This window comes from Carcharodon carcharias, chromosome 29 (genome assembly GCF_017639515.1).
Source record: "Carcharodon carcharias isolate sCarCar2 chromosome 29, sCarCar2.pri, whole genome shotgun sequence".
Classification (NCBI taxonomy): domain Eukaryota; kingdom Metazoa; phylum Chordata; class Chondrichthyes; order Lamniformes; family Lamnidae; genus Carcharodon; species Carcharodon carcharias.
The window spans coordinates 3,994,015-4,065,089 of record NC_054495.1 but is presented as its reverse complement, the minus strand read 5'-3'; the positions used below and the strand labels follow the sequence as shown (position 1 = coordinate 4,065,089).

The following is a 71,075-nucleotide window of genomic DNA, read 5'->3' as shown; positions in this document are numbered from 1 at the left end:
TGGAAGTGGTGCATGATTCTGGTTACATCATCAGGAACAGAAGGCTGTTGACAGAATTACCAACCTAACCCCTCCCAACCCCTCTATTTCTCTGCACAGATGCTGCCAGACCTGCTGTGTATTTCTTGCACTTTGTCTTTATTTCACATTTCCAACAGTCACAGTTTCTTGTTTTTTAGTACAATGATGATCCCATGTTTAAAATCCAGCACCCCCGTGACTGAGACCAGACTGAATTTTGGATTACCACCAGTGGAACAGGCAGCTTGAGTGTATGATTGATTCCCCTCTCCCAACTCACTGTAGCATTGTTAGCACAGAAGTCACTATTAAACATGAAAAGAATGTAACCATCATTCTATTCACTAAAATCTCAAACATGACAATCTAAGGCTGGAGATTTGGAGAAATGTGCTGATGCAATGTCAGGTAGTACATTGGACAGACTCTGATATAGAAGTAAACGTGCATTTACATTTGTTTTGTGAAAGGCTATTGGTGCTGGCTTTTTGTTTCCTCATGACGTGAAAATGACACAATCAGATATTTGCTTCTCACCACAGAAATGTTCAGTTCATCCCTCAACAGAATCTCCCTGGAAAAGCAGATGTATGTATATGAGGGTACAGATACCAAGAGAGAGAATGCTGGCTGAATTTATATTCAACAGCCAAGATCCCTGAAGCCAATTTTTCATCATTCCGACAGCAACGCTTTCCGAGATCAGCTGATTTAACACACACTGGGAATTGAACCGAGGCTTACTTATTGATTGCCTTTAGAAACTGAAGTATTAAGATCCTGTGCACAACTCTCACTGCTTCCACCCTCTGAGATTAGCCCGAGAATGGTCTCTTCATTCACACGTTTACTCTGTTCTGGGAATGTCTCTCAAGAGAAAAATGGCCGGTTTTCTGATATTTCTGGTTTTCGGCGAGTAAATTTTGGATAATGTATTTAGCTGTCTTAATTTGAACATATTCAGAACAATATTCCCCCCAAACAGAGCTGCTTATGCAGTGTCTTAATCACCTCTCACCCCATCTAATCCTTTACATGTTATACCATCCAACTTGTGACCTTGTACGTTAGGTAGGTGGGTCTCCTAGCAGCTAGTCCCTTATCTTGGTATGAACCATCTCTTGAGCTGGATGTTAATCCTCACTCTTTTCAAGTTTCCAAACTGTTTTTTGTTCACACGCACACACAAAAATCATTCCCACTCTCACCCTTTCTCCATGCTCACTCTCTGGCTAAAGCACTGGAGCAAGGGAAATTTGGATATCCAAACTGTTTGAGCCACTTTAAAATATTCTAATAGTAAGACGCGGGAACAGAGTAACACACGGGAAGAGTAACCAGGAGTAAAGTCCCAGAGTAACACACCGAGACAGTAAAACATAAAGAGAAGTTCAAAAGGAATACACAGGAATGGAGTATTCGAGAAATATTGCACAAAGTCCAAGGATTACACACAGGGACAGAGTAACCAAAAGATAAATGGACATAGGAAGGAAATGAAATGGCGCAAAGTACAGAGCAGGAGAGGAAGAGACAATGTTAGAGTTTGATGGAGGAAGAGAGAGAAACCCTGACTTATATCTAAAGTTGTTGCTGAGATAGGAGCAATGTGGATCTCAGTAGCACTGGTGAATGAGGTGAATGGGCTGTGTCTGATAGACCTGGGAATCCTGCCAATAAACATTTGCCTTAGTGTTCAGCCTTGGTAAACCTCTGTGCCATTGGTGGCTATTAGTATAACTATTTCATTTTGCTCTTTTTTATAGTTGCACGATTTCAATCCTGATTTGGATGATAGCAAGTATCAAGTCATTCCAGAAAATGTAATTCATGGAGTCGCATTCATTGTTGACCTGAGCACGATAGACAACATCAGTGGGGATATGAAGACACAGTTTAAGGACATGCAAACCATTGTGGCACAAAAATGTAAGTCTCTGTTTTAATTTCTTCCGATATAACCTTTGTTATTATTCAGGTTCATGTTTAACGTTCATATTTTCAAATCTCTTTTCAGATATTTACAGGACTGTGATTGGGACCAAATTTGACCAATTAGGGATACCAGAGAAAGACAATAGTTACATTTATCAATACAAGCCACTACAGGAGAAGGTAACTGGATTAGAGTTACTGAAATGCATTCAGTACAGGAGGCAGGATTTAGTTTGAGACCTCTCACTCTGAACGAATGCAGGCAGCCAGTCGAACATTCATGACCTTCTCGAGGGTGGCTCAGTGGGTTGCACTCTCACCTGAGTCAAAGGGTGTGGGTACACATCCCACTTCAGAAACGTGAACTTAAATTCTAGATTGGCACTCCATGCAGTACTGAGGGAATGCTGCATTTTGGAAGTGCCATCACTTGAGTAAGAAGCTTAATTGAGGCTCTATCTGTCTCTCAGGTGGACATAGAAGATCTCATGCTACTATTCTCTCCTGTGTCCTTGCCAATATTTATCTCTCATTGTACACCGAAAAGTCCGGATTATGAAATGAATTACTTTATTCGCTGTTTATGCAGAAATTGGCTGTCACCTATTTGTATAGACTGGTCTGTATGTAGCACTTTTCACAACTCAGGGTGTCCCAAAGCTCTTGTACAGCCACTGTTATAATATGGAAAACACAAGAGACAATTTGTGTGCAGCAGCTCCCACAGATGGAAATTAGATAAATGACCAGATAGCCTGTTTTTCAGTTGAGTATGAGTTGAGATTTGTGATCCAGAAATATGATAGGCATGACTAGTTTATCGTTTTTATAACCTGCCTCTTTCTCACTCTCTCTCCTTTTTCTCTTAGTTTGCAAAGTTGTCAGAAGATACTGGGATGGAGAAGCGCAGCATGTTTGCCATTTCGAATAAATGGAAAGGCGATACGATAGATCAGACCAGATGTGTGCTCATTTTGCACGCATTGGAAAATATGGTCAGAAACATAAATGAATACTTCAGAACAGCAGAATAATGAATACACCTAATCTTACATAGAACTGTGTAACAAATCCTGTTTCTCTATCATAGTGACCGACTTAGTTCACTTTAAATGACACAACATGAAAATCCATTATCTTCTGAATTGTTTTGTAGAAGTAGAATGTTAGGTTAAGCGTGGTTGAAATGTGAGGATCAGTTGTATTTACTCTCTATGTATGTTTCCAGCAGATGTAGTCATTGAGCCAATCAGTACGAAGGAGGCTATTCAGTGTATTGTGCCTGTGCTAGCTCTTTGAAAGAAATATCCAATTAGTTCCATTACCACTTGCACCTGCAACTTTCTCCTTTTCAAGTACTTATTCAATTCCCTTTTGAAAGTTACTCCTGAATCTGCTTCCAACACCCTTACAGGCAGCACACTCTAGATCACAATAACTCGGTGTTAAAAAAAAATTCTCCTCATCTTTCCCACTGAGCTTTGAGTAATTATCCCAAGACTGAGCATCTCTCTGGTTACCAACACTCTTGCCATTGAAAATATTTTCTCCCTATTTACTCTATCGAAAGCCCTCATGATTTTGAATGCTAGTATTAAATCTCTCCTTATGCTTCTCTGCTCTAAGGAGAATCACTGCAGCTTCTCCAGTCTCTCCAAACTAACTGAAGTCACTCTTATCTAGCCAGTGTTCTTTTGAAAATTTAGTTGCTGTGCGGTTCACTAACCTGTTGCTTTTGATTAGGTTTGTTTTGTCTACTGCCCCCTATTAGAACAAAGTGGTTTGGCAGTGGGTTCTGGGTGGATAGTTCTCGGACATTGAGCTTTCTGCAGCTTTAAAATCACCTCAATGATCCTCCTCATTTTGGGTGAATGCATCCCCACTTATTGTCTCCCACCTTGGTTGTTCCACCAATACTGTCCCATCTTCACTCCCACGAGCACAAGGGACACAGGCTTCAATGTATCTGGTATACAAATGGTTTTGCCATGTTTGTTCAAACAACAAATACTAATGGGCCTTTGCTGTCTCTACCAAAACACCCACTAGTTATTCTTTAACTTTCTTTTCTTCAGTACCAACTGTCTCCAGTTATTTTCTCTTTAATCACCATCAGAACAATATCAACTCGCATTGATGTAGCATTTTTATCATTACAAAATGCCCCTAGGCATTTCACAAGAGTCAGAACCACATAAGGAGATATCCAAAAGCTTAATCAAGGAAGTGGATTTTATGGAATGTCTTAAAGAAGAATAGAAAGGTAGATGGGTAGAGAAATTTAGGGAGGAAATGCCAGAGGTTAGGGCTAGGGAACTGAAGGCACAACCATTAATGGTGAGGCAATTAAAATCAGCAATGCTCAAGAGGATAGAATTAGAGGCGTGCAGAACCTCGGAGGGCTGTGAGGTTGGAAAAGGTTAGGAAGTGGAAAACCCATGGTGGGATTTGAAAACAAAGACCAAGATTTTAAAATCAAAGTGTTGCTTAACCAGGAGCTGGTGTTGGTCAGCAAACAATAGGGAGATTGGGTGAACAGGACTTGGTGTGAAACAAAAACAGAAATGCTGGAAAAACTCAGCAAGTCTGACAGCATTTGTGGAGAGAGGAACAGATTTGACCTTTGGAGTCCGTATAACCCTTCTTCAGAGCTACAAAGAAGTAGAAATGTGATTAAATCTATACTGTTTAAGGGGAGGGGCTGAAGCTGGACAGAGGGCCAGCGATAGGTGGGGGCAAAGGAGAGTTTGACAAAGGTGTCATGAACAAAGGGACAAAGGGTGTGTTAATGGTAGTGCTAAGGGCTAAAAAAGGTGCTGATAGTGGCAAAGGTAAGAAAGCAGAATGTGATCTTTTAATTGAGAACTGTCGGCGTGACATTGGCCGTCTCAAAATCTCTGCTCCTCTCACCCACCCTAACCTGTCTCCTTCTGAACTTACTGCACTGCGTTCCCTCAGGTCGAACCCTGACTTTATTATCAAACCAGCCGACAAGGGTGGTGCTGTTCTTGTCTGGTGCACTGACCTCTACATTGCAGAAGCTGAGCACCAACTCGCAGATACTTCCTCCTACCTCCCCCTGGACCATGACCCCACCACTGAACATCAAGCCATTGTTTCCAGGACTGTCACTGACCTCATCTCCTCTGGAGATCTTCCCTTCACATCTTCCAACTTCAGCCTCCCAACTCCGGAAAGCCCGCTTCTACCTCCTTCCCAAAATCCACAAGCAGGACTGTCCCAGGAGACCAGTCACGTCAGCCTGTTTCTGCCCCACGGAACTCATTTCTTCCTATCTTGAGTCCGTTCTCTCTCCCCTGCCCAGTCTCTTCCTACCTACATCTGTGATTGCTCTGATGTCCTACGTCATATCAACAATTTCCAGTTTCCTGGTCCTAACTGCCTCCTCTTCACCATGGATGTCCAATCCCTCTTCACCTCCATCCCCCAGCAGGATGATCTGAGGGCTCTCGGCTTCTTCCTTGAATAGAGGCCAGAACGATCCCCATCCACTACCACTCTCCTCCGCCTGGCTGAACTTGTTCTCTCACTGAACAATTTCTCCTTAAATTTGTCTCAGTTCCTCCAAATAAAAGTGTGGCTATGGCACCCGCATGGGCCCCAGTTATGCCTGTCTCTTTATGGGGTATGTGGAACATTCTTTGTTCCAGTCCTACTCAGGCCCCCTCTGACAACTCTTTGTTCGTTAAGGCGACGGTTGTTTCAGTGCCATTTCATGCTCTCGTCTGGACCTGGAAAAATTGACCAATTTTGCTTCAATTTCCACTGCTCTATGACCTTCGCATGGTCCATCTCCAACACTTCCCTCCCTTTCCTTGACCTCTCTCCATTTCTGGTGGTAAACTGTCCACCAATATTCATTACAAGCCCACTGGCTGCCACAGCTACCTCGACTACAGCTCCTCACACCCCGCTTCCTGTAAGGACACCATCCCATTCTCTCAGTTCCTTCACCTCCATCGCATCTGTTCCAATGATGCCACTTTCCAAAACAACGCTTCTGACATGTCTTCCTTGTCGCTTAACCGAGATTTTCCATCCACGATGGTTGACAGGGCCCTTAACCGTGTCCGACCCATTTCCTGCGCCTCGGCCCTCACACCTTCCTCTCCCTCCCAGAACCATGATAGGGTCCCCCTTGTCCTCACTTTTCACCCCACCAGCCTCCGTATTCAAAGGATCATCCTCTGCCATTTCTGCCAACTCCAGCATGATGCCACCACCAAACACATCTTCCCATCACACCTCCCTCCCCCCCCCCCACCCCCCGCCAGCATTCTATAGGGATCGTTCCCTCCGTGATACACTGGTTCACTCCTTCATCACCCCCAAAACCTCATTCCCTTCCCACAGCACCTTCCCATGCAACCACAGAAGGTGCAACACCTGCCCTATTACCCCCTGCCTCCTCACCATCCAAGGACCCAAACACTCCTTTCAGGTGAAACAATGCTTCACTTGCACCTCCTTCAATTTAGTCTACTGCATTCGCTGCTCCCAATGCGGTTTCCTCTACATTGGAGAGACCAAACGCAGACTAGGTGACCGCTTTGAGGAACACAATCGGTCTGTCTGCAAGCATGACCCAGACTTTCCTGTAGCTTGTGATTTTAACACACCATCCTGCTCTCACGCCCACATGTCCGTCCTTGGCCTGCTGCAATGTTCCAGTGAAGCCCAATGCAAGCTGGAGGAACAGCACCTCATCTTCCAACTAGGCACTTTACAGCCTTCTGGACTTAACACTGAGTTCAATAGCTTCAGACCATGAACCCTCTCCTCTATCTTTGCCCCTTTTTAATCTCCATTTTTCAAAATTCATTTTTATTTTTTATCCACTTATTTTTATTCATTGGTTTATCCCGTTTTGTTATCCCCCCTTTTTATAACATTTTCAATGTTTTTTCCCCATCACCATCCCCACCCCCACAAGGGCCATCTGTTACTTGTTCATGTCGTTCTATCACAGAGTGTTTGCTCTTGTCTTACTATCACATTCTGCTTTCTTACCTTTCTGACACTATCAGCACCCTTTTTTAGCCATTACCACTATCATGAACAAAAGGACAAAGGGAGTGTTAATGACATCTTTGGCAAACTTTCCTTCGCCCACACCTGTCACTGGTCTTCTATCCAGCTTCACCTGCTCCACCCCCTTACACAGTATAAATTTCATCATATTTCTACTCTGTAGCTCTGAAGAAGGGTCGTACATTAATTCTTTTCCTCTCCACAGATGCTGTCAGACCTTCTGAGTTTTTCCAGCATTTTGTTTTTGTTTCAGATTTTCAGAATCCACAGTCTTCTGCTTTTAGGATTTGGTGTGAGTTAGGACATGGACAGCAGTGTTTTGAATTACCTCAAATTTGTGGAGGGTAGAAGCTGGGGAGAAGGCTTGGAGTTAGTTAAAATAATGTTCTAAAAAACAAAAGAGGATTTCAGCAGAAGGTAAGCTCAGGCAAGGGCAGATTTGGGTTATGTTATAGAACGTAAATTGGTGGTCTTAGTGATGGTGGGGTTATTTAATAAGGAGCTCATCTCGGGGTCAGGTCTAACACCAAGGTGCTTAACAATCTGGTTCAGTCTCAGACAGTTACCAGGAAGAGGGACGGGATTACTGATAAGGGAATGGAGTTTGTGTTGAGAACTGAAGACAATAACTTTATCAATGATGTGATTCCGACATTTACATTAAAACCAATGCAGGCTGTAATTTCAAACCAGCCTGAGGTTCTCTTTGGGACTGTGAGAAACCAGGAAGTCAAGCTATTGGCTGGGTGTTATAGGAATGAACAATGTGTGGCTCAGTGATGAGCCTGGCCATCTGGTATAGTAACTGAGGAATGACTTCAACCATTTACCATCTCCAGAAATGATTGCACAACCTAATTAAACCTGCAAATGTGTTTCTCTCTCTGCGAGGTCTGGGTTATGCCTTCAGTGACTCCTCCATGAATCTTTTATTCCTGATTCAGCAGGGGTATTCTTTGTCCTTTAGCTTATTCCTTTATTTATGTCTTATTAAAATCCATACATCTGTGTGCATGAGGTCATGATATATTAACTTTTCATCTTAAAGTGCATTATGAATATTTATAAAATGGCATTTCTTTCACAGTAACTGGTAAAGCCCTAAAAAAGAATTTAAACAAACCAAAAAAAAATCCGCATGTATTCACAATAAAATGATGAAATACATCCATTAGATGGTCTTTCCTGTCATTTACTGCTTTCATTGAACTTTTAGGTAAAGCTTGCAGATACTCTGAAAAGTATGTGCTGTACCAAGATATTCCCAAGGGTGTGTTATTCAGTCAGCACAGGATAAATTTCAAAGACTTTATTCAAATGAAGCTTATATGAAATGTTTTTAAAATACAGAAAGGCTGCATATTTATATCTGCATATGAGTGAGAAAGATATGGAATACATTGATCACACAGCTGCAGTTGTTTTGTGCTCCAAAACTTTAGAGAGTGCATTAAGCTGAGAGAGAGGGACAGTATGCACCTGGAGTTTCCTCCGAATTACCATCTGTTTGGGAGCAGACTTAATGGCTCTGTCACTGATGTTGGAACAAAGGGGGATGATGCACAAATGACTTGGATGGGAGGGGGAAGGAAAAGCTGAAAGAGGTTTCCAAAGTAGATTGGGGTAAGTTCTAAATGTGGTGAATTGACGATTAGGGAAATGGTGCCGGCCAATGATGCTGGGAATAACCAGCAAGTGAATGAGAATGAAGGTGGAGGGTTTTGGACAAGTCAGAGTTGATGGAAGCAGCAAGGATCAAGGTGAATCTAGGGGGTTGGGTTAAGGATTGCATGAACAGCACTAGATGTATCTGTACCAGATGGACTGTAGCTGTTCAAGAAGGCAGCTCACTACCTCCAGGGTCAATGAGGAATGAGTAATAAATGCTGGCCTTGCCAACTACACCTACATCCCATGAAAGAATAAGAAAAAATGTTTTGTAAGTCGGAATGATATAGGCATCATGACAAGTGGAAGTAAACAATCTTTGTAATGGAATTTAATAAAAAGTTTGAATCCCATTTCTGGATCGAATACTTTGAATCGAGGATCAGTGTTTCCTCAATGTAATGGACTGAAGGTTCTAAAGAGTAAACACACCAGCTGGGTCTCAGAGCAGGATTCTCATCCCAGTCAGAAACAGGAGAATCTGCTGAGCTCTGCGAAATTAGTTGAGGACATTCTGCATGCAGCAGGATGTCACTGACTGTTCATAATCTCTTAGCACAGAAAGCAGTGAGCCCAGACACCCTGATCACAGCATGACCCTTCACTCACTGAACCCCCTCACTCCCTGACACCTCACTCAATGAACCCTCTCAACTCCCTGACAACTCACCCACGGAACCCCCTCACTCACTGAACCCCCTCACTCACTGACACCTCACTCACTCCAACACCTCACTCACTGAACCCCCTCACTGACACCACCTCACTCCCTGACCCTTCACTCACTGAACCCACTCACTCCCTAACCCCTCACTCACTGAACCCCGTCACTCCCTGAACCCCCTCACTCACTGACTGCTCACTAACTAACCCTCACTGATGGACCCCTCAGTGACTGACTCCCTCAGTGACTAACCCATTCAAACACTGACCCCTCAAACATGGACCTCCTCAATGGCATAAAAGCAGAAAATGTTGGAAGTACACAGCACGTCTGGCAGCACCTGTACTGGGTGACAAAGAGTTAGCCAACCTAATCCCAAATCTTCGTCCGTAACCTGAAGGTTTCGGCATCTCAAGTGCAGGTCCAAGTGTTTTTTAAATGTGATGAGGATTTCTGCCTCAACCGCCCTGTCAGGCAGCACATTCCAGACCCCACCACGCTCTGGATGAAAGAATTTCTCATCAACTCCCCTTTAATCCTTCCACCAATTACTTGAAATCTCTGCCTCAGGTTATTTTTTTTCATTCATTTATGGGATGTGGGCATCACTGGCTAGGCCAGCATTTATTGCCAATCCCTAATTGCCCTTGAGAAGGTGGTGATGAGCTGCCTTGAACCGCTGTAGTCCATATAATGTAGGTACACCCACAGTCCTGTTAGGGAGTTCCAGGATTTTAACACAGCGACAGTGAAGAAGCGGCCGATATATTTCCAAGTCAGGATGATGAGTGGCTTGGAGAGGAACTTGCAAGAGATGGTGTTCCCATGTATCTATTGCCCTTGTCCTTCTAGATGGTAGCGGTCGTGGGTTTGGTAGGTGTTGTCTGAGGAAGCTTGATGAGTTTCTGCAGTGCATCTTGTAGATGGTACATGCTGCTGCAGCTATGCATCGGTGGTTGAGTGAGTGAAGATTTGCATATGGGGTGTCAATCAAGTGGGGCTGCTTTGTCCTGGATGGTGTCAAGCTTCTTGAGTGTTGTTGGAGCTGCATTCATCCAGGCAAGTGGAGAGTAGTCCATCACACTCCTGACTGGTGCCTCTAGATGGTGGACTGGCTTTGTGGAGTCAGCTGGTGAGTTATTTGCTCCAGGATTCCTAGCCTCTGACCTGCTCCTGCAGCCACAGTATTTATATAGCTAGTCCAGTTCACTTTCTGGTTAATGGCAATCCATAGGATGTTGATAGTGGGGGAATTCAGTGATGCTAATGCCACTGAATGTCAAGGGTTGATGGTTAGGTTCTCTCCTGTTGGGGATGGTCATTGCTTGGCACTTGTGTGGCGCAAATGTTACTTGCCACTTGTCAGCCCAAGCCTGGATATTGTCCAGGTCTTGCTGCATTTGGACACGGGCTGCTTCCGTATCTGAGGAGTTACGAATGGTACTGAATATTGTGCAGTCATCAGCGAACATCCCCACTTCTGACCTTAATATGGAGGGAAGGTCATTGATCAAGCAGATGAAGATGGTTGGGCCTAGGACACTACCCAGAGGAACTCCCTGCAACCCCTCCAGTGCAATCACATCCTTCCTATAATGTGGAGACCAGAACTGCACACACTATTCCAGCTGTGGCCTCACCAGGTTCTATACAACTCCAACATGACCTCCCTACTGTTGTAATCTATGCCTCGATTGATAAAGGCAAGTGTCCCATATGCCTTTTTCACCACCCCACTAACATGTCCCGCCACCTTCACAGATCTATGGACACACACCTCAAGGTCCCTTTGTTCCTCAGAGCTTCCTAGTGTCATCCCATTCATTGAATACTTCCTTGTCAAATTACTACTTCAACAAGGTGTCTCACCTTCACTTTTCAGGGTTAAATTCCATCTGCCACTTATCTGCCCATTTGACCATCCTGGCCATATCTTCCTATAGCGCAGGACACTCAAGCTCACTGTTAACCGCCCGGCCAATCTTTGTGTCATCCGCAAACTTACTAATCCTACCCTCCACATAGTCATCTGTGTCGTTTATATAAATGACAAATAATAGGGCTCCCAGCACAGATCCCTGTGGTACGCTACTGAACACTGGCTTCCAGTCACTAAAGCAGCCTTCTGTCATCACCCTCTGCCTCCTACAACTAAGTCAATTTTGAATTCACCTTATCAAATTACCCTGTATCCCATGTGCATTTGCCTTTTTTATAAGTCTCCCATGTGGTATCTTGTCAAAGGCTTTGCTGAAATCCATATAAACTACATCAACTGCACTACCCTCATCTACACACCTGGTCATACCTCAAAAAATTCAACCAAATTTGTTAGGCATGACTTCCCTCTGACAAAGCTATGCTGACTATCCCTGATCAAACCTTCCCTCTCCAAACGGATATAGATTCTCTCCTTCAGAATTTTCTCCAATAGTTTCCCGACCACTGACGTGAGATTCACTGGCCTTTAGTTCCCTGGCTTATCTCTACAACCCTTCTTAAATAGTGGAACCACATTAGCTGTTCCCCAGTCCTCTGGCACCTCCCCCGTGGCCAGAGAGGAATTAAAGATTTGGGTTAGATCCCGTGTGATCTCCACCCTTGCCTTCCTCAGCAGTCTGGGACACAAATCATCCAGAGCTGGAGATCTGTCCACTTTTAAGCCTGCCAACACCTCCAATACCTTGTCACTCCCTATATCAATTTGCTCAAGAACCTCGCAGTCTCTTTCCCAGAGTTCCATACCTTCATCCTCATTCTCTTGAGGTGAAGACGGGGGTGAAGTATTCATTCCATGCTCTACCAATGTCCTCTGGCTCCACCCATGAATTGCCCCCTTGGCCCCTTATGGGCCCTACTCTTTCCCTGGTTATCCTCTTCCCATTGATATACTTACAGAATATCTGGGATTTTCTCTACTTTTACCAGCCAGAGCTTTCTCATATCCCCTCTTTGCATTCCAAATTGCTTTCTTAAGCTCCACCCTGCACTTTCTGTACTCCACTAATGCCTCTGCTGATTTGCTCCACCTGTACCTGCTAAAAGACACTCTTCCTTCTCATCATATCCTGAATATCTCTAGCCCTCCATGGTTCCCTAGGCTTGTTACTCCTTCCTATCACCCCAGAGGGAACGTGTTGAGCCTGTACCCTCCCTATTTCCTTTTTGAATGCCCCCCCCACCCTCCCACTGCTCTTCTGCAGATTTCCCCACAAGTAACTGTTCCCAGTCTAGCTTGGCCAGATCCTGCCTTATTTTACTAAAATCCACTCCCCCCGAATCCAAAACTTTTTTTTGCAACTTGGTCTTCCTTTCTCCATAAGAAGCTTAACCTGTACCATGTTGTGGTCGCTATCACTAAAATGTTCACCACCACCTCAGCCACCTGTCCGGCTTCATTCCCCAGAATTAGGTCCAGCACTGCACTGTCCCTTATTGGACCCTCTACATATTGACCTAAAAAGTTCTCCTGTACACATTTCAAGAAATCCACTCATCCAAGCACTTAACACTATGTCCATCCCAATTAATGTTGGGTAAGTTGAATTCACCTAATATAATTAACCTATTGTTTTTACACACCTCCACAAATTGTGCACATATTTGCTCCTCAATTTCCCGCTGACTATCTGGGGGTCTATAATAAACACCTAACAAAGTAGCTGCCCCTTTTTTATTCCAAAGCTCTATCCACAAAGCTTCATTCGATACCCCTTCCAAGATATCATCGCTCCTTATTGCAGTAACTGACTCCTTAACTAATAATGCAATGCCTCCTCCTCTTTTACCCCCTCCCGTCTCACCTGAAGATTCTATAGCCCAGAATGTTGAGCTGCCAATCCCGCCCCTCCCTCAACCACGTCCCTGTGATGGCTACTATATAACAATTCCACATGTCAATCCTTCACTCATCCGTTTTACCTATAATACTCCTGGCATTAAAGTAGAGGCCATCCAGCCTTGCCTTACTCACTTGAAACTTAATGCAGCTGCACTCCCTCTGACTTGTTTTACTGTATTATGATGTGTCCCTATTCTGCTAACATTCCGTATCCCCTCCCCCTGCCGAATTAGGTTAAACTCCTCCCAACAGCCCTAACAAACCCACCCGCAAGGATGTTAGTCCTGCTCTAGTTCAGATGTAGACCGTCCCGCTTGTACAGGTCCCACCTTCCCCAGAAACGGTCCCAGTGATCCAAGCATCTAAAACCTTCCCTCCTGCACCAACTCTTAAGCCATGTATTCATCTGTGCTAGTCTCTTATTTCTGTAGGTTGAATATCGGAAGTCTTCAGAGGTACACAGCCTTTGTGTTTGGAAGTCCAGTCGCAGACCACCAAATCTTCTTTGCATTTCAATAGTTCAAACAAGGACTTGGATAGTTCTACAAATCTGTGAATAAACAAGTATTGATCCCATTCTAACCCCAAAAAAGGCCCTAAGTGCAATCAATGAACTTTATGATGCTAAGTGCTGAAAATGTCAATCTTGTGCAGTTCAGGACTGAGAAGCTTACATCCTACCATGTGACTCATAAGATGACTACTTCACGTTGTAAGAGTTGTGGCTTCTATGGATTAACATTTAAACCTGAGATCAAAAATCCAACAGCTCTCTCATATTAGCTCCATTAATTCCCTGAGTCTGCATCTCAGGTGTAGCAAGTAACTGCTCACTGGCAAGTAACAAATATTCAGGATTCAAGAAGGGTTTAAGCACTTGGGTCATTCATTTGTGAAGGATCGCTGGAGCATTGTGAAAGCCCTGAGGAAAACACGTTCACATGCAACTTTGATCTCCAAAGATAAAGACATGCGAGCATATAAAAAAGTAGGCCATTTGGCCACTTGAGTCTGCTCCACCATTCAATAAGATCATGGCTGATCTGTTTGTGTTTCAAATTCCACATTCCCAACTATCCCCAATAACCTTTGATTCCCTTGCCTAGCAAGAATCTTTCTACCTTCACCTTAAAAGTATTCAGTGACCATGCATACACGTAACAAACAATTTCACATTTGACCAAGGGCCCAAACACTCCTTTCAAGTGAAGCAGCACTTTACTTGCACTTCCCTCAATTTAGTCTACTGCATTCGCTTCTCCCAATGCAGTCTCTTCTACATTGGAGCCATCAAACGCAGACTGGGTGACTGCTCTGCGGAACACCTTTGGTCTGACTGCAAGTATGACCCAGTTCTTCCTGTCGCTTGCCAATTCAACACGCCACCCTGCTCTCATGCCCACATGTCCGTCCTTGGCTTGCTGCAATGTTCCAGTGAAGCTCAACGCAAACTGGAGGAACAGCACCTCATCTTCCGATTAGGCACTTTACAGCCTTCCGGACTTATTAACATTGAGTTCAACAACTTCAGATTATGAACTCTCTCCTTCATCCTCACCCCCTTTTTGATCCCCTTTTTTCTAATAATTATATATTTTTTTATAAATACATTTTTCTTTTCCCACCTATTTCTATTATTATTTTAAAAATTTGTTTCTATCCATTGTTTTATCTCCACCCTTTAGCCTATTTCAATCCCTTCCCCCACCCCACCCCGACTCGGGCCATCTGTCACTTGCTCATCCTGCTTTCTACCTTAATGTCACCATTAGCACATCTTTCAACTAATACCACCACTGTCAACACCCCTTTGACCATTTGTCTATGACATCTTTGGCAATCTCTCCTTTGCCTCCACCTATCACTGGCCCTCTATCCAGCTCTACCTGTCCCATCCCCCATAAACAGCTTATATTTCACCACATTTCTATTTCTCAAGTTCTGATGAAGAGTCAATCGGACTCAAAACGTTAACTCCATCTTCCTCTCCACAGATGCTGTCAGACCTGCTGAGCTTTTCCAGCAATTTTTGCTTTTGTTTCAGATTTCCAGCATCCGCAGTATTTTGCTTTTGTATTAAACAATTTCACATGTTGTGACTTTATAACTTTGTTAAGGAACTAACAATTGTACAATGCACTCTGTTGCCACAATTAAATATTGTGCTTCAGGAACTAATTGGATCTCAAACTTTTTTAAACCAAGATCAAAACCGTGAGGTTTGCCAATGCATCAGCCAGTCCACCAGCACCTGCTCCACTACAGCTTCCTTCTTTGCCTTCTTCCCCATCACTGCCCCAACCATCTCTCTTCCCTCATCTACAGTCTACTTCAACATCTTACCATCTCTACCCCAGCTGGCCATCCCCAATCACAAACCCAATGTGTTTGTGCCAGCTGAGAGAGAGCTATCCAATAAACCTCTCAGCCCATGCGCTTTTCCCACAGCTCTGCAATTTTTTTTTGTTCCCAGTATTTATCCATCCCCCTTTTGAAAGTTCCCATTGAATCTGCTTCCACCACCCTTTTAGGCAGCACGTTTCAGGTCACATCAAAAAAATTCTCACCTCCCCCTCTGGTCCTTTTACCGATTCTCTTCTATCTGTGCCCCTCTGGTTACTAACCCTCCTCCAACTGGAAACAGTTCCTCCTTATCCACTCTATCAAAAGCCCCTCAATTTTGACCCGCCTCATTTAAATCTCTGTTTTACCTTCTCTGCTCTAAGGAGAACAATTCTAGCTTCCCCAGTTATTCCACATAACTGAAGTCCCTCAACCCTGGAACCATTCTAGTAAATCTCTTCCGACCTCTCTCCAAATCCTTGATATACTTTGTAAAGTGCTAAGCCCAGAATTGGACACAATACTTCAGATGTCATTTAACCAGTGATTTAAAGGTTTAGCATATTTTCTTTGCTGTTGCACTCTGTACTTTTAAAGCCAAGGAGCCCATAAGCTTTTTAACAGCTATCAATAAGACAAATAGAATCCACGTGGATAGGGACAAAAGATAATGAAGAATTAATCACACTAAAAAGGGGCAGTTAACAGACCACCTAACAGAAGGGAAGCAGAGAAAGAAATATGCATTCAACTTAGAGAAGCAAGTAAAAAAGCACAGAATAATCATCTTTGGGGATTTTATTACTTCAGTATTAATTGGCCAGAAGAAATCGGTTGGAGTTTCTAATGTGTACAGGACCCCTTTCTAATGCAGTATGTAATGAAGTCCAACCAGGAAGGAACTACTACTGGGCCCAGTAACAGGAAAACAACCACATCAGATAAGTGAAACGTGAGGAACATCCAGGCAGCAGTGAACATAATTTATTATGCCTTATGATAATAATTGAAAAGGACATAAGCATGATAAAAATCAGGTTAAAAGATTGCTAAAACGATGATTTTGAGGGGTGGACAATAGAACTTGGGAAAATAAAATAGACACCAATATCGGCAATGATGTAGAACAGCAACGGTATTCAGAGTATTCAGGAAAATAATGTTCGTACAAAACAAGAACTTAACATTAAGATACTGTGGATGAACAAAGACAAGAAAAAACTGAGGGTAAGGAAAGAGGCATAAACTAAGCACTTGAACAGCAGGGAGAGCATGACAGAGGAGGGAGGTGTAAAACAATTAGGATAGCAAGTGAATCCCAGGAGCAATTTGAAGGGTAAGAATAATTGAAGGAGATATGGATAGAGCTATTTCAACAATCAAGGAGTCGCAGGGAATCAATTGAAGGTAGAAAGATGACGGTGAAGTTTGAGATCACCCATAAGATCCAGAAGCAGCAATGAAATGTCCTGCAGCCCGGGAGGGTGAATCTCTGGTCAGGAAGCAGGCTGAAGCTAATAAAAGAGCGGAACCAGGAAGTCAGGCACAAGCTCAGCAGGGGACAGCAGCTCTGGGGGAAGGGCTAAAAGCTTTACAATATAACCAAGAGATCAGATGAGGGATACAGCAGCTGACTGACCATGTGGACTCACAAGGCTCATTTCTATAGTTTGTGAGGCCAGCTTAGAGAATAGGGCATTGACCCCCTCCATTATGTACATGCACTTGCAACCCCTCAAGGGCTACTACTATTCTTTACAGTACAATTGTTTAAAGGTGGAAAACACCTGTAAAACTCACATCGAATTGTGCCCCTGATGTGGAGAAAATATCTTTGCCCCTCACATGCCCCCTTTCCAATCATTCTCTCTCCTCCTCAAAAAAATGCTTCATAGCCACATTAAATCAGAGCCACATAGCAAGTTTAGTATAGGCAAACAAAACTTGGGCAAAAGCAGCAAAATTTTTAAGGCAGAAAAGAGAAACGGTTGAGGGAGAAAATAATTGAGGCAGCTAAATCCAGGCATAACGTTAGGCAACAGGCCGGCAAATAAGCCTGGCCAAAAGCGCTAACATCCGGATCGACCCCAGGACCAGCCCAAGTCTCAAAACGTTGGGCCAGATATTGGCCCTTTGGCCAACGCCTTGACTTCTCATGTTGTTTTGACAGATTTTCTCAGTGACTGTTCGAATCGCTTCAGGGCAACTGAAACCAGGCCAAAAACCACTTGTGTCTTTCCAAAGAATGCGGAAAACTTTTGTATCTTCATGAAATAAATCCAGTCCTGTTATCTTCTCCTCTCCCACATCTTTGCAATTCTTTGAAATCTTGGTAAGCAGAAACACGACAAAAATGTCTTCCTTTTGTGTTGTCCCATTTTCTAAAGCGTGAATCAACAGAAGAATTTCAATGCTTTATCTGCAGTTTCTGGATATTTTTATCAGAAGATAGCAGATAGAGGCACATTAAGCTCACACACAGTATAGTAAAAATCATACAACCTTGCAAAAATATGTCACCTGTGTCCTGGGATATATAATGCAACTTAATTTTATAGGAAACAAAAAAGAAAAACCTGTTATCTTGTGCTCCCTACCACATCACTGGGAATGTAAAGATTTATTTACATTATGTTTAGTTTATTTTGTGATGATGTTATGTATCGGGGCTGAAAGTCTTGAGTTGGAAACACATCTGATATTTAAACGGGATTCAAGTAGTGGTTTCCAGGAACGTATCGACGACTTAAAATGGGCTATTTCTGCATTTTCATCACCAAATTACTCAATAGGTACTTACTCAGTGCCTTCCACCTCACTGGTGTTATGTCATTCATCACTCTCCTCCCTCCCGAGGGGCAGGGTGCAGCTCAGAGGTAATGATGGCTCTACATGTCTGGCCTCTTGTTCCACGCTAGTGGCCAGTGACATTCATCACTGTCAGCTAAGGCTCAGTGGCTGCACTCTCATCTGAGTCAGAGTTGTAGGTTCAAGGCCCAATCCGGAGACATGAACACATAATCTAGGGCAAAACTCCCAGTGCCAGTATACTGAGGGCATGCTGCATTGTCAGAAGAGTTGGATGAAACATTAAACTGAGGCTATGTTTGCCCCCTCAGGTAGACACAAAAGATCCACTTCTACTGCTGGAAGAGCAGGGGCATTCTCTGCAATGTCCTGGGGCCAATACTTATCAATCAACCAATATCACTAAAGGCAGATCATGTCATCATCTCATTGCTGTTTATGGAAACTTCTATGCAGACAATTGCTGCTGCATTTTATATATTACAACAGTGACTGCACTTCAAAAGTAAAGTGCTTAAGATGTCCTGAAATCATGAAAGGCACTCTAAAAATGCAAATTCTCTTTTTAAAATTAATCCATCATTGGTATCACACGCAATCTCTTAATCACAAACAAAGAGACAGGAAACAGAGAAAAATTTACACAGAAAGGAAAAAAGTAAACCAGACGGACATTTACCTGTGATGCATCGTAGAGCATTTCTGAGATCTTCGTTCTCGCGAGACACTTTGTAGACAAACAGAATACATGGAACCCCTGGCCCTCCATCATGTCCAGAAATGTTTAGTTTTTTCAGAATAGCTTCATGTATGCTTCCTTCACCATAACACTTCACTGGTACAAAACAGAACTTGTGCTGAATCATTACACCATGGACATTTTACGCTGCATATGGTCTTCAGAGAACAGGATGCATAGAAACTTATGGATATTCAGCCAGGAAAAGCAGTTGTGCCCAGCCCCATATTCCTGTTTTTTTTTGTCACTAATCCTGTGAAGGTTTTAAATTATTGATGGAATCAGTTTCCAGCACTTTTTCCAGTGTTCCAGAACCCAACAACTGAGTGAAAAAGTTTACTCATCTCTCCAACCACTGATTTCTGGTTGTGACCTCCAGTCATTGGGCCCTCCCCACCCACCTGCCCTTCCCTGCCACACCCCACCCCATCTTCGACTTGCTTTCCCTCACCCCGCCACAAATCCCCACTTGCACTCCATCCCAACCCCTTTCCTTCCCCTCCTTTTTGGCCCAGTTTTTAATCACCCCCGCCCCTCCCCAGCCCCCTTCTCCATCACCCCCACCCCTCCTCTCCTCTCCCCACTTGTTCACCACCCACTCCCCTCCCCTCCCCTCCCCTCCCCGGCCCCCTTCTTCATCACCCCCTCCCCTCCCCTCCCCGGCCCCCTTCTTCATCACCCCCTCCCCTCCCCTCCCCGGCCCTTCTTCATCACCCCCTCCCCTCCCCTCCCCGGCCCCCTTCTTCATCACCCCCTCCCCTCCCCTACCCGGCCCCCTTCATCATCCCCTCCACTCCCCTCCCCTACCCGGCCCCCTTCATCATCCCCTCCACTCCCCTCCCCTACCCGGCCCCCTCCATCATCCCCTCCACTCCCCTCCCCTACCCGGCCCCCTCCATCATCCCCTCCACTCCCCACCTCTACCCAGCCCCCTTCTTTATCAATCCCTCCCCTCCCCTACCCGGCCCCCTTCTTCATCAATCCCTCCCCTCCCCTACCCGGCCCCCTTCTTCATCAATCCCTCCCCTCCCCTACCCGGCCCCCTTCTTCATCAATCCCTCCCCTCCCCTACCCGGCCCCCTTCTTCATCAATCCCTCCCCTCCCCTACCCGGCCCCCTTCTTCATCAATCCCTCCCCTCCCCTACCCGGCCCCCTTCTTCATCAATCCCTCCCCTCCCCTACCCGGCCCCCTTCTTCATCAATCCCTCCCCTACCCGGCCCCTTCTTCATCAATCCCTCCCCTCCCCGGCCCCCTTCTTCATCACCCCCTCCCCTCCCCTACCCGGCCCCCTTCATCATCCCCTCCACTCCCTCCCCTACCCGGCCCCCTTCATCATCCCCTCCACTCCCCTCCCCTACCCGGCCCCCTCCATCATCCCCTCCACTCCCCTCCCCTACCCGGCCCCCTTCTTTATCAATCCCTCCCCTCCCCTACCCGGCCCCCTTCTTCATCAATCCCTCCCCTCCCCTACCCGGCCCCCTTCTTCATCAATCCCTCCCCTCCCCTCCCCGGCCCCCTTCTTCATCAATCCCTCCCCTCCCCTACCCGGCCCCCTTCTTCATCAATCCCTCCCCTCCCCTACCCGGCCCCCTTCATCACACCCCCACTCCCACCCCCGGCCCCATCATCACCCCCTCCCCGGCCCCTCCATCATCAACCCCTCCCCCCCGGCCCCTCCATCATCACCCCCTCCCCGGCCCCCTTCTTCATCATCCGCACAATTTACCCCTTTCTCCAACCAGCCCCCCCACCCGCCACCACCCCACTTCTCCAACCACCCCCCACCGCCCTCCCCTTCCCCGACACGCCCCCTCTCTCCCCTTCCCCGACACGCCTCCCCTCTCCCCTCCCCCGACACGCCCTCCCCTCTCCCCTCCCCCGACACGCCCCCCCCTCTCCCCTCCCCCGACACGACCCCCTCTCCCCTCCCCCGACACGCCCCCCCTCTCCCCTCCCCCGACACGCCCCCCCACTCCCCTCCCCCGACACGCAACCCCCTCCCCTCCCCCGACACGCAACCCACTCCCCTCCCCCGACACGCAACCCCCTCCCCTTCCCGACACGCAACCCCCTCCCCTTCCCCGACACGCAACCCCCTCCCCTTCCCCGACACGCAACCCCCTCCCCTTCCCCGACACGCCCCCCCTCCCCTTCCCCGACACGCAACCCCCTCCCCTTCCCCGACACGCAACCCCCTCCCCTTCCCCGACACGCAACCCCCTCCCCTTCCCCGACACGCAACCCCCTCCCCTTCCCCGACACGCAACCCCCTCCCCTTCCCCGACACGCAACCCCCTCCCCTTCCCCGACACGCCCCCCCCCCCCTTCCCCGACACGCCCCCCTCTCCCCTTCCCCGACACGCCCCCCTCTCCCCTTCCCCGACACGCCCCCCCCTCCCCCGACACGCCCTCCCCTCCCCTTCCCCGTCTCGCCCTCCCCTCCCCTTCCCCGACACGCAACCCCCTCCCCTTCCCCGACACGCAACCCCCTCCCCTTCCCCGACACGCAACCCCCTCCCCTTCCCCGACACGCAACCCCCTCCCCTTCCCCGACACGCCCCCCCTCCCCGACACGCAACCCCCTCCCCTTCCCCGACACGCCCCCCCCCTCCCCTTCCCCGACACGCAACCCCCTCCCCTTCCCCCAACCCCACCCCAACCAACCCATCCCTTTCTCCAACCCCCCCAACACACCCCAACGCCCTTTCTCCAAGCCCCCCTCCTCCTCCCTCCCTTTCTCCAAACCCTCCTCCTCCTCCCTCCCTTTCTCCAAACCCCCCTCCTCCTCCCTCCCTTTCTCCAAACCCCCCTCCTCCTCCCTCCCTTTCTCCAAACCCCCCTCCACCTCCCTCCCTTTCTCCAAACCCCCCTCCTCCTCCCTCCCTTTCTCCAAACCCTCCTCCTCCTCCCTCCCTTTCTCCAAACCCTCCTCCTCCTCCCTCCCTTTCTCCAAACCCCCCTCCTCCTCCCTCCCTTTCTCCAAACCCCCCTCCACCTCCCTCCCTTTCTCCAAACCCCCCTCCTCCTCCCTCCCTTTCTCCAAACCCCCCTCCTCCTCCCTTTCTCCAAACCCCCCTCCTCCTCCCTCCTCCTCCCTCCCTCCCTTTCTCCAAGCCCCCCCCTCCTCCTCCCTCCCTCCCTTTCTCCAAGCCCCCCCCCCTCCTCCTCCCTCCCTTTCTCCAAGCCCCCCCCTCCTCCTCCCTCCCTCCCTTTCTCCAAGCCCCCCCCTCCTCCTCCCTCCCTCCCTTTCTCCAAGCCCCCCCCTCCTCCTCCCTCCCTCCCTTTCTCCAAGCCCCCCCCTCCTCCTCCCTCCCTCCCTTTCTCCAAGCCCCCCCCTCCTCCTCCCTCCCTCCCTTTCTCCAAGCCCCCCCCTCCTCCTCCCTCCCTCCCTTTCTCCAAGCCCCCCCCTCCTCCTCCCTCCCTCCCTTTCTCCAAGCCCCCCCCTCCTCCTCCCTCCCTCCCTTTCTCCAAGCCCCCCCTCCTCCTCCCTCCCTCCCTTTCTCCAAGCCCCCCCCTCCTCCTCCCTCCCTCCCTTTCTCCAAGCCCCCCCCTCCTCCTCCCTCCCTCCCTTTCTCCAAGCCCCCCCCTCCTCCTCCCTCCCTCCCTTTCTCCAAGCCCCCCCCTCCTCCTCCCTCCCTCCCTTTCTCCAAGCCCCCCCCTCCTCCTCCCTCCCTCCCTTTCTCCAAGCCCCCCCCTCCTCCTCCCTCCCTCCCTTTCTCCAAGCCCCCCTCCTCCTCCCTCCCTTTCTCCAACCCCCCCTCCTCCTCCCTCCCTTTCTCCAAGCCCCCCCTCCTCCTCCCTCCCTTTCTCCAACCCCCCCTCCTCCTCCCTCCCTTTCTCCAAGCCCCCCCTCCTCCTCCCTCCCTTTCTCGAAGCCCCCCCTCCTCCTCCCTCCCTTTCTCCAAGCCCCCCCTCCTCCTCCCTCCCTTTCTCCAAGCCCCCCCTCCTCCTCCCTCCCTTTCTCCAAGCCCCCCCTCCTCCTCCCTCCCTTTCTCCAAGCCCCCCCTCCTCCTCCTCCCTCCCTTTCTCCAAGCCCCCCCTCCTCCTCCCTCCCTCCCTTTCTCCAAGCCCCCCCCTCCTCCTCCCTCCCTCCCTTTCTCCAAGCCCCCCCCTCCTCCTCCCTCCCTCCCTTTCTCCAAGCCCCCCCCTCCTCCTCCCTCCCTCCCTTTCTCCAAGCCCCCCCCTCCTCCTCCCTCCCTCCCTTTCTCCAAGCCCCCCCTCCTCCTCCCTCCCTCCCTTTCTCCAAGCCCCCCCTCCTCCTCCCTCCCTTTCTCCAAGCCCCCCCTCCTCCTCCCTCCCTTTCTCCAAGCCCCCCCTCCTCCTCCCTCCCTTTCTCCAAGCCCCCCCTCCTCCTCCCTCCCTTTCTCCAACCCCCCCTCCTCCTCCCTCCCTTTCTCCAACCCCCCCTCCTCCTCCCTCCCTTTCTCCAACCCCCACCTCCTCCTCCCTCCCTTTCTCCAACCCTCCCTCCTCCTCCCTCCCTTTCTCCAACCCCCACCTCCTCCTCCCTCCCTTTCTCCAACTCCCCCTCCTCCTCCCTCCCTTTCTCCAACCCCCACCTCCTCCTCCCTCCCTTTCTCCAACTCCCCTCCTCCTCCCTCCCTTTCTCCAACTCCCCCTCCTCCTCCCTCCCTTTCTCCAACTCCCCCTCCTCCTCCCTCCCTTTCTCCAACCCCCACTCCTCCTCCCTCCCTTTCTCCAACCCCCACCTCCTCCTCCCTCCCTTTCTCCAACCCCCCCTCCTCCTCCCTCCCTTTCTCCAACCCCCCCTCCTCCTCCCTCCCTTTCTCCAACCCCCCCTCCTCCTCCCTCCCTTTCTCCAACCCCCACCTCCTCCTCCCTCCCTTTCTCCAACCCTCCCTCCTCCTCCCTCCCTTTCTCCAACCCTCCCTCCTCCTCCCTCCCTTTCTCCAACCCCCACCTCCTCCTCCCTCCCTTTCTCCAACTCCCCCTCCTCCTCCCTCCCTTTCTCCAACCCCCACCTCCTCCTCCCTCCCTTTCTCCAACTCCCCCTCCTCCTCCCTCCCTTTCTCCAACCCCCACCTCCTCCTCCCTCCCTTTCTCCAACTCCCCCTCCTCCTCCCTCCCTTTCTCCAACCCCCACCTCCTCCTCCCTCCCTTTCTCCAACCCCCCCTCCTCCTCCCTCCCTTTCTCCAACTCCCCCGGCTGTTTCCTACCTTTGCACCTGGCGGCGGGCGGCGTGAGAAACCGGGAGGACAGGGTCTGTTTCAGCTTCCAAAAAATCCAGATGGAGACGGGAACCCACAGGACTACATAACAGCGGCGGTGCCGGTGGTTCAGACACCCCCACAGGGTCACAACCCCCATTCCTCACAACGGCCAACCCAGACCGGAAACCAGGGTCATCTTTACCCGCCCACCGCCCCCTCCAATCACATTGGGCTGCAAGTCCCACCTCTGCCTTCCAATGGCCCATCCCTCTGTCACTCAGCGCTGCCGCGAGGGGCGCATTCACAGCCTTACTCCCGTCCTCTTTGATGATTGGCTCTCTCCAAGCGGTTCCCACCAGGCGGGAGCGTCATTGGCTCCTTTGCTTGTCCATCATATCATGGAGCGCCGGCTGTGTTCCTGCAGCATCGTGCAGAATGGTTTCAGCGCAGGAGCCCTTTCGGCCCGTCCTGTCTGTGCTGGCCCTCCCAAGGAGCAATTCTCTCCGTGCCACTCCCCCACCTTCTCCTGGTAGTCCTGCACTGTTGTATTCTCTGTGCTTAGATCAATACTTACTCAGGCCAGGAGTCAGATTGGATGTTGTACTTTATTGAGAGAGACTGTTCTTACATGTGCCCCTTCTTGGGTATAATGGCGAAATATGGGTGATTACATCACCTCTGGTCATGCTATATACATATCCTTAACTATGTTTTCATACGACTTTGCTTACGTCCATTATCACAACACCCCTTGAATAGAGGATCAGATTAGTTGATGACAGCAATGTATACAAATAGGTATTTCTTATCAGATAGAATATGGTATCTGTGCTACATACTGTTACCATTGTATTCTAGCACATCATTTGCAAATTCATATCTTTTACAATGCCTTTTACTTACATTCTCCTACATTAGTAACACTGAGTGCCTATAGTTATCACTACGAGTCCCCACTTCTATAATTACAAACGCTATTTAACGTAGGACATTTCAACCTGTAACGACAACACTTAACATGACTACTCTCCAAGGTTCTAACTACATTTCCTATTCTTGGAAACATGCTGGTCAGCAACTGGCTTGATCAGACCTGGTAAGAGCTAAGTGTGGGTGTGATTGTGAACTGTCTGTTTTCTCAGCCCTGAGGTTTCGGCCTGGAATAATTATCTTCAGGTGTCAGTGACTTGGTTTGGTATTTTCCCTTCCTTCCTTGTCAAAACACATGTGTTCATGCTGAGGCAATGCTGTTGGATTTCCTGGTGCATGGCTGACAGAATTCTCTGAGGTGAGATCTATTTCTTCTGAGTGTAGCTCCATTCAATTTTGTTACCTTGCAGGATCGTGGTTCCATGCAGACTTTGACACTTCTGCTGGAATCCTTGTTTGTTCCTTTGGGTGTAACTCTCTCACCTTTTGACTGACATGGTGTGGAGGTAGTTCTGCACCAGAATGTTTATAATGAGTGTCCTTCATTCTGTTCTGTCTTTATTGCACTTGGTCCTTGATCAAAGATGCAGAGAAGCGTGCAAGTTCCGTGAGATGGAAGATGAAGAAGGAGATTAGAAAAGCAGATCTGCTCTAAATACTTCCACTTTTCAGTTGTTGCATTGGTGCAATTATTATGAGATCATTCCAAGCTGCAATTTTATGCCGCTGTTCTTGACATGGCCTATGAAGAAAGGTTGAATAGGTTAGGCCTATACCTATTGGAGTTTAGAAGAATGAGAGGTGATCCTACTGAAACAGTTAGGATCCTGTGGGTACTTGATAGGATGGAAACCTGGAGGATTTCTCTTGTGGAGAGACTAAAACTAGGGACATAATTTGAAAATAAGAGGTCTCCCTTTAAGACAGAGAAAGAGGAGGTTTTTTTTCTCCAGAGGGTTGTTGGTGTGTGGAATTCTCTTCCCCAGATAGCAGTGGAGGTTGGGTCTTTATATTTATTCAAGGCTGAGTTAGACATTTTTATTAGGCAAGGGAGTCAAGGGTTTTGGGGGGCAAACAGGAAAGTGGAGCTGAGACTGTAACCATATCAGCTATGATCATATTTGCATGGTGGAGCAGACTTGAGGGGCCGAATGGCCTACTCCTGCTCGAATGTTTATATGTTCCTACAACATACTCCTCCTCCACTTTTTCTTTTGAAGAGGCAATTCCCTTTGCTTGTTGTTCCCTCTGCATCTTTGTTATGCTATGCAGTGTGCAGCACATCATCATCATTCTCAAGACTCTTGCTGAAATGCACCTCCAGATCTGTCCAGGCACCAGAACTGCAACTTCAGCATCCCAACTGCTTGCTCAGTTGCGCATCCCATTGTCATATGGTTTCGATTGTAGAGCTCTTGGGCCTCATTGCTTGGGCTCCTCATGGATGTTGTCAGCCATGGTTTAAATAAGTAGGTCCTGTCTTGAAGGAGTCAGCTGGTAAGTGTCTCTTTTCATTTGTTCTTGATTTATGAGTGTCTCTGGCTAGGCCAGTATTTATTGCCCATACCCAATTGTCCATTGAGAAGGTGATGGTGAATCACTGTGAATTGCTGCAATCCATGTGGAAAACCCACAGTGCTGTTAGGAAGTTCCAGGATTTTGACCCAGCGACAATGAAGGAATGACAATATAGTTCCAAGTTAGGGTGGTGTGTGCCTTGGATGAGAACTTGCAGGTCGTGCTGTCAGGAGTGCTCCAGAATTTTGGCCAAATGTGGATTGAGAACACGAGACAACCTGCTTGTGAATAAGTGTTCTGGCCTAGCCTGCATGCCAAGAATACCAAGCCAAATAAGAGGAGCCACTCCAGTCGCACGATATCCCATTCTCTCTATGGACCAAGCTAGCAATGGATCTGTTCGCTGTCAACAAGGACTACCTGCTCGTAACTGACAACCATTCCAAGTGTCCAATTGTTCAAAGGCTTAAGAACATATCAAATACAGTAGTGGCCAGCACTAAGTGCCATTTTCAGTGTTTCAGGTATCTCAATGGAAGTCACATCAGATAATGGTTCACAGTAGTGGAAAACCCTTCCACATTGTGCGATAAATGGTTTGTCAATCACATCATCTTCCCAGTATCCTTGATCCAATGGATTGGTGCAGCGCATGGTCAGAATGGTGAAGGTGGTATGCTGAATGTGCAAGCATTTGGTAAGGGCCAGCATGCATGTATTTGACTACTGCATTAGATACTTTGTGCAGGTAACCACTCTTTCTATGGACATAAGTATCATCACGAAAGACTGAACCATTATGGGACTCATGTGAGAGATGGACTCCTATATTCACTCTCCACTCATATTTAGTGCCTCAGGAAATGCTCACAGAATCTCAAAACATTTCCTACTGCTGCCCTAGAGGGTCAGCATCTGCATCTAGCTGAGCAGAGTTTGGATTGTCTTGTCTCCTCCAACATGGACTCCACTGCGGTCCTTGTCTCCACCACTTGTTCCTACTCAACGTCGGTGTGTGCTATGCAGCTGTCTGATATTTAATTCCATTACCAGATAGCTTGGAGATTCTCCTCTCTCCTTCTCCAGGCAAGTTAAGACCCTGCTTTTCTCTAGCACCTTCTCCTCTGCAGATGTTAACATGGTGATGACTGGAGAACTACCTGAAGTTCACTGCCTCTCCCTAATGTTCTAAACTCTTTTCTCCCTCCTAGCAGAAGAGAGATCTATGATTGTGACTAATGAAATGTGAAATCCAGGAAAAGGATAAAGACTCCCTAGAGGAAGTCACTGACCCTAAGAATAAATTATCACTGACTCCACCAGCTCAGATACAGCGTGAATGGAGAACACCTGAGTATTTCCAGCATTTTTTGTGTTTATTTCAGGTTTCCAGCATACACAGTATTTTGCTTCTACTTGAGCGTCACTCTACAGAAGAGGCTTAACATCACATTAAGATGAGGGTATGTCAGTGCTGGATGGACAGCTAGGGAAACAAGGAAGTGCAGAGACAGAAGGAGATGGTGATTTTCACGCTAAATTGATGTAAAGAGTGATGTGCTTTGGAAGGTAGAGTGAGGGGTTTGGCATGATACACCTCTGCATACACTATTCCTGCCTTACTAGGTTATTAAATTTCTTCCAACATCACTTCAAGGAGCAGGTCACTACATTGATTCCATATTTAGACCAAGGCTATAATGAGGTCAGGAGCTGAATGGCATAGGGAGGAACACAAGGAGAGCGAGGGTGAGCAGGTTATTGCTCTGTGCATGCCACACAACTGTCGAGGACTCTTTGCATCACTTTGCTGAAGATCAAGAGTAGACTGATGAGTAATTGGTGGGTTGGATTTGTCCTGCTTTTTGTGGACAGGGCATACCTGGGCAATTTTCCACATAACCAGGTAAATGCTGATGTTGCAACAGTATTGGAACAGCTTGGTTTGGGGTGTGGTAGTTCTGGAGCACAAGCCTTCAGTACCACGGTCGGAATATTGTCAGGGCCCATAGCCTTTGCAGTATCCAATGCCTTCAGCTGTTTCTTAATATCCTGTGGAGTGAAATGAATTGGCTGAAGACTGGCACCTAAGATGCTGGGAACCTCAGGATGAGGCCAAGATGGTTCATCCATTCGGCACTTCTGGCTGAAGATGATTACATATGAATCAGCCTTACCTTTTGCACTGATCTGCTGGACCCCAAGTTCATTGAGCATGCTGTTTCCTCTGTTTGGCACGCAAGCTTCACCAGCTTGACAGCTGTTACAGTCCCAGACCAGACCTGTAAATTTAGTTATCCAGTTAGGGACAAATCACTTTTGCTTAAAGTAGACAAAATTTGAAAAGAGAACAAAGTCACAAGATTCCATGGTTTTAAATGAAATAAATTTTACTATACAAAGTCAGAAAAGGAAAACAATCTACAATATTTATCTTATACTTTAACATTCAGAATTAACATGAGGTTAACATGAGTTAACAGGTAAAGAGTGTTAAACATACCACACTGCTCATCAAATGGCAGATGCAACCAAGATAGATCCCCACAAGTTCCTCAGCAACACGTCCAGACATCAGTGATCACTGTGAATAACAAAAAGTTGTTAAAATTCTAGTCTCCCTCACATGGAATTTCAACTCTTTCCTATCAGAGATCTAGTCTCTGAATCCCCTCAAAAACTGCTCCACCTTGGACTGCCACAATGACCTGTTTGCCCCCAGTTGTTTGATCATTTCTCCTGAGACTGTCTTCCATTAAATTCCTGAGGCTGCACTCCAACACCTGCTCACTGGCATAATTCTGGCTCTTTAGCCACTCTGGGCAGAACATCACAGCGCCAGAGGGTTACCTTTGCCCCAACAGCTAGCAGCAGGGGGCCAGTGACCTTCCACCGCCACCTTCTCAGTCCCAACCGCACCAAACGGCTCCCAGGGTTCTCCTGATCCCCAGTTCCAATCTCAGTGCACTGAATGGCTCCCAGGGCCTCTTTGAGCCCTCACTGCCCAGAGCCTGCTAACAGCACCACCTTTAAGGTTTGGAGCCACTTCCCCTTCTCCCAAACTGACTGTGTCACATGGGTTCACCTCTTTGCCATCACATTGGGTCTGTAGTTGCTGTTTCATGTGTCATGAATGTATAATAATTTTCATAAGATTTTTCTGGTTTATTGTAAAGTAGGTTTATGAGGCTTGTGTTGTTCTGTCTTTGTGTCTGATTAAATACATTTTGTAGCCAAGCAGACTACAAGTTAAAGTTATCAAAAGAAGGCGTAGAAATGTCTTTAATATACCGAGTAAACATGGTTGGGGTCTTAGCATTGAAGGTGCAAAGAGAATTTGCATTTTAGCTAGGTGAAGGTTGATCTGACTTTCAAAGAGGTTAATGAGAATAGTAGCAACATGAAAATATTTATATTGTTAAAAAGGCAAAGCTCTAAAGACATATGGAAACAATGGAATTTACATATTACAAAGGGAGAACATATATAAAGGAGAATGAGGCTAATCGTTAAGGAAGGCATTGTAAGATCTAACAGAAGGGTATGAAGCCTCCAGTATTTGTGTATAAACCTGCTGCCGATAGAAACCGAAGCTGGAGAGAGCCATTTTGAATTCCACTGTCCAGGGTATTCTGTTAACCTTTGCTGCATCTGTTTAAAATCTAAATTCTATTTTTGGATCATTGCCTTAAAGGGAGTGTAACTGGGAGCCAGGTTAATTCGGGATTTTAGGAGTTATTATAGTAATAATTTGTAGTTCTATGTATCTGCTTGAAATGTTCTCTTTTGTTAATAAATATGTTACCTTTAGTTTTTTAAAAAATCTCTAAAGGCTTGATGGACTTATTAGTACTGAATTCAGCGCACACATCTCGAAATAAATACAAATTCTAAAACTGTTGTGATAGCGGGATCGAGTTTCCCTCGTGGATTCGATCTGCCTGACACACATTATCTGCTGCATTATAACACATGCCACACCAGCAGGCAGGCACCCTGTTGATTTCAGCAGCTTACTTGTGAAGAAACTAGAACAGAGCATATGTGTCCTGTAAACCTGCTGCTTTTGCACATGACTGGAATCATAATTCTCGGCCTAGCTTGGAAAAGGTAAGTTGTACTTTCTTAACGTACTCCCTTGAAAAAAATAAAGCTTCACCATAGTGAAGGTTTCTTTACAATACCAATTCTTTCTAATACGCCCTTATCATTATAAACTTCTACGAATAACTTATTACACACTGTACAGGTAATCTTTTCATTTCTTCACAATTACGCATATTGTATTAACAACGTTTTAAAGGTTTAACCCAAACAAAAGCAGGTACATGTGACAAGTAGGACTAAAACATCATGGTATTATCATAACTCAGAGTTTGTAAATTTTCATACACCCTTCCTTTAGCTCTGCAAATAATATCTCAAGTGCGCCCACCATCAAATTGTCACACTCTTTGTGAGCTATAGTCGTAATTCCAGTTGTTAGTTCATTTTCTAAACTCAAACGTGTTAAATTCTTGTTTTGGGACAATAAGGTGAAAATGGCTTCTTTGAGTGTCAATAACGTCTTGTATCTTATCAAAATCCCTTTTGGCTGTTTCAAGAATGCCGTTGAGATTATTTTTATGTTCAAATAAAAGGGTTTTATATTCCTCTTTGGTTTGATCTTTCAACATTTTGAGATCTTTCAGTTTTTTCTGATCTGCTTGAAAACGTGTCTTATTTAATTCTTTCTGAGCGATGTCAACAGCTTCTTCATTCTAGACTTTCCAACGCTTTAAGTCTTTCACACAATTCACGAACCACATCATTTTAATCCTCTTGGGGTTTTAAATGGTTTTTTGAGACCTGCCTAATTGCTTGGATTCCTGCTGCTGTATCCTGCGTCACAACTTCGGCAAGTTTTGGTGCCAGGTGTCACTGGCCCTTCAGGGTCACTTTGCAGTCTCAGTCCTTTCCAATGAAATCTTCTGTAGCTCTTTGTATGGCCTCCGTACTGTCCATTACCGAGGTGGATACATTGGTATTTTTACTTGAATCAGTTCTTTGCTCCATTTGGATCACAAATAGGCAAAGAGTTTAAACTCACAGAAACAACTTCAGAATTGTGGCACCCCTTCCCAGGTAGGGCAAAAACTGTACTATCCACTATATCACTTCCCAGTATGAAATCTATATATTTAATAGGTAATTTACAAACAATTCCAGCCACACAAGACCACTTCATCAGAGCACAATTTAATTTTACTTTATGCAATGACAAATGATGTAATCCCATCAATAACCTGTATTAATACATTCTGATTCAGTGAACTTTCTGAAAATGTCTCAATCCTTTGCTAACAATAAGCTCTGAACCGAACCAGTGTCTCTCAGGATTACAATCTTTCTGGCTCTTTCTTGGACAAAAATGGAGTGACTTCCCTTTCAAATACAAACCTCTTTTAATCATATCCCTATGTATTCCCAACGTAAAAACATTAGTTGCAATGAGTTCTTCACAAGCTTCACTTTGTGGTGCAGCTTTCCCTGTGGAAATTCCTGTCACTTACACCACAGCCATTGTTTTAGCACCCATTTCCTTTACTGGTCCTATCTTTTCTGAAGACACCTTTAGGGTCCCTATTACTGCCACCATTTTATCATTCCGCTTCCAACAATTTGCTTTTACATGCCCTGTTTTCTGACAATAAAAGCATACTGGTTTCTTTAAATCACTTGTATCCTCTATACTATCATTTTCTTTGACTGGAACAGCTTCTGCCTTTTCCCTAAAGTTAGATTCTGTTCTGTTCCTCCAGCTTCCCAATGGGGTTTCTATTGCCCTCTAGTTGCCTAAGTGATATATCATACCCCACTGCCAGAACTGTTGCTTCCCTCATTTTAGAAATCTTGCAGTTTTCCAGGTGCAAACTGATGGCTGTTGAAATGCTGCTTTGAAATTATTCCTTTATCACTATTTCTCTCTTATTCTCAAAATTCTGTTTGAATTTCAGTGCCCAAAACCACCGGTCCTAGAACATTTCTTTCTCCCCAACAAATTCCACAAACGTTTCATTTGATCTTTTCCTTAAAGTCTGAAAGTTTAACCAAAAGGCTTCTGGAACAAGCTCATAAGCATTAACTACCACAGTTTTAACTGTCTCATAATCTGAGGATTGTTTATCCGAAAGACTAGAATAAACATCCAAGGCTTTCCGAACCATAGTTGACTCTGCAAAATGAGTGCCCATGTGTCCTCTGGCCACTTTAACTTTGTAGCCACCTTTTCAAACAAAGTAATTTTTCTCAACTCTGTCCTCAGTGAATTTAGGCATTAGGCGAAGATTTCTTGTAACTCCAAAGATCAGAGTGCGACTCAACTCATCATCCAAACTATTAGCCTCTCTTCCAACCCATAACTTAAGCTTTACTTTTGCCAGCTCATACTGTCAAATTTCTTTTTCCCTTTGCAACTCTCTTTCTCTTTCGTTATCTCTTTCCTCCCTGACTAACCTCTCTCTCTGGAGTTCAAGTTCAAGACTCCCCATTTCTGTTTCTTTCTGCTCCTTTTTCAGTTCGGGCTTTTTCATTTCATTTTCTCTTTCAAGTTCAAGTTTTTTTTTCCATTTCATTTTCTAACTTGAGCTGTTTCACCTGCAGCTAAATTCTAACGACCCCTACTGAATTGCCATCTGGATTATTACTTCCTTCTTCCAATTCCAAGTGTTGTGCTATTACCTCAACTCTGTGTGTTTTTTAAGACCCAGCTTTCAACTCTAACTTCAACTTTTCTGCTAATGCGATTAACCTAACCTAGTTCACGATTCATGTATTATAGTTTTGGACTGTAACTTTTAGCTTTAGGAATTAAAGTTTAGCTGGGGAAAATGTTATAAATGTAATTGAAGCAAGCTTGGAGTCATAATTGATTGGGGCCATGTTGGCTTAAGGAGTTAACAGCTAGAAAAGTAACATCCTAAAACAGCATGTGGGCTTATTTGGCTGGAAACCTGGAGGCATGATGTCTACACTGCTTGCAAAGAAATGCAGTCCAGAGATATGTTTTGGTTTTGGGAGTTAGAGCAAAAGTAGTTGAAAAGCATTCAGCGAATCCTGAAAGTTTATAAAACAAATTTACTTCAGCAGATCAAAAAAATAAATTGTAAATGAGGGATAATTGGTTTGCAGGTCAGTTTGAGGATAGGCCAGAGCAGGCTACATCATCATGCAGGTTGGTGGAGCCTAAGAATGTTCGCTGGTTTCAATTTATCTGGGTGTTTTCTATCAGAGGTTTTTAGTTGCAGTTTGGACCTTGTGTGGTTTGCAGCTCACAGAGAAGGGAGGTGCTCGGTGCAGCTAGAGCTCAGGAGGAGAAGTTCAGGGAGCCATTATTGCTCGGTGCAGTCGGGAGATATGGTCCAGGTTTTTCCCGTCAGTGAGCGAGGGGAGGAGCCCACTCGCCGATGCGTAAAATGACGCACGGTGACATCAGGCAGAATTCCCAACGTTACCACGCCCCATTTAAATTTTCAGGTAGGCAGGGGCTCAGCAAAATCAGCTGTACACCCGCCGATCTGTCAATGGCCAATTGAGGCCGTTGACAGAGTCATTAAAGTAATTAATGGACGTGCCCGTCCAAACTTAAGGTTGGCATGCAGGCCAGGAGCCCTGGAGAGCATTAGAAAAAACATGAAACTTCATCCACAGGTGGGATGATGTTTCATGTAAGCTTTGAAAAATTTAATTGAAGTGTTTTTAAAAGTTATGGACATGTCCCAACTCATGTGACAGTGTCACATAATGGGACATGTCAGGGAATTTTTTTTTCTATTTTTAAAAACTTTTTACCATGGAGCTGATCTCCCTAAGGCAGCACTTTGCCTCTGGGAGATGTGTGCGCTCTTTTGTGTGCATGTGTGAAAGAGCGCACTGTCACCTCAGGGAATCCCTCCCCGCCGCTTGCACGGGAGCGCATATTGCTTCCGTGTAGACATCACGCTGGGCGGGCCTTAATTGGCCTGTCCACGTAAAATGGCGACGTGCCTCTGACCGGGGGTGCCGATTGGAGGTGCATCTCTGCGCACCTGCTCTTCAACTTCCACCCCCGATGGGGGGATAATTCTGCCCATGAATTCTGAAAAAGCCAAGGACAATGCCAGCTTAATGAAGCTAGCAGTCTGCGAAAGAGCTGGAATTGTGCCAGTAATTAAAGGTGGGAGTGCAGCTTTGTGAATCCCTTGGAACATAGTTTCAAGAGAATAGATTGAACCACTGGGAGGTGAGCTATCATTGAGGTAGTCTGAGTTGGAACAGCTTTTGAGGGAAGGCAAAGGCTAGCTCCTTGAAAGTGAAGAGTTGAAATTGCTCATGCAGGAGACATTGTTGTAATGAGATTTTGTGACTCACAGTGGTCATTGCCATCTGGGTAGGTTGCTGAAAATTCTATGGGATCTGTCTTTGTCACATCTGCCATTCGAAAAGCAGTGTCCTTGACCAGAGTTTGTCTGTTAAATCATATTTACATGTTAATTCTGAATTCACTGGGTCAAACACCTTGAGCTCCCTCCCTAACAGCACTGTGGGTGTACCTACACCACATTGACTGCAGTGGTTCAAGAAGGCAGCTCACCATCAACTTCTCAAGGGCAATTAGGGATGGGCAATAAGTGCTGGCCTAGTCAGTGATGCCCACATCCCATAAAATGAAAAAAATGTTAGTATTCTCAATGTTTTACTTTTCTGACTTTGTACAGTAAAGTTAATTTTGATGGTTCAAAAGCCATGCAATCTTGTGGCTTTATTCTCTTATTAAGTACCTGGAAGTTCACTCATCATCTTCCTTAAACAAAAAGTTATTGGTCCCTAAACAGATCATAACAGTTGCAAATCACTCAGGGATAAATCTTCCCTCTTCAGAAAAGTCATAGCAACTGACAAAGCCATTCTGCTTTTCAATAAGTACAGTACAATTCATCATGAAAATCTTGCCAACTTAAACTTCAGCAAGTCTCAACACACATATCCATCTGTGGATTTGAAATCCCGCAAGAGCCCCCAATTTCTGTTATGATTCCAGACTAGACCCTCAAATTTGGTTACTCTCTGTTTCAGGACCAATAACTTTTTTAAAGTAGACATAATTTGAAATCCTGGTTACTTGCTAAGAGAATAAAGATTCCATAGTTTTAAACAAACAGCAGAAACTTTTCTATACAAAGTCAGAAAAGGAAAACAATCTACAATATCTATCTTATACTCAGTGTAACAATCATTAAGGATGTAAACATGAATTAACAGGAAAACTGTGATCAAATACACTGCACATCAAATAGCAGATGTAACCAAGACGGATCCCACGAATTTCTCAGCAATCCACACAACCAACCCACATCGGTATTGTGAATCACAAAAATTTCTGCCTCCCTCATTGACGCAATCCGAGTTGGAATGGTTTTGAAAGGAACTCGGTGGCTAGATTTTTGAAAAAGAAGGGGGTTTTCAGCACTTCTCTTTCAAAAATCTAGCCACCGAATTCCCTCTGAAACCACTCCAACTCAGGCTGCCTCAATGACTGCTTGCAACCCAGTTGCTCAATCCCTTCCACTGAGACTGTGTTCCATTGGATTAGAGTCTGCACTCCAACACCTATCTACTGGCACAATTCCAGCTCTTCAGCCATTCTGAGCAAAATACCACTGCTTCAAAGTGTTATCTTTGCCCCAACTGCTAGCAACAGGGAGCCAGCGGCCTCCCACCACCACCTTCTCAGCTCCTTATGGTCTTTTCTGAACCAAACTGCACCAAATGACTCACAGGACCCCTGTTGATCCTTGGCTTCAACTCTCAATGGCACTGAACAGCTCCCAGGGTTTCTCTGAACCCTAACTGCCTGGAGCCTGCTAACATCAGCACATTTAAGGTATAGAGACTCTTTCCCTACTCCTGAACTAACTGTGTTACGTGGGCTCACCTCTATTCTGCTGCAACAGGTCCCGTGGTCACTGTCTTCCACCACACAGGGATTATGTTGATCCCTGCAGCTGCCACAAGAAGAAATTGGAACAGGGCATGTGCAGCCTGTTACACTGTCACACTCTGCACATACACCAGAACTCCAGGGCATGCCCCGAATCATAGTCCTCAGTCTCCGCATGGAAAAGGTAAGTTAAAGAGTTTTTAGGTATGCTTGGTGCTGCTCCGGACACGGCCTCCTGCACTCTTCATTGAACCAGGGCTAATCCCTCAGCTTGATGTTAATGGTAAGGGTGGGGAAATGCCAGGCCCTGATATTGCAAATTGTGATTGAACATACTTCTGCTGCTGATTGTCCACAGTGCCTATTGAATGCCCAGTTTTGAGTTGCTTATTTTTTGAAATCTATTCAATTTAATATGGCAGCAATGCCAAATAACATGATGGAGGGTATCGTCGATGTGAAGACAGGGCTTTGTCTCCATAACTGCATGGTGGTCGCTCCTACCAAAACTGTCATGAAAAGATGCATCTGCAACAGGTAGATTGGTGAGGACGAGGTCAAATAGGTTTTCCCTCTTGTTGATTTCCTCATCACCTGCTGCAGACCCAGTCTAGCGGCTATGTCCTTTAGGACTCGGCCAGCTTGGTCTGTGGTGGTGCTACTGAGCCACTCTTGGTGATGGACGTGGAAGTTCTCTGGCCGGAGTACATTCTGTGCCCTTGACACTCTCAGTGCTTCTTCCAATTGCTATTCATAATGGGGGAGTACTGATTCATCAGCTGAGGGAGAGCAGTAGGCGGTAATGAGCAGGAGGTTTCCTTGTGCATGTTTAACTTGATACCATGAGACTTCATGGTGTCCAGAGTCAATGTTGAGGATTCCCGGGGCATCTCCCTCCCACTGATCCAACGCCTCTGCTGGGTCTGATCTGGTGGTGGGGGTGTCAGGACATACCCAGGGATGTGATGGTGATGTATGGAGCATATTCTTTAAATATAACTTACGGACAATCAAGACAGCATTGGTCCGAGTACTCAACCTTGGGCAATCGCCACCATAAATCACTCACCAGTCCAAAAGAGAACAATTCTGTTCAACAATTCTCTTCCCCTTAGACAACAATGTATCAATGCTGCCACTGCCCTTTTGTGCCACGGGCTTCAATTCTGCTAACAAGCCAAATATGTAGCACTTTATCAAATGCTTTTGAAAGTCCACATGTACAACTTCAACTACACACCCCTCATCCACTCTCTCTGGTGCCTCATCAAAAACTGAATAGAATTGGACAAATATGATTTACTTTAAATAAATCCTTGCAGCCTGTCTTTTATCAGTTTATGTTTGTCCACGAGGCTACTAATTTTCACCCAGGTTACTGTCCTTGAAGCTTTCCACCACCATTAAAGTTATCTTCTCCCCTTTTTTGAACAAGGCTGGGACATTTGCAATCCTCCAGTCCTCTGGCAATGCTGTTTTATCCAAAGGAGGATTGGAAGATTGTGGCCAGCACCTCAGGAAATACGATGTGTACTTCCCTAAGAAATCTTGGATGGATCCCACCTGGAGCTGGTGACTTATCTACATTAAGTACTACACGGTACGTTCACTTTATTTATTCCTCATCCTGCATCCTAGCAATATAAAATCTAAAAGCCAAGAGGAAATGTGAGCCAATAGAAAATATTACAATTTCCATTATAGGACAGTGTGCACTATTGGGCTCCATACAACAGAAAAGCTTTAGATTCTGTGCAGAATCATCTACCTGTATGAAAAGCGCCAAAGACGTGAAAGACAAGGGACGTGTAAGAAAGAAATTAAATTTTAAAAAACTGTGTAAATCAAACTTCATTCCTTTTGTTTATTTAAAAACGGACTTTACTGAACCAAAAGGTGGCTGCTACAGGTCACATGACTCACAGTTTCTGGAAATTTCCAGCAGCAATTACAAGGACAAAAGGGATCCACTCTCATCTTGTGGAATCTCACACCTCATTGTTAGAACACATTATAATCATGAAACTAGGGGACTAGCAGACATCAAAACTCAATATACCTGCAGAGGTGAGTCACCATCTCACACCTGGTCTGTCAAGGTCTATTTCAAAAAGAAACTATTGAAAGGAAATGGACATCATTTGCACCTTTGTAAGCTAACCACTCGAGTGGAGTCAGAGGTTCTACCAAGACAATAGTTACCCAAAACAGGGTCTTAACGTGGAAGGTGGCTCTTTCCGAGGCGATTGACAGGGACATTATAAGCCAAGAACAAAAGCAAGATCCAGACACCAGATAACCATCCCTTTTGAAACCATTGTGGAGGAAGGGCATCACATGACTCAAGTGACCATTTTGAAACCTCTAAATTCACTTGAGAACTCTGAAACAGGGAGTCTACTGATTTACTTCCAACCTGAAAGCACAATAGGAGGACTTCCAGTTGAACAAGCAGCCAACAACAAATCACAGCCCCTCAAAGCCTCTGACTGTCAACTGCCAAGCAGACCAAGTCTAAGTACAGCAATTTCATCTCGCGTCATCGCATTCCACTTCAAAGGAATTTTCTGCTGCTGTCTTCAGCCAGGGACTCACTGGAACTGGAACTTTTCCACAAAGGAGCCTCTCCTCTGGATTTTGACTTTCTGGACTCATGTGAACTGATGTCCATTTCTGTAGTTCTTTTACTGCAATTATCTGTGTGTGTGTGTGAGAAGTTGTCGCCAACCCCCAGGTTTCAATGTGTGAGTAAACTAACCTTCCTATTTAATCATAACATAAATTTTCTGTGAGATACTTTTAAATTTGGACCACACAAACTAAGGCTTTGTGGAAACATGCCATAGCCTAATTTTAAAATTATTAAAAACACCTCTGCTTACAGACAGACATTGAAAGGACTAAGGAGTTCAGTTTGCCTCTCTAGCCTATCCATGACATGAGGTAGGGTAAAAGCAAACTGCTTCTAGCAGTTATGGGGTCAAGAACAAGGGACCATTTATAAAAGATCAAATGCAAGGGCTTTAGAGCCAATGTGGTAGCACTTCTGACCTGCAGTCAATGTTATAATGACGGAAATCCCTTTTACTCCCATGGCACAATGGAATAATATTAAGAAGAACTGTAAAATGATATAACCCAGAAGACCATTCAGCCCAATATGCTAATGCCAGCTCTTTGAAATATATGATAATTGATGCCCAAAAGTAGGTGCATTTTACAAACAGCATGTAAATAAGGCACCTTCAGTGCAATAATGCTGATGAGGAACAGCCTGGATTAGTAATTCTCCTAGTTTCCGATAGGTATCTTACTTGTAGGTATCTGCAATCATGTCTACATTCAATAGATCTTGAAAGTTAGCTTGCCTTGATAGAGTCTGAGCCTTTCTTAGGGCTGGAGCAGTTGTCCTAATTAATAAGAATTCAACACATGACAGGACAGAATTGGTGAGCAAGAAGCAGCATTTCAAACTATCACATGGGCAACAGATTCCCAATGGGTGAGTGGTCCATGATATGACTGGCCTCTTTCTGCCCATCTTCCCCAGTAATGTGAAACAAAGAGAGCTCATTAATCAGTGAACATGGTGGCATTCACCCCTTGAAGGAGTGATGGCTGAGTGCAAAAATGTTGCAGTCCTGTGTGAAAGCAGATAATCCTCTCAATGCTGGGCATTTCCCCACTTTACCTTCCAACTCACCTTGTCAACTGGATCTCCTATTGCTCACTGATCTATACTGGCTCCTGGTCTAGCAATGCCACCAATTTAAAATTCTCATCCTAGCATTCAAGTTTTCAGCAATGGTCAAATCTGTTCGTAGTTTCACCCTTCCCCAAATCTGTCACCTCTTCCAAACATATAATCTTCCGACATCTCTGCACTCCTCAAATTCTGGGCTCTTGTGCATCCTCAATTTTCATGATTCCACCATTGGTGGATGTCCCTTCAGACACCTAGGCCACAATGTCTGGAATTCGTTCCATAAATCTCTCTCTCTCTTTACCTCTCTCTCTTCTCCTTTAAGATACCCTTGAAAACCTACCTCTGACCAAGCCTTTTGTCACCTGTCCAATGTTGCTTGATATCAAATTTTATTTGATAATTACTCCTGTGAAATGTCAAAGTATGTTTTATCACATTTGGGGTGCTATATAATTGCAAATTGATGTTGTTGTTTCCTGCCTATAATCTACTCTACCTTTTCTTAAGATGTGCTCAGGGTTTCTAATATTAATACTTTTCTCCTGATTGTAATTCTGTACCACTGGTCATAGAAATATTTTCTTTATTCATCGATGGGATGAAGAGGGCGTCACTGGCAAGGCCAGCATTTATTACCCATCTAATTGCCCCTTGAGAAGGTGGTGGTGAGCTACCTTCTTGGACCGCTGCAGACCCTGTGGTGTAGGTAAATGGTGGACAGGCTTTGGGAGTCAGGAGATGAGTTACTCGCTGCAGGATTCCGAGCCTCTGACCTGTTCTTGTAGCCACAGAATTTATATGGCTAGTCCAGTTCGGTTTCTGGTCAACAGTAACCCCCAGGATATTGATAGTGGGGGATTAAGAGATGGTAATGCCATTGAATGTCAAAGGGCGATGGTTCGATTCTCTCTTTTTGGAGATGGTCATTGCCTGGTACGTGTGTGGCGCGAATGTTACTTGCCACTCGTCAGCCCTAGTGGAACCCAAAGTGAGCATCAGTGAGCAGGTTATTGCTAGCAAGTGCCGCTTGGTAGCACTGTTGATGAACCCCTCAATCACTTTATTGATGATCGAGAATAGACTGATGAGGCAGTAATTGGCCAGCTTGGATATGTCCTGTTTTTTGTGTACAGGAAATACCGGGGCAACTTTCCACATTGCCGGGTAAATGCCAGTGTGCTAGCTGTGCTGGAACAGCTTGGTTAGGGGTGCAGCAAGTTCTGGAGCACTGGTCTTCAGTACTGTTGTTTTCCTTTAGGAGAAAGGGGCATATTTGGTCGGGGGTTGGGGGAGGTAAGGACACTTTCCCTCCCGCCCCATCCCACCACCCACCCTGCCATATGAAGGACATGCATCCAATGATGAGGTGGTGTGAAGGCGCACTGCTCCTTTAAACAACAGTTTTTAAAGACTGGCAGCAGCCCCTGTGGTGAGCTCGTAATGTAGTGCAATTAAAATTGAAGCAGTGGGAGTGGGGGAGGTGGTGTGGGGGGGTCTGGGGGGAGGGGGGAGAAAGAGGGTGGGTCACTGTGTATTGAACAATAGCACTTTAATGTCAGATAAACTTCATGCATATGTGTAAACTGACTCCCTCTGACGCAAATGGAATGAGGCCCATAAGCATGACACAGACCTCCCTGTCGCTTGCCATTTTAGCACTCCACCCTGCTCTCATGCCCACATGTCCATCCTTGGCCTGCTGCATTGTTCCAGTGAAGCTCAACGCAAACTGGAGGAACAGCAACTCATCTTCCGACTTGGCATTTTACAGCCTTCCGGACCGAATATTGAGTTCAACAACTTTAGATCATGAACTCTCTCCTCCATCCCCAACCCCTTTCCAACCCCCCTTTTTTTCAATAATTTATATAGATTTTTCTTTTCCCAACTATTTCCATTATTTTTAAATGTATTTCCATCCGTTGTTTTATCTCTACCTTTTAGCATATTTCGATCCCTTTACCCCATCTCACCCCCAGTAGGGCTATCTTTACCTTGCTCATCCTGCTTTCTACCCTTAATGTCACCTATTATCACATTCCTTTAGATAATATCACCACCTTCAACACCTCTTTGTACTTTTGTCTGTGAGATCTTTTGGTTATCTCCACCTATCACTGGCCCTCTATCCAGCTCTACCTGTCCCACGCCCCCTTAAACCAGCTTATGTTTCAACTCTTTTCTATTTTTCCTTAGTTCTGTTGAAGAGTCATACAGACTCGAAACATTAACTGTGCTCCTCTCTGCAGATGCTGTCACACCTGCTGAGTTTTTCCAGCTATTTTTCTTTTTGTTTTGGAATGAGGCCCAGTTGAGAAGCGATCACTTAGAAGAATAAGCTCATGCCTGGTGTGGCCATCACATTATTAAAAGTAGCGATGCAGGTTAATAAGGCCATAAAAAGGCAAACAAAGCTCTGGATTCATTTCTAGAGGGGTGGAATTGAAAAGCAGAAGTTACGATGATGTTGTATAGAACCCTGCTTAGACCACACATATATTGTGAGCAATCTGATCTCCATATTATAAATAGGATATAGAGACATTGGAGAAGGTGTAATCAGATTTTATTGGAATGATACCACAGCTGACAGGTTATACCTAACAGGAAAGATCGAACTGCTTAGTTCTCTTTCTCAAGGAAAACATCCCAAGACATTACCTGATAGGGATCCTTAAGATTATGAAAGGTTTTGATAGTCAACATAGAGATGTTTCCATTTGTGTAGAAACCAGAGCAAGTGGCCATAAATTTGATAAATACTAATAAATCCAATAGGGATTAGAGGAGGAAAATAAGTTTTGTGGCATCTGACTGACTTAGCAGTCCCATTCTACAATGCCATTCAGTCGTAGAACATTCGGCTGCAGCAGACATGTGAAAAGTTACATATGAAGACACTATCAATGATTCCTGTGCACCAGTCACGTGCCTTGCTTTTCATGATAGTTACCTTCGATTGTGTTGTCTCCATCTGATGCTCTGAGTGACTTACTCCGTTGCGCTCTGGTATCTGGGCCCCTGCCGAGCTTTGTCACGGAGTCTTCCGGAAGAAAGAGACCTCTCCTGTCTCCAGAGAATTCACCCAACTGCAGTTTTTTTCATCAAACACACCTTGGTGATCTACTTCTACCGGCTTATCGTGTTCTTTCAAAGCCTTTTCCAGCAGGATCACGGCACATATGTCTTCCCTTTGTATTCCCCGATTCACTAATGTGGAATTAACAGATTCATTTCAGCAGCTTTCCCATTTATGTGTTTACCACAATAATTCCTATGTCACAACAGATTAATATTAAAGAATCATAAAATGATACAACACAGGAGATTATTCAGCCCATTGTGCCTGTGCTGCCTCTCTGAAGGATTTATCTAATTAGTTCCCCATCCTCCACCCGCTCATTCCCCACAGCCATACAAATTCATCCCTGTAAGTATTAATCAATTCTCTTTTCGAAAGTACCTATTGAAGATGCTTCCTTTGCCCTGGCCGGCAGTGAATTCCAGACAAAAGACAACTCACTGCTTTATAAAGTTCTCCTCATGGAATCCTACAGCACAAGAGGAGGCCATTCCACCTTTCGTGCCTGTACCGCCTCTTTGAAAGTGCATTCCAATTTAGACTTACACCCCAGCTTTCTAGCCCTATAACCCTGCAAATTAGTCCTCTTCAAAACCATGGCCAGCTGCCTTTTCATAGTTCCTATAGAAGCTGATTCCAGCAGCCTTGCATATTCCAGATTTTAACAACTCACTAAGTAAACTAATTTCTTCTCATTTTCCTTCTTGTTTTTTTACTAATTATTTTAAACTTATGGCCCCTGGTTACTGACCAATTGACCCAGAACAAATTGTTTCTCCCAGCTAGCATCCTTCATGATTTTGCATATCTCTGCTAAATCTTCATCTAATCTTCTCTGCTCTAAGGAGAACAATCCTAGCTTCTCCAGTCTCTGCAAATAAGGTAAATGAATAATCTGAGATACCCGGATGATAGAGCAATCTCCTAGACACAATCATAAACAGGTACAGATAGAGATCATTAAACTGTAGCAAAACAATATGCATTGGAAGGATTACACGTAGATGCAAAATAACAGTGGAATCAAACGAAATAAACAAGTAGAATAATTTTCTTATCTGGGTATATTCTTAACATCTGATGGGAAACGTGATCAAGACATCAGGAAGTGCATGACACTTGCAAAACAACCATCACAAAAATGTCAGAACTCTATAAACAAAACATCTCGTTGGAAAGCAGAATGCTAAAGTGCTACATCTTGTCAACATTACTATATGGATGTGAAAGTTGGAATCTCAGCAAGACATTCCTTGTTTGCTCTGCCCAGAGGCATTTGTGGCTCAGTACCTGTTGGTGCTTCTTCCTCAGCCTTTGTTCTTGGCAGTTCTGGCACTGGTAGTTTGCTGGGGAGGAGCCAGGTCCCAAGTCTACCTCAGCTGGAATGGGAATCAAATCTGTGCTGTAGGCCTTATTCTGAACCACACACTAGCCATCAAGCCAACTGTGATAACCATACTCCCTCTAAGCAAGACAGAGGAAGATTCTGAGACATATGATGAGGATTAGCTGATGAGATATTTTGAGGAAGGCAGACACACATGAAGTCCGAAGTCACACGTAGGCCAGACCAGGTAAGGACGGCAGGTAATGATATTAGTGAACCAGGTGGTTTTTACATCAAGGGCAATGGTTTCATGGTCACTATTACAGAGACTAAAACTTTAGAATAAATAATAAATACCTAAAATGGATACCTGTGCAATTAAGAAACATTAAACTTTTAGTTGTAAGTGGTACTAGAATTTAATGAACACAGTTAATTGTAGCATACATAGGAATTATTCTAAGTTAATAAAGTAATTAAATTAAATTAACTAAATAACATAAGTAACATTGGCAGGACAGATGTTATGTTGCAGCTGTGGAATTTGGGATCTTTTGGATGCCAAGGTGATCCAGCACAAACACATCTGCAGAAAACGTAAGCATCTAGAGGAATTCCGGATCAGGATTATTGGTCTGGAAGCTGAACTGCAGACACTGCGCAACATAAGGGAAGGGGAGAAATACCTGGACACTTTGTTCCAGAAGATGGTTACACCCCTTAAAATAGGGACTTCTGTTTTGGACAGCAATGAAGGATAGGTGTATGTGACCATGAGTGAGACAGGTAAAGAGAACGAGCAGACAGGTTTGGAGGAGAAACAACTGTCAAACAAGTTTGAGGTTCTTGCAAACTTGTGTAGACAAAAGCAAGGTCTGCAATGTGGATGAGCAGATTGGTCATGGCACCATAGTACAGGAAGCTGTTCAGCAGGGGGTATTAATAGCAATGTAGTAATAGTAGGGGACAGTATAGTGAGGAAGATTGATACTGTTCCCTGCAACAAAGAGCAAGAGTCTAGAAGGCTGTGTTGCCTGCCCGGTGCCAGGGTTCAGGACATCTGCTCAGGGCTAGAGAGGAACTTGCAGTGGGAGGGGGGAGCATCCAGTCATCATGGTCCATGTTGGTACCAATGACAGGCTGGACGAGGGAGGAGGTTCCGCATAGTCGGTATAACGAGCTAGGCCCCAAATTAAGCAGAATCTCAAAGGTAATAACTTCTACATTGTTATCTGCACCACATGCAAATTGGCAAGGGGCAAATTTAGAGATGAGTGTGTGGTTTAAACATTGATGTGGGAGAAGTGGTTTACGGGTTGTGGGGCATTGGTGCCAGAACTGGGGAAAGTGGTGGCTGCACCATTGGGATGGTCTACACCTGAACCGTGCTGGGACGGTCTACACCTGAACCATGCTGGGACGGTCTAAACCTGAACCGTGCTGGGACGGTTTACACATGAACCGTGCTGGGACGGTCTACACCTGAACCGTGCTGGGACGGTCTACACCTGAACCATGTTGGGATGGTCTACACATGAAACGTGCTGGGACGGTCTACACCTGAACCGTGCTGGGACAGTCTACGCCTGAACCGTGCCGGGACGGTCTACTCCTGAACTGTGCTGGGACGGTCTACACCTGAACCGTGCTGGGACAGTCTACACCTGAACCATGCTGGGACGTTCTATACCTGAACCGTGCTGGGATGGTCTATACCTGAACCATGCTGGAACTGTCCACACCTGAACCGTGCTGGGACGGTCTACACCTGAACCGTGCTGGGATGGTCTACACCTGAACCGTGCTGGGACGGTCTACACCTGAACCATGCTGGGACGGTCTACACCTACCTGAACCATGCTGGAGCAGTCTACACCTGAACCGTGCTGGGACGGTCTGCACCTGAACCATGCTGGGACAGTCTACACCTACCTAAACCGTGCTGGGACAGTCTAAACCTGAACCGTGCTGGGATGGTCTACACCTGAACCGTGCTGGGACATTCTATACCTGAACCGTGCTGGGACGGTCTACACCTGAACCATGCTGGGACAGTCTACACCTGAACCATGCTAGGACGTTCTATACCTGAACCGTGCTGGGATGGTCTATACCTGAACCGTGCTGGAACTGTCCACACCTGAACCGTGCTGGGACGGTCTACACCTGAACCGTGCTGGGATGGTCTACACCTGAACCGTGCTGGGACGGTCTACACCTGAACCGTGCTGGGACGGTCTACACCTACCTGAACCATGCTGGGACGGTCTACACCTGAACCATGCTGGGATGGTCTACACCTGACCCGTGCTGGGACGGTCTACACCTGAACCATGTTGAGACGGTCTACACCTGAACCATGCTGGGACGGTCTACACCTGAACGGTGCTGGGACAGTCTACACCTGCACCGTGCTGGGACGGTCTACACCTACCTGAACCGTGCTGGAACGGTCTACACCTGAACCGTGCTGGGACGTTCTATACCTGAACCATGCTGGGACGGTCTACACCTGAACCGTGCTGGGACATTCTATACCTGAACCGTGCTGGGACGGTCTACACCTGAACTGTGCTGGGACGTTCTATACCTGAACCATGCTTGGACAGTCTGCACCTGAACCATGCTGGGACAGTCTGCACCTGAACCGTGCTGGGACGGTCTACACCTGAACCGTGCTGGGACGGTCTACACCTGAACCGCGCTGGGACGGTCTACACCTGAACCTTGCTGGGACGGGTCTACACCTGAACCGTGCTGGGACGGTTTACACCTGAACCGTGCTGGGACCGTCTACACCTGAACCGTGCGGGGACTGTTTACGCCTGAACCATGCTGGGACGGTCTACACCTGAACCGTGCTGGGACGTTCTATACCTGAACCGTGCTGGGACAGTCTACACCTGAACCGTGCTGGAACCAGTATTTTTGCGAGTCGCATAACTAGAGAATTAATGAGGTTTTTAAATAAATACTGGTGGCAAGGGATCAAATTTGGGAAGATGTCATGTACCAAAGAGTAGGGACAAGGCAAGAGAGGAGGGATTAATGTGGGAAATGATAAGCAGACCATGACAGTAAGGGACAGAGAGTATAGATCTAAGAGCAAATCAGCAAAGAAGGTCATAGGTTACAAAAATAATAAAAGGACAAAATTTAAGGCTCTGTATCTGAATGTGTGGGAGTGGTGTACAAGGCTCCCTAACAGTAAAGACATGGTAGGACAGGATACCAAAGAAGAAATAATGGAAGCTTGTATTAAGGTATGGCGATTATCATAAAGACTAGAAAAATTAGATGGGTAAAGGTAGCCGACATGGAGAATTCATAGAATGTTTTCGTGATAGTTTCTCAGAACAGCATGTTCTGGCACCAACCAGAGAGCAAGCTATACTAGATTTGGTATTGTCCAAGGACATATGATTAATTAATAACCTCATAGTGATTGTAACCTCTAGGCAGCAGTGATCATAATATGATTGCATTTTACATTCAGTTTGAGGGAGAGAAGTGTAGGTCTAAGACTAGTATTTTAAACTTAAATAAGGGCAATTATGAGGCCATGAAAGCAGAGCTAGCAAAAGTGAACTGTAGATGTTCATGTTCAAAGAGACTTGGGTGTGCTTGTATGAGGAATGCAGAAAGTTAGCATGCAGGTGCAGCAAGCAATTAAGAAGGCAAATGACATGTTGGCTTTAGTTACAAAGAGCACAGCTATAATCCTGTGACAATTGTATGGGGTCTCTGTGAAATCACACACCCAGCATTCATTTGTACTCATTTGACATCAATCACGCTGAAAAACAATCAATTAGATATAATTTAACATTGCAAATATCATAACTGAGATCATTGCCATCAATTGCCCCAAATCACAGCGCTTAAACGTTTGTGATTAGCAACATCACTTTGCGTTCAGACCCCAAAACGATCAGTTTATTTTCCATACTGTTTCTTAATTTCAGTAGCTTGAAACATCCTAAAACTGAACTAACTTTAGAAAAAGCAGTTTCTGTTTTGACATATATTTCAATAAGCTGGTTTTATGTATTTCTTCATAAAATATAATAAATGCAGCACAGCCCTGCCCCCAACCCCACCCAACAGAAGTTTTGTCCAACACACCAGCCCACCAGCTATTGCCCCCTGACCAGTCCGGAGCGATTTTGTCCCCTACAAGCCACACATCAATCCCGCCAAGAGCAATTTCATTCCAATACCTCACATGACCACCACGCCCCCACAGCAGTTTTCTACCCCTCCCCTTCCCTGCCAGCGTCTCTCTCTCTCTCACTTTCTTTCCCCTCCTCGCTTACCCAGCCCCTTGTCTCTTTCACCCAGTAACCCTCAGCCTCTGCACCGCCCCTGCCCGTCCCTCTCAGTCCCCCATCCACCTTGCTCTCTCCACACCTGCCGGCTCCCTCTGTCCCCCCACACACCTGGCGCTCGCTCACTCCCTCCAGCCCCCTTGGCGCGCGCTCGCTCTCTGTCCCCCCGTCCCTACTCCCTCTCTCTCTGCTCCCCTCCTCCCTCTCTCCGTTCCCCCCTCCCTCTCTCCTCTCTGCTCTCTCACTCCCCCGCCCCCTCTCTCGCTCCCCCCGCCCCCCCCCTCTCGCTCCCCCGGCCGCCTCTCTCGCTCATCTCTCCCCCAAGCAGTAAAATGAATTCGAAGCCCATGAAGAACCATGTTCGTATTGAATGGGGGAGCAAGTTCAATGGGCTGAATGGTACACTCCTGCTCCTGTTTTTTGTGTCATAATGAAAGGAAAGGCAATAGGACTAAAGTAGGTTTACAGAGCATATATATGAATGCAGAGTGTATTAGCTAAGATCAGTGAGCTGCAGATGCAGATAACCATGTGGGCAAATGATGCTGTGGCATTAATGGAGACCTGGCTCAAAAAGTTGGGCAGAACTGGGTACTAAACATCTCATCCTACACATCCAACAGTGCAGCACTCTCTCAGTATTGTTTTGGGAGTGTCAGCCTCAAACATGTTGACTATTTATTAAAGAGGAAATTTACAGAATGAAAAGGTACAAGAAGAGAGGGAAATTGATTCAGAATAAGAAAATATTACTTTGAACCCATTTTTGAGCATTGCGGAGATTCTCAGTTTCACGAGAAACATTGTAAACAAACAGGACACATGGAATCCTGGGATCTGCTCCACATGCAGGAGCGTCCATCAGAATATCCTCTTGTACTCTTCCTTGTCCATAACATTCCACTGGAAGACAACAGAACTCGTGCTGAATCAGTCATCATTTTATTTCATAATTACCTGGAAAAACTCAGCAGGTCTGGCAGCATCGGCGGAGAAGAAAAGAGTTGACGTTTCGAGTCCCCATGACCCTTCAACAGAACTGAGTGAATATTAGGAGAGGGGTGAAATATAAGCCGGTTTAAGGTGGGGGGCTGGGTGGTGTGGTTGTAGGGACAAGCAACTGGTGATAGGACCAGATAATCAAAAGATGTCACGGACAAAGGAACAAAGAGGTGTTGAAGGTGGTGATATTATCTAAACGAATGTGCTAATTAAGAATGGATGGAAGGGGATGCAAGGTACAGCTCTAATGGGGGTGGGGTGGAAAGACTAGCAGGGCATACAAGATTTAAAAATAATGGAAATAGGTGGGAAAAGAAAAATCTATATAAATTATTGGAAAAAACAAAAGGAAGGGGGAAGAAACAGAAAGGGGGTGGGGATGGAGGAGGGAGTTCAAGATCTAAAGTTGTTGAATTCAATATTCAGTCCGGAAGGCTGTAAAGTGCCTAGTCGGAAGATGAGGTCCTGTTCCTCCAGTTTGCATTGGGCTTCATTGGTACAATGCAGCAGGCCAAGGACAGACACGTAGGCAAGAGAACAGGGTGGAGTGTTAAAATGGCAAGCGACAGGGAGGTTTGGGTCATTCTTGCGGACAGACCGCAGGTGTTCTGCAAAGCGGTCGCCCAGTTTACGTTTGGTCTCTCCAACGTAGAGAAGACGACATTGGGATCAACGAATGCAGTAGACTAAGTTGGGGGAAATGCAAGTGAAATGCTGCTTCACTTGAAAGGAGTGTTTGGGCCCTTGGACAGTGAGGAGAGAGGAAGTGAAGGGGCAGGTGTCACATCTTTTGCGTGGGCATGGGGTGGTGCCATAGGTGGGGGTTGAGGAGTATGGGGTTATGGAGGAGTGGACCAGGGTGACCCGGAGGGAACGATCCCTACGGAATGCCGCCGGGAGGGTGAAGGGAAGATGTGTTTGGTGGTGGCATCATGCTGGAGTTGGCGGAAATGGTGGAGGATGATCGTGTGAATGTGGAGGCTGGTGGGGTGATAAGTGAGGACAAGGGGGACCCTATCATGTTTCTGGGAGGGAGAACAAGGTGTGAGGGTGGATGCGTGGGAGATGGGCCGGACACGGTTGAGGGCCCTGTCAACGACCGTGGTTGGAAAACCTCGGTTAAGGAAGAAGAAGGACATGTCAGAGGAACTGTTTTTGAAGGTAGCATCATCGGAACAGATGCGACGGAGGCAAAGGAACTGAGAGAATGGGATGGAGTCCTTACAGGAAGCGGGGTGTGAGGAGCTGTAGTCGAGGTAGTTGTGGGAGTCGGTAGACTTGTAATGGATATTGGTGGACAGTCTATCACCAGAGATTGAGACAGAGAGGTCAAGGAAGGGAAGGGAAGTGTCAGAGATGGACCACATAAAAATGATGGAGGGATGGAGATTGGAAGCAAAATTAATAAATTTTTCCAAGTCCCGACGAGAGCACCAAGCAGCACCAAAGTAATCATCGATGTACCTGAGAAAGAGTTGTGGAAGGGGGCCGGGGTAGGACTGGAACAAGGAATGTTCCACATACCCCATAAAGAGACAGGCATAGCTAGGGCCCATGCGGGTACCGATAGCCACACCTTTTATTTGGATGAAGTGAGAGGAGTTAAAGGAGAAATTGTTCAGTGTGAGAACAAGTTCAGCCAGATGGAGGAGAGTAGTGGTAGATGGGGATTGGTCGGGCCTCTGTTCGAGGAAGAAGCTAAGGGCCCTCAGACCATCCTGGTGGGGGATGGAGGTGTAGAGGGATTGGACGTCCATGGTGAAGAGGAAGCGGTTGGGGCCAGGGAACTGGAAATTGTTGATGTGACATAAGGTGTCAGAGGAATCATGGATGTAGGTGGGAAGGGTCCGGACAAGGGGAGAGAGAAGGGAGTCAAGATAACGAGAAAATGAGTTCCGTGGGGCAGGAGCAAGCTGACATGATCGGTCTACCGGGACAGTCCTGTTTGTGGATTTTGGGTAGGAGGTAGAAGCGGGCTGTCTGAGGTTGGGTGACTATCAGGTTGGAAGCTGTGGGAGGAAGATCCCCAGAGGAGATGAGGTCAGTGATAGTCCTGGAAACAATAGCTTGATGTTCAGTGGTGGGGTCATGGTCCAGGGAGAGGTAGGAGGAAGTGTCTGCGAGTTGACACTCAGCCTCAGTGAGGTAGAGGTCAGTGCGCCAGACAACAACAGCACCACCCTTGTCAGCAGGTTTGATGACAATGTCAGGGTTGGACCTGATAGAATGGAGTGTAGTAAGTTCAGAGAGAGAGAGATTAGAATGGGTGAGAGGAGCAGAGAAATTGAGACGATTAATGTCACGCCAACAATTCTCAATGAAAAGATCAAGAGAAGGTCAGAATCCAGAGGGACAGGTCCAGGTGGAGGGAGAATATTGGAGGTGGGTGAAAGGATCCATTGAACGGGGAGAGGACTCCTGCCCAAAGAAGAGGGCATGGAGACGAAGACGGCGGAAGAAGAGTTCAGCATCGTGCCGAGCCTGAAATTTATTGAGATGAGGGTGTAAGGGTATGAAACTAAGTCCTTTTTTGAGCACTGAACATTCAGCGTCGGAGAGGGGAAGGTCAGGGGATATAGTGAATACATGGCTGGGGTTGGGATTGGAAGATGGGGTGGGGACGGAGGGACAGGCAGGGGTGGAGGGTCCTAGATGGGTGTTGGTGTCGATGAGTTGTTGGAGATTGCATTCCTTAGCATTTGAGAGAAAGAGAAAAAGTTTCTTGTTGAGGCGTCAGATGAGACGAAGAATAAAATGAAACTGGGGGCACGCGCAGCTTTGAAAAAGGGTACGGCGGTGCTGCTGGAGGGAGAGGTCGAGTGTGTTCATATGGCGGCGCATGGCACTGAGTGTGGATCTCAGAATGTGACGGGAACAGCAGTCCGAGAAACGTTTTATGTCCCGGAGATACCTGTAATCCTGGGTGGGTTCGAAACAAGAGGGATGGAATTTCAGTTGAAATCCACGTGGGGTAAGTCAGAGATGGAGACAGTCACTGAGAAAGGAGATATGGCTGTGAAAGTGGGTTTTAGTAAACACCTTGTCAAACACCAGGAGAGAAATGGAAAGCAATGAAGGTGAACAAGGCAAAAGGGAGATATGGAAATCTTGTCGCAGAGCGGAACAGAACTTCTTCAAGGTAGGCATTTCTTGAAGAGCAGTGGCAGTCAATTAAACACAGAGATAAAAACAAAAAACTGAGGATGCTGGAAATCCAGAACTAAAACAGAATTACCTGGAAAAGGTATTTCACCCCTCTCCTAGTATTCACTCAGTTCTGTTGAAGGGTCATGAGGACTCGAAACGTCAACTCTATTCTTCTCCACCAATGCTGCCAGACCTGCTGAGTTTTTTCAGGTAATTCTGCTTTTGTTTTGGATTTCCAGCATTCGCAGTTTTTTGTTATTATCATTTTAGTTCATGTCAGCAGTAATCTGATTCTCCAAGACAAAGAAAAGGATCAATAAATTTACAACAACAGGAAAACTCTAGGAACAGAGCAACAGCAACAGGCCATTAATCCTGTGATTTAGAATCTTACCCTATCCAAATCCCTGGCACCCCCCACCGCCAACCACACTCCACACCTTCCTGCCCCTCTCAATGTCCCTTCAGACACCCTATTGCCTTCCCGCCCCTTCCCCCAAATTCCTTCTCCTCCTTCCCCAACACCCCCACTGCTTCCTGTTCACTTCTCACTCACCTCCTTCACCTTCTCATTCTGCTTCACCCTCCCCAGTTAGTCTTCCACTGCTCCTGCCTTCTACCTCACCTCCCTCATCATTAGCCTTCCCCTCACCTCCCCCCCTACCCCATCATGTTCCCCGCCCCTCTCATCCTCTACGCATCCAGGTCCCACTTCACCCATCTCTCCTGCTACACTCCCAACCTCCCCGCCCTTCACCCTGGCTCCTCTGCTCCATCTCTGATATATATGTACAGACAGATTAGGCGCAGGAGTAGGCCATTCAGCCCCTCGAGTCTGCTTCCACCATTTGATAAAATCATGGTTGATGGAATTATGGTCTCAACTTTACTTTGTCTGTATCCTTTGATTGTCTTGTCAATCAAGAATCTAACTCAGCTTTATATATATTCAATGACCCAGCTGCCTCTGCTCTCTGGTGAAGAGAATTCCACAGACTAACGGCCATCAGAGGGGGGAAGGGGGGCTGGGAGGTGGGAAAGAGGGAGGGGGCAGGGGAAAGGGGGGGGTGGGGAAAGGGGGAGGGGGCAGTGGGAAAGGAGGGGGCAGGGGAAAGGGGGGGTGGGGAAAGGGGGAGGGGGCAGTGGGAAAGAAGGAGGGGGCAGGGGAAAGGGGGGGTGGGGAAAAGGGGGGCAGGGGGAAGGGGTGGTCTCAGGCATGCGCTATACAGGGGATGTGGGGACTCCCAGGAGTGGGTGCATGTGTGTGCCAGAACCTCTTGATCTGTGCAAGTGCCCCCCCTGCGTTCCTCCCCATCCGTCCTCCTCCACATACCTCCCCACCCCTCAGGTCACCCCCCAGTGTTCGGCTCCTTCCCACCATGTTCGTCGCCGCCCATGCTACTCACTCCCAACGTTCCTCAAGTCCCCACGCCCTCCACACCCAACCCCCACACATCTTTTACCCCACCACGTTCCTCCACACCCTTCTCCTCATTCCCCCCAATTCCTCTGCCCTGCATTCCTCCCCAAACTTCGCTTACCATGTTCCTCCCTACCCCTCTCCCCCGAGGGTCTTCCCTGACACCCCCAGGGTCATCGGCCACTGGTTCCTCCCCCTCTGTCTCTACCCCCTTCCTCTCCTCCTCCCTCCCCCATCCTCCCACCCTCCTCCCATTCCTCCTCTCCCCTTCCCCTCCTCCCCTTCCTCCTTCCCTCTTCCACTCCCCCTCCTCTCCCTCTTCCCCTCCTCTCCCTCTCCCTCCTCCTTTCCCACTTCCCCTCCTCTCCCTCTCCCTCCTCCTCTCCCCCTCTTCCAAACCCCTCCTCCCCCTCACCCTCCCCTCCTCTTCCTCTCCCCCTCCCACTCCCCCTCCCCCTCCTCTCCCTCTCCCACCCTCCCTCTTCCTCTCCCCTCCCTCTTTCCTTCCCCAGTCCCTCTTTCCCTCCCCCTCCTCTCCCTCTTCCCCTTGCCCTCCCTCTTCCCATCCCCCTCCCCCGTACCCTCCCCCTCCCTCTTCCCCTCCTCTCCATCTTCCCTTCCCCCTCCACCTCCATCTTCTCCCCTCCTCTCCCTCTTCCCCTCTCCTCACTCTAAACTAATCTCCCTGAAGCAGCTCTGTGCCTCGGAGATTTCTGCACTCTTTCACGCAAGAGCAGGCCCCGGCTCAGCTTACTCCCCCCGCCCGCACAGAGGAGCACTCAGCGCTTCCGGGTGCGCGTCATGCTGGGTGGGCCGTAACTGGCCCGCCGACGTTAAACGGGCGGGGATCGGCTGCAGACCTGCTCCCATCCCAACCCCAGCCCCCCCCAGGTGGGGGCAAAATTCTCCCCATAATGTGGCTGTGAGACAGGCCCCCCTTCCCATTATGCAACATCCGTATCATGTAAGTCCAGAAAAGCTGGTCCAGTTTAGAGAGGAAATTAATTAAATTCTGGATCACCAACTAATTGAGCCCGGCAGCAGTAGCTGGAGCTCCCCAGTTGTGCTTGTGCCCAAGCTGGACAGCTCCACAAGGCTTTGCATTGCATTCACCTTGTGGTAGTTAGTGACCAGAGCCAACTCATTCCTGATAACCTGCCTGGAAGACCACATAGATAGCGTAGGTAACACACCTACATTATAAAGATAGATTTACTCAAAGGATACTGGCAGGTTACCTTGACCGCCCGCGTGAAGGAAATTTCTGCCTTCATAACTCCAGATGGGTTATACCAGTGTCGAGTGATGCCATTTGGACTCAGAAATTCCCCAGCAACCGTCCAGAGATGGAAGATCCAGGTAATGTTGAGTTTATCCAATTGCGTAGTGTACCTAGATGACCTCCTGCTGTACAGTGACAGCAGGGAAACTCACTTAGAGCAACTGGAAGCCCTCTTCCAGAAATTACAGTCAGCTGACCTTTTGGTCAATCTCACAAAGAGTGAGTTCACCAAGGCTCAGGTGACCTATCTAGGACACGTGGTGGGTCAAGGATAAGTACTGTCCTGAGCTGGAAAGATACAAGCAATGGCACAGTTCCCATTGCTACACCAAAATGGGAAATCATGAGATTCTTAGGGATGTGTGGACTCTACCGCAAGTTTATCCCAAACTTCAGCACAGGAGCTGCCCCGCTGACAAGATTACTACAGAAAAAAGGAAAATTAGTATGGACCAAGAAATGCCAGACAGTTTCGAAAAGCTGAAAACCAATTTATAAACGAATCACTGCCAGTAGCTCCAGACTTTAACCAAGCATTTAAAGTAGTCATCAATGCGAGTGACATCAAGGCTGTCCACCTCCAGGAGGATAAATCTGGAATAGAGACATCAATCAGGTATTTCTCCAAAAAACTGAACAATCATCAGAAACAGTATTCTAAAGGTAGAAAAGGAAACCCAGGTTTATTACTGCCTCGCAAACATTTTGAGATATACATCCAAAATGGAATTAGGCACCACAATTTATACCAACCATAACCCCTTAACCTTTATGGAAAAAAATCAGAATGCAAGGTTATTCCGTTCGAGTTTGTTTCTCCAACCATATCATCTAAAATCATCTATATTGCAGGTAAGTTGAATTTTATTGCAGATGCATTCACCCTATCCAGAACTTAGAGACCCAGTTGAAACCGATGGGATAATCCAGACCAAGGCTAAGAGAGTGAATGTGTTTTTTGCTGGTTTACATTTTTAAAAAATATATACCTTGTAATGAAATGAGAGTGAATCAGTTCATTCTTCATGGTATGGAGATGTCATGAAGCTATACCTCTGCATTTTTGAAATATGGTATTCAAAAAGTTTCAACTGGCTGAAAATTGTGCAATTTGAAATTGAGACATAAGCTACGTTAGAATGCGAGGCTCCTGCCAAGGTGAAAGTGAGGAAAAGCAAACAAAACAAAGAGAGAGAGAGAGATTGAGATTTGGTATTTTACAGACATGGAAATTCAGCACTAAGGAAGATATTAAAAACGTGCAGAACTGGATTTTCTCACTTTCCAACCGATAGTCAGTTCTGAATACGGGCGGGTGGTGGGGGACGGGACCTCTACAGGCTGAATGAGTTATACCTGAACAGAGCGGGGACTAATATCATTATGGGGCAGTTTGCTAGTACAATCAGAGGATAGAATAGGAGCCAAGAGGTAACATTAAGGAGGTGAAACAAGGCACATGAATTGGGAGAGACAGATTGTACGAAATTGAGTAAGATGGGGTAATAATGAAAGGAAATACAAGGAGGACCAAAGTGTATATATATATATATATATATCTCCACGGAGTGTAGCAATTAAGGTTGGTGAGCTGCAGATAACCACATTGAAATATGATGCTGTGATGGTAATGGAGACCAGGCTTAAAAATGGGCATGAGTTGGGTACTAAACATCTCAGATCCAACGGTGCAGCACTCCCTCAGTACTGTAGTGAGAGTATCAGCCTAGAATATGCTGGCTACCTATTGCAGAGAAAATATACAGAGTGAAAAACTACAAGAAAGGCAAATTTGCAATGAAAAAAATATTACTTTCAACCCATTGTAGAGCGTTGCAGAGATCCTCAATATCACAAGAAATTTTGTAAACGAACAGAATATATGGAATCTCAGGATCTTCTCCACATATACTAATGTCCATTTGTTTCAGAATATCTTCATGTATTTTTCCTTGTCCATAACATTCCACTAGTATAAAACAGAACTTGTGCTGAATCAATCATCATTACACACAAGGGGTATTTTATTCAATACCAACAGCAATATGATTCTCGGAGACAGAATTACATTGACAGCAACAATAAAGTTCTAGCAACAGAACAGCCACAGGCCATTTACTCCCTCAAGCCCGTGAGTTAGTTTCTTCCCCATCGAAACAGCAGCCCCAACTAAACTCCACACCTCCCCTCAAATTCCTTCCTCCTCCTAACCTCTTTGCCTAAGTTTCCCAACTTTCTTCCTCCTTCCCAATCCACCAGAATTCTTCCTGACAATACCAACTTTCCTTCCAACCATTCCTTTCATTCACACAAATCTTTCCCCTCTCCCCCACTCACATACCACCACCACACATCTCATACCCCCAAAGTCCCCCACACCATAGACAAAACACCTCACCACATACTGCCAACACACCTACCTGCAACCCCATACCCCCAACACCCCCATTGATTACCCCCAACAAATCCCACCCCAGAACCCAAATAACCCACACACAATCCATACCACCCAAAACCTCCAGCGCCACCACCACCATACCCACAACAACCCAGCCTCAGCCGCATAACCACAACACCCCCATACACTCCACTCTTAATAGCCCAAAGCCCACGTCCCTACATACCCATCCCGAACCAACCCAACCCGCCTCACTCCCACCCCTGCATCCCTTGCACCCCCATTTCTCTCTTTCCCTCTCCCCCTTTCTGTGTAGGGGGAACTTAAAAAGGAAATTAGGAGAGCAAAAAAGGAGCATGAAAAATATTGGCAGGTAAAATAAAGGAAAATCCAAAGCTATTTCACAAGTACACCTAGAGTAAGAGGATAACTAGGGAAAGAGTTGGGCCCATTAAGGGCGATAGTGGTGTTGTGTGTAGGGAGCCGGAAGACATAGGTAGGGTTCTAAGTGAATACTTTGTATTGGTGCTCACAAGTGAGAGGGACGACATGGGTATGGAAATCAGGCAGAAGGACTGTGATTTACTAAAGAAATTAGCATAGAAAGGGAGGAGGTTCTAAGTGGTCTGGCAGGCTTAAAAGTAGATAAATCTCCAGGCCTGCATGAAATGTATCCCAAGCTGTTGAGTGAGGCAAGGGAGGAGATAGCAGGGGCACTGGCAATAATTTTCAATGCCTCTCTGGCTACAGGAGAGGTACCAGAGGATTGGAGGAAAACCAATGTAGTACTGTTATTCAAGAAGGGAGGAAGGGACAAACTAGGGAACTACAGGCCTGTCAGCCTAACCTCAGTGGTGGGGAAACTATTGGAAGCAATTCTGAGGGACAGAATTAATCTACACTTGGAGAGGATGGGATTAATCAAGGACAGTCAGCATTGTTTTGTTAAAGGGAGGTCACGTCTGACCAATTTGATTGAAGTTTTTGAAGAGGTGAACAAGTGTGTAGTTGAGGGCAATGCATTTGATGCAGTCTACTTGGATTTCAGCAAGGCTTTTGATAAGGTCCTGCATGGGAGACTGATAACAAAGGTAAGAGCCCATGGGATCCAAGGCAAATTGGCAAATTGGATCCAGAATTGGCTGAGTTGCAGAAAGCAGAGGGTTTGAGTAGAGGGGTGCTTTTCTGACTGGATGCCTGCGTTCAATGGGGTTCCACAGGGATTGGTGTTGGGTCCTTTGCTGTTTGTGGTACATATAAACGATTTAGACTTGAATGTAGGAGGGTTGATCAGTAAGTTCGTGGATGACACAAAAATTGGTTGCGTGGTAAACAGTGAGGAGGATAGCCTTAGATTACAGGAGGATATAGGTGGGCTTGTCAGATGGGCTGATCAGTGGCAAAAGGAATTTAATCTGGATAAGCATGAGGTGATGCACTTGGGCAGGACAAACAAGGCATGGGAATACACAATGAGTGGTAGGACCCTGGGACATGACGAGGATCAGAGTGCATGTCCACCAGTCCCTTAAGGTAGCGGGACAGGTAGGTAAGGTGGTTAAGAAGGCATATGGGATACTTGCCTTTAATAACAGAGGTATAGAATTTAAGAGCAGGGAGGTTATGCTGGGACTGTAAAGAACACTGGTTAGGCCACAGCTAGAGTATTGTGTGCAGTTCTGGAATCTGCATTATAGGAAGGATGTGATTGCACTAGAGGCAGTGCAGAGGAGGTTTACCAGGATGTTATCTAGGCTGGAGAGTTTTAGTTATGAGGAGAGAATGTATAGCCTACAGGGGTTATTTTCCCTGGAGCAGAGGAGATTGAGGGGAACATGATTGAGGTGTATAAAATTATGAGGGGCATAGATAAGGTAGACAGGAAGGAACTTTCCCCTTGGTGGAGGGATCAATAACCAGGGGGCATTGATTTAAGGTAAGGGGCAGGAGGTTTAGAGGGGACGTGAGGAAAAATTGTTTCACCCAGAGGATGGTGGAAGTCTCGAACTCTCTGCCTGAAAGGGTGGTAGAGGCAGAAACCCTCATAACATTTAAGAAGGATTTGGATGTGCACTTGCAATGCCATGGCATAAAAGGCTATAGGCCTAGTGCTGGAAAATGGGATTAGAATAGCTAGGCACTAGATTGACCTGCGTAGATTCGATGGGCCGAAGGTGCTTTATATGTGCAGTCGAACTCTATGAACAACACCCCACCCCAAGCTCTCTCTCTGCCCTCATCTCTGTTACTCACCCGATTTCTCTCTCTCTGTCCCCTGTCTCTCTCTCTCTCTCTCTCGTTCCCTGCATCTTCCTCTCCACCGCCGTCTGTGTCTCTCTCTCTCTTCCACGCCCTCCATCTCTCTCTCTCTCTCACTTCCACCCCCTCCATCTCTCTCTCTCTCTCTTCCATCCCCTCCATCTCTCTCTCTCTCTTCCACACCCTCCATCTCTCTCTCTCTCACTTCCACCCCCTCCATCTCTCTCTCTCTCTCTTCCACGCCCTCCATCTCTCTCTCTCTCTCTTCCATCACCTCCCACTCTCTCTCCCCCCCTCCCCTTCCCCATCCCTCTCTCTCTCTCCCCCTCCCTCTCTCTCTCCCACTCCCCCCTCCATCTCTCTCTTCCCCTCCCCCTCCCTCTGTCTCCTCCTCCCCCTCCCTTTCTCTCTCTCTCCCCTTCACCCCTCCCTCTCTGTCTCTCTCTCCCCCCTTCACCCCACCCTCTCTCTCTCCCCTTCACCCCTCCCTCTCTCTTCCCCAATACCCCTTCCCTCTCTCTCTCTCTCTTTTCCCCTCCCCCTCCCTCTCTTCCCCTCCCCCCTCCCCCTCTCTCTCCCCCTCCCTCTCTCTCTCCCCCACTCTCCCCCTTCCTCTCACTCCCCCTCCCCCTCCCTCTCTTTCTCTTCACCTCCCCCCTCTCTCTCTCCCTCCCCCTCCTCCCTCTCTCTCCCCCTCCCCCTGCCCTCTCTCTCTCCCTCCGCCTCTCACCCCCTCTCCCTCTCTTCACCTCCCCCTTTCTCCCCCTCGACCTTCTCTCCCCATCTCTCACCCTCCCCCTCTCACCCTCCTCCTTGCCTCAACTCCCCCCACTTCCCCCTCTCCCCTCCCTGCACATCCCCCACCCCCTCTCTCTCTCTCTTCCCCTCCCCCTCCCTCTCTCTCTTCCCCTTCCCCTCCCTCTCTCTCTCTTCCGGTCCCCCAACCTCTCTCTCTCTTCCACCCTCCCTCCCTCTCTCTTTTCCCCTCCCATCCATCTCTCTCTCTTCCCCTCCCCCCTCCCTCTCTCTCTTCCCCTCCCCCTCCTTCTCTCTCTCTTCCCCTTCCCCTCCCTCACTCTCTCTCTCTTCCCCTTCCCCTCCCGCTCTCTCTCTTCCGGTCCCCCACTCTCTCTCTTCCACCCTCCCTCCCTCTCTCTCTTCCCCTCCCATCCATCTCTCTCTCTTCCCCTCCCCCTCCCTCTCCCCCTCCCCATCCCCCTCTCCCACCCTCCCACCTCGCTCTCTCCCCCACCCTCCTCCCTCTCTCCCTCTCCCACCTCCCTCTCTCCCCCTCCCCCTCTCTCTCCCCTTCCCCCTCGCTCTCTCCCTCCCCCTCTCTGTCCCTCCCCATCCTCTCTCTCCCCCTCTCCCTCCTCTCTCTCCCGCTTCCCCTCCTCTCCCACTCCCCCCATCTCCCCCACTGCCCTACCCCCCTCCCCCCATCCCCATCTCCCCTCCCTCCCCACCCCCCCAACTCCCCTCCCCCACCCACGCCCCCAACTCTCCTCCCCCCCCCATCCCCCCCCACAATGCTGAATGTTCAGTGCTCAGCAAAGGACTTAGTTTCAAACCCTTACACCCTCACCTCAATGAATTTTGGGCTCGGCACGATGCTGAACTCTTCTTCCGCCGTCTTCGTCTCCGGGCTCACTTCTTTGGGCAGGAGTCCTCTCCTTGTCCAACGGATCCTTTTACCTACCTCCAATATTCTCCCTCCACCTGGAACCCTCCCCATGGGTTCTTACCTGCTCTTGATCTTTTCACTGAGAACTGTCGGTGCGACATTAGTCGTCTCAATTTCTCTGCTCCTCTTGACTCTAACCTGTATCTTTCTGAACTTGCTGCACTCATTCTCTCAGGTGCAACCTTGACATTGTCATCAAACCCACTGACAAGGGTGATGCTGTTGTTGTCTGGCGCACTGACCTCTATCTCGCAGATGCTGAGCGTCAACTTGCAGACACTTCCTCCTACCTCTCCCTGGACCATGACCCCACCACTGAACATCAAGCCATTGTTTCCAGGACTGTCACTGACCTCATCTCCTCTGGGGATCTTCCTCCCACAGCTTCCAACCTGATAGTCTCCCAACCTCGGACGGCCCACTTCTACCTCCTACCCAAAATCCACAAACAGGACTGTCCCGGCAGACTGATCGTGTCAGCCTGTTTCTGCCCCATGGAACTCATTTCTTGCTATCTTGACTCCCTTCTCTCTCCCCTTGTCCAGTCCCTTCCCACCTACATCCATGATTCCTCTGACACCCTACATCATATCAACAATTTCCAGTTCCCTGGCCCCAACCACCTCCTCTTCACCATGGACATCCAATCCCTCTACACCTCCATCCCCCACCAGGATGGTCTGAGGGCCCTTAGCTTCTTCCTTGAACAGAGGCCCGAACAATCACACCATCCACCACTACTCTCCTCCGTCTGGCTGAACTTGTTCTCACACTGAACAATTTCTCCTTAAACTCCTCTCACTTCCTCCAAATAAAAGGTGTGGCTATGGGTACCCACATGGACCCCAGCTATGCCTGTCTCTTTATGGGGTATGTGGAACATTCCTTGTTCCATTCCTACTCCGGCCCCCACCCACAACTCTTTCTCTGGTACATCGATGATTATTTCGGTGCTGCTTCATGTTCTCATCTGGACCAGGAAAAATTTATTAATTTTGCTTCCAATCTCTACCCCTCCATCATTTTCACATGGTCCATCTCTGACACTTCCCTTCCCTTCCTTGACTTTTCTGTCTCAATTTCTGGTGATAGACTGTCCACCAATATCCATTACAAGCCTACCGACTCCCTCAGCTACCTCGATTACAGCTCCTCACACCCCGCTTCCTGTAAAGACTCCATCCCATTCTCTCAGTTCCTTTGCCTCTGTAGCATTTGTTCTGATGATGCTACTTTCAAAAACAGTTCCTCTGACATGTCCTCCTTCTTCCTTAACCGAGGTTTTCCACCCACAGTCGTTGACAGGGCCCTCAACTGTGTCCGGCCCATCTCCCGCGCATCCACCCTCACGCCTTCTCCTCCCTCCCAGAAACATGATAGGGTCCCCCTTGTCCTCACTTATCACCCCACCAGCCTCCGCATTCAAAGTATCATCCTCTGCCATTTCTGCCAACTCCAGCATGATGCCACCACCAAACACATCTTCCCTTCACCCCCCCCCGGCGGCATTCCATAGGGATCATTCCCTCTGGGACACCCTGGTCCACTCCTCCATCACCCCCTACACCTCAACCCCCTTCCATGGCACCTTCCCAAGCAACCGCTGAAGGTGCAACACCTGCCCCTTTACTTCCCCTCTCCTCACCGTCCAAGGGCCCAAACACTCCTATCAAGTGAAGCAAAATTTAATTTCCCTCAATTTAGTCTAATTCCCTCAATTTAGCATTCGTTGCTCCCAATGTGGTCTCCTCTACATTGGAGAGACCAAACGTAAACTGGGCGACCGCTTTGCAGAACACCTGCGGTCTGTCTGCAAACATCACGCAGACCTCCCTGTCGCTTGCCATTTTAACACTCCACCCTGCTCTCTTGCCCACATGTCTGTCCTTGGCTTTCTGCATTGTTCCAGTGAAACCCAACGCAAACTGGAGGAACAGGACCTCATCTTCCGACTAGGCACTTTACAACCTTCCAGACTGAATATTGAATTCAACAACTTTAGATCTTGAACTCCCTCCTTCATCCCCACCCTCTTTCTGTTTCTTCCCCCTTCCTTTTGTTTTTTCCAATAATTTATATAGATTTTTCTTTTTCCCACCTATTTCCATTATTTTAAATCTTGTATGCCCTGCTAGCCTTTCCACCCTACCCCCACTAGAGCTGTACCTTGAGTGCCCTACCATCCATTCTTAAATAGCACATTCGTTTACATAATATCACCACCTTCAACACCTCTTTGTTCCTTTATCTGTGACATCTTTTGATGATCTGCTCCTATCACTGCTTGTTTGTCCCTACAACCACACCAACCACACCCCGCCAACCTTAAACCAGCTTATATTTCACCCCTCTCCTAATATTCACTCAGTTCTGTTGAGGGTTCATGAGGACTCGAAACGTCAACTCTTTTCTTCTTTCTTCTCCACTGATGCTGCCAGATCTGCTGAGTTTTTCCAGGTAATTCTGTTTTTGTTTTGGATTTCCAGCATCCACAGTTTTTTGTTTTTGCACCTATACTATTCAGTGATTTCTCATACAAGGATGAAGAGCAGAAGGCAGCCATTCAGCCAATTGTGCATATGTTGATTCTTTGAAACAGCTAACCAAGTAGTGAGAATAGAATTGACTCAAATTGAATTCTAAATCCTAATTGTCACATTTGTTTTGATTTGTAATTGGCAAAGGTCTTATAGTTTGGAAAATACAAATTAGGAAAATGTTACTTGTACTGTTTGTTAAAGTGTTTATGATGATATAACATTCAAAATGCTCTTTTTAAAATGTTGTAAGGAAACCCTTTTTTTCAAAGGGCCTAGCAAGGTGGTGGGTTTTGGGGGGATGGGTGGGGGAGGTGATGTGGGTGGCACATGGGATGCGGGATAGTTGTGGTGAGTTGAGAGTGACTGCCCTTGACATTAATGCAGCATTTGACAGAGTGTAGCCAAGGAGCCCTAGAAAAGCTGGAGTCAGTGGGAATCCAGGGGAAAACTCTCCACTGGTTGGAGTCATACCGAGCACAAAGGAAGGTGGTTGTGGTTCTGTAGGTCAGTCACCTCAGTTCTAGGACATCACCACAGGAGTTTCTCAGGGTAGTGTCCTCGGCCCAACCATCTTCAGCTGCTTCATCAATGACCTTCCTCCCATCATAAGGTCAGAAGTGCGGCTATTCACTGTGCAATGTACAGCACCACTCACAACTCCTCAGATACTGAAGCAGTCCATGTCCAAATGCAGAAAGACCTGGACAATACCCAGGCTTGGGCTGACAAGTAGAAGTAACATTCTTGGCACACAAGTGCCAAGCAATAACCATCCCCAACAGGAGTGAACCTAACCATCATCCCTTGACATTCAGTGGCATTACCATCACTGAATTCCCCCAATATCAACATCCTGTGGGTTGCCATTGACCAGAAACTGAACTGGACTAGCCATATAAATACTGTGGCTACAAGAGCAGGTCAGAGGCTAGGAATCCTGCAGCAAGTAACTCACCTCCTGACTCCCCAAAACCAGTCCACCATCTACAAGGCACAAGTCAGGAGTGTGATGGAATACTCTCCACTTGCCTGGATGAATGCAGCTCCAACAACACTCAGGAAGCTTGACACCATCCAGGACAAAACAGCCCATTTGATTGACACCCCATACACAAATCTTCACTCCAACTACTGATGCACAGCAGCAGTGTGTACCATCTACAAGATGGACTGCAGAAACTCACCAAGCCTCCTTAAACAGCACCTACCAAACCCACGACCGCTACCATCTAGAAGGACAAGGGCAACAGATACATAGGAACACCATCACTTGCAAGTTCCCCTCCAAGCCACTCATCGTACTGGCTTGGAAATATATCGGCCGTTTCTTCACTGTCGCTGTGTTAAAATCCCTAACAGCACTGTGGGTGTACCTACACTGTATGGACTGCAGCGGTACAAGAAGGCAGCTCATCACCAGCTTCTCAAGGGTAGCTAGGTTTGGGCAATAAATGCTGGCCTAGCTAGTGATGCCCACATCCCATAAATGAATGAAAAAAAATAACCTGAGGCAGAGATTTCAAGTAATTGGTGGAAGGATTAAAGGGGAGTTGATGAGAAATTCTTTAATCCAGAGCGTGGTGGGGTCTGGAATGTGCTGCCTGACAGGGCGGTTGAGGCAGAAATCCTCATCACATTTAAAAAACACTTGGACCTGCACTTGAGATGCCGAAACCTTCAGGTTACGGATGAAGATTTGGGATTAGGTTGGATAACTCTTTGTCACCCAGTACAGGTGCTGCCAGATGTGCTGTGTACTTCCAACATTTTCTGCTTCTATGCCATTGAGGAGGTCCATGTTTGAGGGGTCAGTGTTTGAGTGGGTTAGTCAGTGATGGAGTCAATCACTGAGGGGGTCTGTATCTGAGGGGTCAGTGTGTGTGAGCAGTCAGTGACTGAGGGGGTTTAGTCAGTGAGGGAGTCAGTCACTGAGGATACTGTCAGTGATTGACAGGACAGTTATTGAGAGATCAGTGTGTCAGGCATCAGTGAGTGAGGGGTCAGTGTGTTAGGGGTCAGCAAGTGAAGGGGTCAGTAAGTGAAGGGGTCAGCAAGTGAAGGGGTCAGTGTGTCAGGCATCAGTGAGTCAGTGATTCAGGGGGTCAGTGAGTCAGGGGGTCAGTGAGTGACAGGACAGCCAGTGAGGGGGCTGTGTTAGTGGTCATTGTGTGAGCAGGTCAGTGTGTTAGAGGTCAGTGAGTGAGGGGGTCAATGTGTGAGGGGTCAGTGAGTGAGGGGACAGTAAGGGGTCAGCGAGTGAGGGGGTCATTGAGTGAGGGGTCAGTGAGTGACAAAATATATGGACAGTGAGTGAGGGTCAATGAGTGAAGTGTTAGTGTGGAGGGTCAGTGTATGAGGGGTCAGTGTATGAGGGAGTATCAATGATTGAAGGGGTTACTATGTAAGAGATCATCGAATGAGAGGTCAGTGAGGGAGGGGTCATTTAGCAAGGGTGTTGGTCAGCAAGCAGTTCATTCAGTGAGTGAGGAGGTATCAGTGAGTGAGGGGGTCAGTATATGAGGGATCACTGAGAGGTCAGTCAGTGAGGAGTCATGAGTCTGGTCATAGTCATTGAGCAGCTTGGATAGTGAGAGTTCAGTCAGAGAGGGACCAGTCAGTGAGGAGTCACTTAGTGGGGAGATTAGAGAGTGAGGGAGTCAACCGGTGATGGGGTCAGTGAGTGATGGACCAGTCAGTGAGGAGTCAGTTAGTGAGGAGGTCAGTCAATGAGGAGTTTCAGTCAGTGAAGATGGGTCAGTGAGTCAGGGGTCAGTTGGGAGTGGATCATTGAGGGGGCTCAATGGGTGAGGTGTCAGGGAATGAAGGGGTTCAGTGAGTGAGGTGTCAGGTAGTGAGCGGGTTCAGCGGGTGAAGTGTCAGGGAGTGAAGGGTTTCATTGAGGTGTCAGGGAGTGAGGGGGTTCAGTGAGTGAGGTGTCAGGGAGTGAGGGGGTTCAGTGAGTGAGGTGTCAGGGAGTGAATGGATTCAGTGAGTGAAGTGTCAGGGAGCGAGGGGGTTCAGTGAGTGAGGTGTCAGGGAGTGAGGGGGTTCAGTGATTGAGGTGTCAGGGAGTGAGGGGGTTCAGTGAGTGAAGGGTCATGCTGTGATCAGGGTGTCTGGGCTCACTGCTTTCTGTGCTAAGAGATTATGAACAGTCAGTGACATCCTGCTGTATGCAGAATGTCCTCAACTAATTTCGCAGAGTTCAGCAGATTCTCCTGTTTCTGACTGGGATGAGAATCCTGCTCTGAGACCCAGCTGGTGTGTTTACTCTTTAGAACCTTCAGTCCATTACATTGAGGAAACACTGATCCTCGGTTCAAACTATTCGATCCAGAATTGGAATTCAAACTTTTTATTAAATTCCATTAAAAAGATCGTTTACTTCCACTTCTGTCATGATGCCTATCTCACTCCGACTTACAAAACATTTTTTCTTATTCTTTCATGGAATGTAGGTGTAGTTGGCAAATGCAGTAGACCAAACTGAAGGAGCTGCAAATGAAGCGCTGTTTCACCTGAAATGAGTGTTTGGGCCCTTGGATGGTGAGGAGGGAGGAGGTAATGGGGCATTTGTTGCACCTTCTGTGGTTGCATGGGAAGGTGCCGTAGGAGGGGGATGAGCTGTTGGGGATGATGAAGGAGTGAACCATTGTGTCACGGAGGGAACGATCCCTACAGAACGCTGGGGAGGGGAGATGATGAGGGGAAGATGTGTTTGATGGTGGCATCATGCTGGAGTTGGTGGAAATGGCGGAGGATGATCCTTTGAATGCGGAGGCTGGTGAGGAGAAAATTGAAGACAAGGGGGAAACTTTCATGGTTCTGGGAGGGAGAGGAAGGTGTGAGGGCCGAGGCACAGGAAATGGATTGGACACGGTTGAGGGCCCTGTCAACCACAGTGGGTGGGAAACCTCGGTTAAGGGAGAAGGAAGACATGTTAGAAGCTTTGTTTTGGATCGTGGCATCATCGGAACAGATGCGATAGAGGTGAAGGAACTGAGCGAATGGGATGGAGCCCTTACAGGAAGCAGTGTGTGAGGAGCTGTAGTCGAGGTAGCTGTGGGAGTCAGTGGGCTTGCAATGAATATTGGTGGACAGTCTACTACCAGAAATGGAGACAGAGAGGAAAGGGAGGGAAGTGCTGCAGATGGACCATGTGAAGGGCATAGAGGGGTGGAAATTGGAATCAAAATTCTGCCCAATGGATTTTCATGTTGTGTCATTTAAGGTGAACTCAGTTGGTCACTATAACAGAGAAACAGGATTTGTTACACAGTTCTATGTAAGATTAGGTGTAATCATTATTTTGCTGTTCTGAGGAATTCATTTATGTTTCTGACCATATTTTCCAATGCGTGCAAAATGAGCACACATCTGGTCTGATCTATCGTATCGCCCTTCCATTCATTCGAAATGGCAAATATGCTGCGCTTCTCCATCCCAGTTTCTTCTGACAACTTTGCAAACTAAGAGAAAAAGGAGAGAGAGTGAGAAAGAGGCAGGTTATAAAAATGATAAACTAGTCATGCCTATCATATTTCTGGATCATAAATCTGAACTCTGACTCAATGGAAAAACAGGCTATCTGGTCATTTACCTAACTTCTATCCATGGGAGCTGCTGCACACAAATTGTCTCTTGCGTTTTCCATATTATAACAGTGGCTGTACTTTATTGGTTGTCAAGAGCTTTGGGACACCCTGAGTTGTGAAAAGTGACACATACAGACCAGTCTATACAAATATGTGACAGCCAATTTCTGCATAAACAGCAAATGAAGTAATTAGAACCATAGAATCATAGAACACTACAGCACAGAAAACAGGCCATTTGGCCTTTCTAGTCTGTGCCGAAATATTATTCTGCTAGTCCCATTGACCTGCACCTAGTCCATAACCCTCCAGACCTCTCCCATCCATGTACCTATCCAATTTATTCTTAAAACTTAAGAGTGAGCCTGCATTTACCACGTCAGATGGTAGCTTGTTCCACACTCTCACCACTCTCTGAGTGAAGAAGTTCCCCCTAATGTTTCCCCTAAACCTTTCCCCTTTCACCCTAAAGCCATGTCCTCTCGTGTTTATCTCTCCTAATCTAAGCAGAAAGAGCCTACTCACATTTACTCTGTCAATACCCCTCATAATTTTGTAAACTTCTTTCAAATCTCCCCTCATTCTTCCACGCTCCAAGGAATAAAGTCCTAACCTGTTTAATCTTTCCCTGTAATTCAACTCCTTAGGACCTGGCAACATCCTATAAATCTTCTCTGCACTCTCTCAATCTTACTGATATCCTTCCAGTAGTTAGGCGACCAGAACTGCACACAATACTCCAAAATTGGCCTCACCAATGTCTTATACAACCTCAGCATAACATCCCAACTCCTATACTCAATACTTTGATTTATGAAGGCCAGTATGCCAAAAGCTTTCTTTACAACCCTGTCTACCTGTGACACCACTTTCAGGGAATTAGGTATCTGAACTCCCAGATCACTTTGTTCCTCCGCACTCCTCAGTGCCCTACCATTTACTATGTATGTCCTACCTTGGTTTGTCCTTCCAAAATGCAACACCTCACACTTGTCCGCATTAAATTCCATCTGCCATTTTCTGGCCCATTTTTCCAGTGGGTCCAGATCTCTCTGCAAGCTTTGAAAGCCTTCCTCGCTGTCCACAATGCCTCCAATCTTAGTGTCATCAGCAAACTTGCTGATCCAATTTACCACATTGTCATCCAAGTCATTGATATAGACAACAAACAACAATGGTCCCAGCACAGATCCCTGAGGCACACCACAGTCACAGACCTGCAGTCTGAGAAGCAATCATCCACTACCATTCTCTGTCTTCTCCTACACAGCCAATTTCGAACGCAGTTTGCAACCTCTCCATGGATACCAAGTGTCTGAACCTTCTGAATTAACCTCCCATGTGGGACCTTGTCAAAGGCCTTACTAAAGTCCATCCACAGCTTCATCTACTTTCTTGGTAACCTCCTCGAAAAACTCTACAAGGTTCGTTAAACATGACCTACCATGCACAAGGCCACGCTGACTATCTTTAATCAGCCCTTGGCTGTCCAAATAATTGTATATCCGATCTCTCAAAACACCTTCCAATAATTTACGTACTACTGACTTCAGGCTCACTGGCCTGTAATTACCTGGTTTACTTTTGGAGCCTTTTTTAAACAACGGAACAACATGAGCTACCCTCCAATCCTCCGGCACCTCACCCGTGGCTA

The 71,075-nt window shown here is 46.9% G+C and overlaps 3 protein-coding genes and 1 long non-coding RNA gene across 7 annotated transcripts in view; 1 reads left to right on the top strand and 3 right to left on the bottom strand.

The window, feature by feature from the left end:
- LOC121271115 (interferon-induced protein 44-like) overlaps positions 1 to 3,400 on the top strand; it is a 15,143-nt gene extending 11,743 nt beyond the window's left edge. The window contains exons 5-7 of the mRNA XM_041176881.1: positions 1,788 to 1,950; positions 2,039 to 2,136; positions 2,826 to 3,400. Of these exons, the coding sequence (XP_041032815.1) occupies positions 1,788 to 1,950; positions 2,039 to 2,136; positions 2,826 to 2,990 (426 nt within the window). The 3' untranslated portion in view covers positions 2,991 to 3,400. The remainder of the gene's footprint in view (positions 1 to 1,787; positions 1,951 to 2,038; positions 2,137 to 2,825) is intronic.
- A 13,093-nt stretch (positions 3,401 to 16,493) lies between these two features.
- On the bottom strand, positions 16,494 to 49,974 carry LOC121271118. Of its 3 annotated transcripts, XM_041176886.1 has the most exons (7): positions 49,848 to 49,974; positions 44,730 to 44,903; positions 43,311 to 43,567; positions 29,197 to 29,277; positions 28,871 to 28,975; positions 19,012 to 19,167; positions 16,494 to 17,905 (listed from the first exon to the last, which is right to left on the bottom strand). In XM_041176886.1, the coding sequence occupies exons 5-7, from the start codon at positions 28,908 to 28,910 to the stop codon at positions 17,556 to 17,558; spliced, it is 546 nt and encodes a 181-aa protein (XP_041032820.1). In that variant the 5' UTR covers positions 28,911 to 28,975; positions 29,197 to 29,277; positions 43,311 to 43,567; positions 44,730 to 44,903; positions 49,848 to 49,974; the 3' UTR covers positions 16,494 to 17,555. The 3 variants fall into 3 exon arrangements, with proteins under 3 accessions (XP_041032820.1, XP_041032819.1, XP_041032821.1); XM_041176885.1 differs by lacking the exons at positions 28,871 to 28,975; positions 29,197 to 29,277; positions 43,311 to 43,567; positions 44,730 to 44,903; positions 49,848 to 49,974 and adding an exon at positions 24,252 to 24,447; XM_041176887.1 differs by lacking the exons at positions 28,871 to 28,975; positions 29,197 to 29,277; positions 43,311 to 43,567; positions 44,730 to 44,903; positions 49,848 to 49,974 and adding an exon at positions 24,252 to 24,446 and having other exon boundaries at positions 19,012 to 19,324.
- Positions 49,975 to 53,448: 3,474 nt separating this feature from the next.
- Positions 53,449 to 58,254, bottom strand: LOC121271120. Of its 2 annotated transcripts, none has more exons than XR_005941672.1 (3): positions 57,759 to 58,254; positions 55,902 to 56,539; positions 53,449 to 53,530 (listed from the first exon to the last, which is right to left on the bottom strand). It is a non-coding gene; the product is annotated as an uncharacterized LOC121271120 (long non-coding RNA). The 2 variants fall into 2 exon arrangements; XR_005941671.1 differs by having other exon boundaries at positions 53,456 to 53,536.
- A 9,911-nt stretch (positions 58,255 to 68,165) lies between these two features.
- The window catches only part of LOC121271114 (interferon-induced protein 44-like), an 11,183-nt gene continuing 8,273 nt past the window's right edge, over positions 68,166 to 71,075 (bottom strand). The window contains exon 7 of the mRNA XM_041176880.1: positions 68,166 to 69,295. Within this exon, the coding sequence (XP_041032814.1) occupies positions 69,131 to 69,295 (165 nt within the window). The 3' untranslated portion in view covers positions 68,166 to 69,130. The remainder of the gene's footprint in view (positions 69,296 to 71,075) is intronic.

Excerpts from the sequence above, each read along its gene's own strand:
- LOC121271118 (XM_041176885.1), bottom strand. The coding sequence starts at position 24,402 with ATGGGGGTTGTGACCCTGTGGGGGTGTCTGAACCACCGGCACCGCCGC. Across the intron at positions 19,168-24,251 it reads GCCCGCCGCCAGGTGCAAAG|TGAAGTGTTATGGTGAAGGA; the intron begins GTAGGAAACAGC and ends GTTTTGTACCAG. Across the intron at positions 17,906-19,011 it reads TGCTCTACGATGCATCACAG|AAAATGGGACAACACAAAAG; the intron begins GTAAATGTCCGT and ends TTCACGCTTTAG.